This window comes from Phoenix dactylifera, chromosome 14 (genome assembly GCF_051530095.1).
Source record: "Phoenix dactylifera cultivar Ajwa chromosome 14, Ajwa_hap1_PhDact_Kaust_v1.1, whole genome shotgun sequence".
Taxonomy (NCBI): Eukaryota; Viridiplantae; Streptophyta; class Magnoliopsida; order Arecales; family Arecaceae; genus Phoenix; species Phoenix dactylifera.
The window spans coordinates 22,248,237-22,308,579 of NC_143203.1; the positions used below are offsets into that span (position 1 = coordinate 22,248,237).

The window sequence follows — 60,343 nt, forward strand, 5'->3', positions numbered from 1 at the left end:
CTTTTCCTTCTCTCTCCTTTGAAAACTCCAACCAAACAAGAGGCATCTCATTACTTTCCCGTTGACCACACTTTCCCCCCTTCTTTTCCCGCGAACCAAACGAGCCCGAAATGTGGGAATCATATTCCCATGGGAATACAACTTTCCCATCTCTCTCCTTTGAAAACTCCAACCAAACAAGAGGCATTTCATTACTTTCCCGTTGACCACACTTTCCCCCCTCGTTTTCCTGCGAACCAAACGAGCCCTTAGTTCTTGATTTCATTCAGTTTCTCTCTTGATCATTATGCCTGGAGTTTGCATTATATGTGGTGTAGCATATAAGTTTATATGGTATATAGTGCATAGGCGGCATGTAGTATATGGTATGAGATGAGACAAGAGGTTGGGTTTCACCCTTGGTCGGGTTTGGTGCTGATCATGCTTGTTTTGGAATCGATTTCAAGATTGAACTCTAAAGATCAAGCTCAATTTGTTTGTCGATGTTTCAAGCGTGATTTGTTTATCAATATTTCAAGCTCGACGCAAGCTTAATTTCAAATTGAGACTAAGCCACAGATGAGATTGATCGATGGACTTAATAATCTTAAATCAAGTTAAAACAAATTCAAGCTTGAATCGAACTTGATTCAAAGTTGATTTAGCATGTTTTGACAACAAATTGATTCAAAGATTTTATTTTTTTAAAAAAATATTGATTAAAACCTTTATTCAATATACCATTATCTATATAAAATAGTAGGTGTACTATAAATATATTTGAGCCTTATCGAACTTGGTTAATCTTTGGCTCGGCTTGAAATTAATCCCAAGCATTTTTGGCTGATTCAAGCGTGGTTTCCTTAGCTTCCAACCAAGCTTCATTCGAGCCTTTTCATTCAAACAAATAATTTCAAATCAGACTAACTAAAACTTTACAACCCATTCTTTCATGTGGAACACGTGGATACATGCAACTGCATAACCCTAGAATTGTCAATATCATTAAAACTTTTATGCATCATATCTTACATTTTTCCTATAAGGAATTTTAGAGGTTTATATTAGCATAAAAAGGTTTTATTATGCAATGATTAAACCAACCTGGTGTTATGCTTATAAATCTCTATCCTTATATTGTTTTCCGTTCAATAAGATAAAAGAGATGGCCAACTCCATGGTGAAATTTATTTTGTGATCCTCTGAATGGATTTGAATCAGCAGTCAAAAGATTTCTGTCTGCTAGTTTTCTAGGGGCCACCTTAGAAACGTACCGACTTCCAAGGAGCAAAGCAGAAACCTAAGATCACTTTTGTTGGCGAACAAGTGTTGGGAAATATTGTACCATCAGAACCTCCTGAAAGCATCAAGGATCATGTCCAATTTCCTTTCTTCAGCATTGCCTCATCAAAATGTCATATAGTTTCTTCACTTGATTGAATTCATTTTTGATGGAAAAGTTGGCCACATGGTCCTCCAGCCTCCCAGAGTCCACGCCAAATGAAATGTAGAATCCCATCTCTTTTTATCATATGCCACACTATCAGAGATGCAGATTGATGACGGGTACTCCCACAAGTGCAAATCAATTTCCAGAATTTATGATGATTGAGTTGATACACTGCACAACAGAAACTCAGGTTCTATTTTTGGAGAAAATATTCGGCAACAAAGACGACAAACCTTCTAACATAATTAACTCTAGAGCTGGCTCTTGCATATTATTTTCACAATACCGACAAAATAAAGTTGTTTTAGGATCAATAACTATTACATGGACCATTATACATGACCACAGGACAGAATGATCATCAGTTCCAAACTTCGGCTGTTAAACAGCCAAATGAATACATGCATACATATATATATATATATATATATATATATATATATATATATATATATATATATATATATATATATATATATATATATGTAGTAGAGAAGGGAGGAGGTCTTCGTGTCTTCATCAAATAGGAACGAAGAAAGCATCACTTGCATTGCAGTCTTCAAGTGACTTTTCACAATAAAAGACACCTCATTCAGTCCAAAATTTGATAACAGCATCTATAAATGCCTTTATAGTTGCCCAAACTGGGTTGACTTCTGCCGTCTCTAACTCCTTACTAGCCTTTCCAGATGATTTGCTGGGGCATTGGAAAAATTCCCATGTCAAAACAGAGAGAACTTAATGAGTAAGAAAAGATTTCAGGACTAAACCTTACCATAGTTCCTGGTACACTACAGATGATGCAAGATTACAACTCAAAGTTCCCTTTGTCTACTCAGAGGTATGACAATCAGGCCATGGTTCCTTTTTTCTTTGCTAGGGAAGCAAGTATTTCATGTGGAAAATTATAAAGCTATAAAAAACATATGAAACAATGCAATAAACTAATAGAGAAAAAATCTTGCATGATGTACATAAACCATGCTGATAGTTCAAGCACTGCGAAACAAACTGCATTCTACTGACAATATGTGTTTTATCTTGGACCTTTTAGAAAGTGTCCAATATCTTCTAAAATTTTCAAACAATACCGGCATGTCTATTATATTGCACTATTCCGATGAGAGAATAGTACCTCGGACACCCCGAGAACACAAGCATAAAGATAAGAAATGTAATAGACTGTTATTGACATCCTGTGAACACACTCATGATGTCACCGTTCATGACCTGTAGGCTCTCTGTTGTCTCATTGGTTCAACCACTCAGGCCTCCTCTATACCAAAATCATGATGCATCAGGTAAGGCCACCCACCCTTCCCTTTTGAACCATTTATTTGACTGAAAAATAAGAAATATAGGAAAACCATGCCCAAATTTTCTAGTTCAACATGAAATTTAGATACATTGTTGGGAGGGGATCAGCTTACAATACAATATTTTTTTTAATATATAGTTCTTTTGATAAAATTATATTATTTTCAGAATAAAACAATTATTAAAAAATATACAGTAAGAAAAATTAAAAATGCAAGAAGGGGCATCTTAGTACTGTACATATTTAAGAGACTCAAAAGGCCTATTTACGAGGCTTAAAAGATTTTTAAAACTATTATAACCAATGAAGTCTATAAACAATAAACCAAAAAAAGGGGTTTGGTGGCATCCCGGTAAAGTATCAGGACACCATCCCATCCAAAGTGTTGGGATGGATGCATCCCGATACAACACCAACTCGAGAAAAAAAAGGATGGGTGATAGTACCAACTCTTGAATCCTTGATAGTCACCTTTTCCTTGTTGATTTTCCGTTATTCTCCAGTGGAAATAAGTCCACAAGTCAGCTTCGTGAATTAGGTCACCAAAATTAACATGCATTACAAGAAAAATGGAAAGATGTAAATTTTACCTGCTACAATCGGTATCTGTGTCAGTATTGCTGCTGGCAATGTTTTCATGCTTGGTGCTGCATTCAGAGTCAGATATTTCCTTCATACCAGGGGCAAGTGATTCACTTGAAGCACTTTCTGTTTTCAGGGCCGTGTTCTCCATATCATTAGGCTGCAGCACAGGCAGTGCCTGCAAAGTAAAACATAATGGATGTGAATCAATGTGATGCACTCTAGATCCAACTCTAAGCAGATAAAAGAAAACTTGATGCAGAAGGAGCCCATTTCGAGGGCATATCAAAATAAATAGAGAAGGAAAATGTTAATTCAGAAAAGGCATAGGAACGTAATGGCTGAAGAAGCCACATACTTGGGTGTTTACAACATTCCCAAATCAGCGGACTCCGAAATGTCTAAAAACAGGGGTACGTATGCTTTGGACTTACTAGTTATGCATCATATGATTATTAAATGAAAGGTTTTCAAATAATTCTTTTGTCTAAAGCTTGCTATAATCCGCTGCTTGAACTTTGGTTCATATGTGGCATAAGATATATAGAACAATCAAGGACAGGCAAACCACCCTGAACCGCCCAGTTCAGGGTGTACCGAACTAAACCCGACAATTAACTGGATGGAATGGGCTTTCGATTCGGTTTGGGTTCGGGCTTTATGTAACCCTCTTGCTGGCCTCACTCATAAAAACATCCAAAACAATAACATAACCTAAAATAATATATAATATATTTCAATAAGTTTGCAAGGCTCATTTGAGCTTGGAGCTTTGATCCAATAAAATATTGAAAAGCAGGAAAACTAGGAAAAGGAACAAAGATTACGAAAAAGAAGCAAACATGTTAGATGTCACTCGTATACTGTACTGTTTGAAACCTTGGAATATAAAGGGCCACATAGAGAGCTTATAATCTTTATGAAGAAAACAATTTTTTCTCATAAAGCAAAAATAAATCTAAGTGGAGAAAAAGAGACTACGTCATTAAAATTACAAATTTGCTTGATTGAAAACCATTTATGTGGGTATAAATAGTAATATGTTGTTAGAGTTATGCAGGACAACTAATCCTTCAAAAGTCAAAACAACTTATTTCAGATAAAGCCATGTTTATTTTATTTCTTTTGAATAACCATGATGAAAACCATCAAGAGTCATCACAACTATTTGGATCGGCTTTACTAATCCTTGTGAGCCAACCAATTTTCATTAAAATTTACCTTCAGCATTACTATGAACATTTTTGAATAACCACTGAATTTGCCTAAATTCTACCCTCCCCTTTCTAGACCCTTAGTCCAGGATTTAGCACAATTAATATAATATTTAATAGATAATATAATCAGTCATTGACTGTGCTGATACAAAATTGTTTGAATTAAAATACCAATACATACCACAGAAAGAACGAGAGACCATGTATGTTGCAATAAAAATTCAAAGCTCTATTTGAAAATTAATTGTGTCAGCCTCCCAAACTTATTCAACATGATAAGTGGGGAAAAACAAACTTCCACTATTGCGCATTAACAATCAAACAGAAAATTAAAACACGGAAACAATATTTAATTTGAAACACAACTTGTTCAGTGGTCCCACTTTAACCTAGTAAAATATGTACAAGAAGGAGGGCTGCCACCAAACTAGTCTGAGCTAAAACTAAGACGGAACACAGGCTACCAAGGACAAGAAAGGGACTATAAAGGCAAGGAACCAGGCAGTGGGCCTCAGGTCAGATGCAATCCAAGCTGAGGGCCACTTTTGTTTTTATCGACTTATCAACACCTACCAATAAGTTCTTATAAAGAAGATTCAGACCACGGTTCTGACAACAAAACAGCATTAGAGTCTCAAATAAAACAAGATAAAATCAGCAAACAACAGAGGCTCTGATACCAATTTAACGAGGAATAGTAACAAATGCTGCAAAATGAACTCAATCAAAACTCGTCTAATCATATGCCCCATCGATTCAAATGATAAACAAATGCTTGAATGATAATGTAAAAACTAAAGTTAAGAAATGTTAAAATGCCTTTATATTGGTTCACAATAACTGACTCCTCCGGATTGCTAGCGGCCTTCTTTAATTCTTGAACTCAGATGGTGTTGCATTGAAAATCTCAAAGTCATACCAGACTCTCTCTCTCTCTCTCTGTGTGTGTGTGTGTGTGTGTGTGTGTGTGTGTGTGTGTGTGAGAGAGAGAGAGAGAGAGAGATAAAAAAGCTATCAGATTGACAAAGGAAGTATTTTTAAGCCTTTGCAGTAAATTTTCTTCACATAAATTTTTTGCTCTCATAGAGTTTGGATTTCTCTGAGCATTGCTTTTATGCTGTTAGAACTTATTACAGACAATAAATAAAGTTCAATCTTCTTTGTTCATTTAATTGTTGCACACTTGTTCTATTGGTCCAAAGACATGAGGCCACTACGGCTTGCTGCATCTTCATACAGTTATTGTGGGGCTAAATCTAAGAGTACCTATCACATTTTGTGCATGACTGACTATGTGATTGTGATTAAGCCATGAGTAATAGTTCATCCAATGAGGCATCCATCAATACTGTCCTCATAAGTGGTCAGATATTCTTGGGTGGAAATCCTAAATCTGGATGATCTATTGTCATTTACATGGTGTTTTGTAAAATTACATTATTATTACTATATAATATTTTGTGAACAGAACTGATGAGATCTTAATGGCAAGGTTATATGAAGGTTATATGCCACACCTGATCATGTTTGCTGATAAGACAACCAAGGAAGGCGGTATTTTTTCCATAGATCCAGAACAGAACTATGTTAAATGGATTGTTATTATCTTATATCAAAGTCAAACAGAAGTACCATGCAGACAACTTGTTCTCGACTCTCCATTACTCTTCAAAACCAAGAATCTAGAAAACTGCTCCTCAAATGCAACATGCAAAGATTCCTTCAACTTGATAACAATTCTAAATTCCTGTTGTCCTATGAGATGTAAAACTATAATTTTTTTAATAAAACTGTCTTAGCAAGTAGGTCGCATGAATGTAAAATACCAAAGATCATGAAATGTCTAAACAGATGTTTAATAGTAACATATGAACCAACATTTATGTGACTTGTGAGCAGGTATTAAACAAATAACAACAAAAAATGGAAGAAATAAACTTTTGAGACTCACCTCAGTACTTGAAGTTCCAGAACCAGGAGAAACTAAAGTTTGTGACATCATTGATGTCACGACTGTTGCTTCTTTATTAACTGAACCGGAAGTATGAGTTCCTGTAGATTTTGTACTGTTTATATTGGGAAATTTGTTGCCTGGCATGAAGGGCACCTCCACTTCTGAGTTTTGCATTCCTAATACTTCCTGGGAGATGATTAAGTCGTCGGTTTCCAGGGGGCTTAAATCTAAGTCCAAAGCATTGATAGAAGAAGATGCTATTGGAAAAATTTCTTGAGCACCAGAAACTAAATGATCCACCAGTTGATCAGATACATTGCTAGTCACTGAGTTAACAGAGATCATTGCTTCTGGTAAAACATTCATCCCAGTTAATTTAGGAATAACATCGCTTTCTGCAGAAATATCAGTTGCCTCAGCCACATCTCTGCTTTTCTTTTCAACATCTTTTTCATCCAGTATCAATCCATTTTTCAGAGAAGTAATGGACACAGACTGATGGAAAGGATGAGACTGCCCGATCTTATGAATTCCAGAGTTTTCTAGAGGTACAGGATCATTTTGTTCATGAATTCCTGTATTGTCATGCGTCGACCCAGATGGTTTCTGTATTTTTTCTTTCTTACTCTGTGCGTTCACTAAAATATCATATTGACTTGAATCATTGGAGTTCTCCGAATGATCAGAGGATTTATCGTGCATAATTTCTGCAACAGAAACATCATTTGCATGAGATGCAATTATTTCCTCGTCACCAGATTTTACTACTACATAGCTTTCTTCGCTTTGATGTTCGTTAACCATAGAAGACATTTTCATCCCCTCATGATCAGCCACATGCATCAAAGATGATATGGACAGATGAACGCCTGGATCTGTGAATCCTGATGCATGCTCCTCTAAGCCAGCTTCAAGATTCAATGCCTTCAAGCTTGCATCACCAGGACCCAGCACTTTATTTTCCTGAATTATATCTCTCACAATTTCTCGTACAATGTAGAAAGACCCACCAACTTCTTTATGTGTCAGATTTAGAGAAGGAAAACTCCCATTGTTTGAAGTACGGTACCTGAAAGCAGGTATATATATAAATAAACAACATGAATTATGCTTTTAATCACTTTGACGGAATTCGAAGTGTGAATTTATAAGTTTGATGCTCCTGCACAAACGTATGCAATAAACTTTATCCCAAATATGTGGGTTTAGCTACAGGAATCCTACTTCAACACAGACTTTTGATAAAGGCTGAAACCACAAAAATAACAGGATTCTTATGTTCACACCTTCAAGTAATACAAAGCTTGCATCAACAGGATGAAGCCCTTAAAACGGGTGCAGAAGGCAAACACCGACTCTAAGTGAATGGCATGTGACTTACTGGTCGAGATACATATATAATATCAAATTTTGCAGAACACGGATAGTCATCATTCATTGCTCAATATACCACATCCAGAAACATGCAGAAAAGTAGCACTTAACAGTAGATACCACATACACAAGTTTGGCCATAGGTTTATTACAAGTTCCACAAACTGATCATTTTCTCACTCTAAGTCGACTGATACAATGTTATATCCATGAATTAATTTCTCTAGGAACCTCCAAGCTTAGCAAGAATTCTCACAGCCTTTGAACCTGAAGTGGACAGCCCTTCTTTGCACGAGCCACTTGCGGATAGCCAGTGAACAGGTGAAAGTCCTAGGTTAACTAGGGAAATCATCTTAAATTGGAAAACGCTATGTTTCCCCCTCATATCATCATCCAACTAATGATACCATGAATCAGCTGTCTCAAAACCCCTAATGCACAATAAAAATCTTTCCAAGTTAGTTCCTCCATCTTGCCATATCAAAACATGCCCATCAGGAAATAGCTTCTATTCTCCAATCATAACCATACATGCTCCGCTAGGTCACTGAAGATGATCAAATGCACGAATATTATCCTCAATATGAACCATCAAACATTTTCCATGAATAATATATGATGATAGAATATCTTCCAAGATTTTGTGAAAATTGTGATATAGCACCTGGATAAACGAGTGATTAGGAAAAGTGCCTAATGTTTCTCTTAAAAAGAATAGAAAAGAAAAACTTGGATAAAAAACATGCTGCCTAATAGGATCTAACAGATAACGTGGACACATGAGCTAAGGGCAGGGCCGGCCCGAGCCTTAGGCGACTGAGGCGGTCGCCTAAGGCCCCGGGCCAATGGAAGGCCCCGGGAGGCTGACCAAAAGGAAGCAAAGGCCCCATATAAACGGGATCAGAAGCTGGCTCTTCTCCCCTCCATCGGTGGAGAGTTTCCTGGCCTGCAGAGGGGCAATTTGGAAGTTGGGGACAGTAGTTTTGTTTTGGGTGGGGGGGGGAGAGAGAGAGAGAGGAGGGATTTGGTTGGCTTGATAGACGCCTGAAGCCACTCTTACCTTTCATCCCTTCTCTTTTTTGGTTTTGGTCTTGGTTTTCCTTCCCTCACATTACTCCTGATCCAGCTGGGCCATCCGGAAGAAAGATGGGGGGATTGGAGATGGACGTCTTGGAGGGTGGAGATTCTTTTAGTTTTCTCCTCTCGGTTTCTTCTCCCCTCTTGGGTGGTAGAGAGAGAAAAGGAGGGAGGGGGTTGAATGGCTGCTGTGCCGTGATGTTGCAGTTGCTGCTTGGGTACTCACTTGAAGGGGAGATGGTGGAATGGGACTTTTATTAATTTGATGGAGTGAATTTCCCATAATGACCCTACTTTCTCTTATTGAGAGATTTCTTTATGGACAAATTCTTTTCTTACCTTGACCATGAAGTGCCATGGGATGACCTTTTCCTATCCGGCTCTTGCTTGACATGGTAAACAGTATTGCCAAGTATTATCTCAGTTATTTAATCAGTTTCATGGCCCGTCATTTAGAATAATTACTTTTATGTGCTTCCATTCAAGAATTATATTAAATTAAAAAGGCTTCTTGTCTATCTTTGTTAGATTCATGGTTGAAATAGTGTACTTGATAGCTATCTATTTTCATATATTTTTTTAAGTATTTTATATTTATTAAAAAAATTATTATTAAAAAAAAATTATTATTAAAAAAAAAGGCCTCATTCATTGGATTCGCCTTAGGCCCCAGAATGTATTGAGCCGCCCCTGGCTAAGGGTTTAAGCTGAGGTTTGGGCTGCTTAGGCACTACTTGGTACTTTAAACAGGAAGTTCAAGCTTATATCAAATTTAAGGCAAGCTTAATCGGACTGTCTTAAGCTTGGCCTAGGACTTACATGGATGAGCCAATCTTGAGACAAGCCCTAAGTCATATTTATTTTTGCAAACCAGCAACTACTTGGACTTGGTTCATTTATAAGAAGCCTCAGAATGTAGCTTAAGATTGAGTTTTTTTTCTCTAAATGAGCAAGCATAATAAGTCCATTGTCCATCTGAGCCTATGCTATTCATGAATAACTCAGCTACATTAGCTACTAGATACCTTAGTAGACAGCTTGCTTCCACTTATAACTCAATAAAAACTGCTTAGATTTTCCAACCTAGGCAACCTATGAGTTCACCTGTTGCACATACTGAAACTGTATGGATGCAAACATTAAACTGATGCATAGAGACATTTCAACAATTTTAATATGTGATTTTTGAGGCACAAATTGCATTAGAAGGAAAAAATTTAATACAAACATCCTGGAGATAAATTTCTAATAGGATAATAAGAAATAGTTCAAACGAATTATTCTTGATACCATCTGCTACATTGCTCCTCGAAACTAGAAGACTCATCAAATTGCATGTTATGCATTATATCGATTAAGCTGCATGATTCCATAATGATATGCACTCTTTTTTTTTCAAAATAGGATAGCCATATGTATATTGTTCTGTACTAACCACTCCAATTTAAGATGTAGATGGAGAATCGTATAAAGCAAGTCGTGCATACCTTACAATAATGGCACCACCTCTGCAAATGACACATGACAACTATAATGCACAAGTTACCTTGGAATATAGGTGAGAACTAATCAACGACACGATATAAATGCAGAAGCAAGAAAGGAACTATAAAATACTTTCTAAATTAATTTTCAAATAAGTGGACATATCTCATGTTTAAGCAAATGTGATTACTTCTTTATAAAGAACTCGACCATTTTTCTCCTCTCCTCTTTTGTTCGTCGACGGCGAGGCTTCTTTTCTCCATAATCATCCCGTCTAGCTAAAGCAAATGTTTGCCCGACCCAGCTAGCTTTTAGGGCCTGCATAATGTTGGAAGTTCACCAGATTTTTGGATTCAAGCCTGCATGAATGTGACAACAAGATTAGCAGCATGATTATGCGAGTCAAAACCTTCGACATAATGGATGTGTATTACAAATTATGTAGAAGGTCAGTATAGTTTCGACTGTAACAATTAGGAAGAGAACAGCATGACCAATTCATACATTTCAGAGCATAATAAGATATTCATAGATGTTTCAAATCAATAAAAGAAATATGCATTGATTTCTTGACCAGTAATATATCACATACACAGCACAAGAAAAGAGATCAGCATCATGCATCACCTCTGACTGGTGCCCCTACAAAATGCAGACTGCAGGAAGATCAAGGAAACTAAATTAGAATTCAGGGTCCTATTTGATTCCCACATAAGAATAAGTGTTTAACATGTATTTCCGAATAAACAAATTGCACTAGTGTAAAACAAACAAATACCTACTTGACCTCTTTCATGTTATATTGGACTTCCTATATTTTAAGTCAAATGACAAGTATTGGTCCATAATATACATGTTATTACATTTAGCTGGCAAACAAGTTAGCGAGAAGCTTTGTAATCAATGAATCTTTTTTCTAAGAGAAAAAAAATAAATAGCGATATTGCAACTACTAGTTATTTAGTACATGTTGTGTCTTTGTTTTCATATATTGTGTCTCTCATTCTCACATTTTTTCATCTCTATTATCCCTTTTCTTTTTTGATCAATATCAATGACTCTTATGCGGTTATTCAACATAGACACACGCCTAAAAATGTTCAAAATTGAAACAATAACTTCTAATTTGCTTATCCAATCTAAAATCACCAATGAGGTATCTTAGTATATTACTGTTTTCACATAATCTATGGTCTAAATAAATTTAACAACTTTAGGATATGATATCTCCTATTCTATCGATTCTCCCATATGCACTTGCATATGCCTTCTCCCTCTAGCCCCTCGAGCTATATTTGGAATATTCTTCTTAAAAGAGAGAACTACACAAAGCCGCAGAGAAGGCTTCCTTCAAATACCCATTGAAGAGTACCATTCCGTAAAAATGACTCAAATACACAACATGGAACAGCTTGTGAGGACAAAAATGCGAGTGATAGCCAAAAGCATTACCAAGAAAGAAAAAAAAAGGATTTTTGGACAACCTTTCAGCAACACAGTAGCAGCAAACAAGATCGATGGAGAGAAGGAGAGCGCCGAGGGTGCATACCTTCTAAGGCGGGGAGAAATCAGAGAGAGATATGGAGAGAAGCAGAGGGGTTTTCTCCGGGGCGCAGTGTGATTTGGGGTTTTTCGAGGGTTTTGTGGATGGGAGCGCGGCAGGGTATAGAAATCGGCCCGCCCATCCATCGCGGCCTCACCCCAACCGGCGTTTTAAATGCGGAAGAAAAGCGACGAGGATCTAGCGGCTTGGATGGATGGATCTGTTTCGATGATTAAGCGGACGGTGGATCACCATCTTCCGCATGAATCTTCTATGCGACCTGATTGGACATGAAAGTCAGTCCTGTCACCTGTGCCGTTAATTTTTTTTTATTTTTTAAAAAATATACCACTCACACCGAATGCAAATGAGTACAACTAAAAAATTTAGAAAAAAAAAAAACTGGCTAAATAGGGAGCATCCACTTGGCTTCTCTTTAAAAAAAAAAATTCAGAAGACTATCCAATTAGCAGATATGTTGGCTCTCCGGTATACATACGTAGTCCTAAAGAAGCTACAGTGCTATCTACCGAAAGTCATACGACAGAAACTGTTTATCCGATTTAGAGAGCCGTCCGCATATCTCCTCTGTCACCGTAGCTGAGTCACCGAATGATATCGCCAGAGGAAACTATTTTGATTAATATCCTGCACCTCCTATATGAATATTTTGCTTAAATGGATGGTTCTGATGTGCGCGCGCGTATACATATATTTGTGTGTGTCATGATAACTCTGCGACGTTTTATGCGGATCTTGCCTCGCTAGAGTAAGAGACAATATTGCTAAGGCTGTTTTCGGTAGTTACAAAAGTTAGTTTTAAAAAACAAGCTAGTATTTGAAGGAATCAGTTGTGTATTTGAGTCATTCATTCCGAAATGGTACAGTGGAAAGCGCTATACTAATAGGATAAACAAAAACGATGGTAATAGCTATGCTGATGTTAAGTAATTTATATTTTCTTACAAATAAAATCTTCTTTGTGAGAGAAAATTACGTTCTTTTCAAGTTCATAATTTATTCTTTAATAATTATTTTCAATTTTTCATTTTAAGCATTCTTCTTATGAAAAGAATTGTGCCTTAGGAATTACTAACATTCAAATTTTAACTTCATTGAATCAAAAAAAGATAGCATAATAGGTTAAATTTTTAATATTCTAAGTTAGCCTAAACATTTGAAGCAAGTATGCTCTATATACCTAAAATATAAATTAAAATATCAAAAACAAATATTTATTTATTTATAACCTTCTCATTATCGGAATAAGCAATCTTAATTGATTGTGAATGCAAATCATCTATTCGTGATATCAAACCAATGTTTATATTTGACGATTTGTTTGTTTTTTAATCGCTTGATATGTGTCGCAAGAAACTTATAACACATAGTTGAGAAGGAGCAATATATGTTGATGTAATAAATAAAATATTATCTAGCATCTATTTACTAATACTAATGCTAATGGCGAAAAATAAATATCAAAATTTATTTTTTCGAGTCATATACTTCAGCCTCACTTTTGTTGCTAAGAATCATAAGATGCCCATACACTAGAACAGTCAGCATATGGAAGAAGTGGGATATTGTTGACTAAAAAAAATAAGAAATCTGTCAAGTGTATAGAAATAAGAGAATCTAAACTTGAGCTAGATTTGTATTAAGTAGAATTTTCTAAATCCATAATTTATGTTTCTATTATCATTTTTTAATTCTAAATTATTATCTTTCCAAAACTAATGTCTTAAGGAATCACAAGTTTAAAATTTAAATTTCTTAAATCTAGAAAAAATAGCATAATAATATTGAAATTATAAAACTCTTTCTTAGCCTAACCATTTAAAGCATACATATACATGCATACACGAGTCCGCTCTCTCTCTCTCTCTCTCTCTCTCTCTCTTTCGCGCGCGCGCGCGCATATATATATATATATATATAAATATAAATAGCGAGAGAGATAGATAGGCAGATAGATAGATTATATGAATTCTTTGTATACTTGAAAACTTATTTAACATAAATATGTGTATTTGTCCTTTTATCCTTGCCGTAACTTGGAGAAGCAAATTTAGTTAATAATGGCACAAATCACCTATAAACAATGTTAAACTACTAGGGGATTTGTTATGGCACTTACTAATCTTTGCATGATAATATTTCAAAAATTTTAGCAGACCATTCATATAAAATGAATGGTCCCAATTTCTTCATAGAAATCGGTTATAGTCGGTGGAAATGCTCAAGTGGTAAGTAATATAATTTGCGCCAAATGCAGAGTCATAAAATCATAATTAATAACCTGTATGTGCTAAGTATTGTAAGTTTGGCAACATTCAAGGGTTATAATTGATCCATTGGATGATTTAATCCATCATGGTCGCTAACTCGTCTAGCCCATCATCTTACTCACCAATCCGCTCAAAAGGGCAATGGCCATAGTTGAAGTACCTCTGAGGTTGGAGGCTAAGAGCCATGAGATCAGGCCATTGGAGGTAGGTTGTTATATATGGGCTATGGATATGAAACCTGTCGAAGAAGATGCAAGAAATTGAGAAGGTTGGGAGAGGCTTCTCATCCCCTTTTTATGAGACAATGGAGTATATGAAGTTTGTGGTCCCTCTTCCTATATAGGGTTTCTTGGAGGCTTGGGAAGAAGGACCTCTCATGTGAATTAGTTAATGGATAAAATGACAATTCTAGCCCAACCACAATTAGCAACTTAGATTCAAAAGTAGTATAACGAAAAAAGAGAGTACCATAACAAAACCCAACTAGCAATTAATTTAATAGCATGCCATGCAATTATTTTACTATGTGTCATGCAAAAGTTAAAGTCTATACTTGAGAAAGAGCAAGATACATTTAGACATCAAATCGAAAACTTGCGTAGCATCCACTTATAAATAGACGCTAATACGGACAAACCAAAAAATTGTCGAAGAAACAAAGAAAAGCAAAAAATATTATTAGAATTGAAACTCTATTCTTACCCTTAAAACATCATAATCCATTCCTAAAACATCGACTTAAGTTCATGCATCATATACGACGCATATAAATATTGTTTGCAGAAAAATATTTGTAATTTTAGCTAAAATCTTATAAATTATAATCATATTATGCCTTCGTAACACTACATGATTAAGCTCTAAATACATACTTTATACTTACAACCTAGCGTATAGGAAATAAGAAAATATTCTTCCTTTCCTGAAATAATAATTCTAGACGAAATAAGAAAGCTCACGCTTCTTATAATAAAAACCGCTAGATGGCAAGAAAGTCGAAGTAAATTTTGGAAGGTGGGCAGGGGCTCAGGGAGCGATGCGACCATTTCAAAGCGCTCTTCTCGGCCCCTCTCTCTGGGGCTCTGGAGAGGGAGAGCGGATGATGATAGGGATGGCAGCGAGCCTCGTGGGCTTCGCCCTCCTCCTCATGTTCCTCCTCCTCCTCCTCCTTTTCGTCCTGACCTGCCGCCCCTGGCGCTTCTTCCTCTCCTCCTCCTCCTCCGCCTCCCGCCCTGCCATCGCCGCCGTCAAGGCAAGAATGCGCTCCTCCTCCCCTCGATCAGAATTCTTATTCCTTGCTCTCGGTTCGATTCTTGCTGGGTTTTGCGAATCTTGGGGCCAATGGCCCGTGTCGTGTTTTCTTGATTTATAATTTTTGATTTCGGCTTTCTGATGTAGATAATCCCTATTTCCATTAACAATGAGGGATGGATTCTGATGCATGCGGTGCTCCTTTAAATTATTCTTTTACTATCTTAAATTTGTATTTTTTAATCTCCTTAGGACAAATTTTTTTAAATCTATGCTGGTACTACTTTAGTAAGGAAAATGATGAAAGGGTTCTATTTAGTTGTTGAGGAAATAAAGATTAAGACCTGGGATACGTGCTCATGATGTGGCCATTTGGTTGCAGGTTGAGTTTCTTTACCTGAATTTTACTCGGTTACATTGCTCTTTTTTGTTTTCTTTTGTTTGATTAGCTTTACCAAAGTGCAAGTGGAATGTACTTAATTTAGCTGATTTTTTTTATCTAACTTAACAACTGATGAGTGCTCACTGGTCTATTGCTAGAAATCTTTTATTGGCATTGTCCCTCCTGTTTATACCAGCAAGTAAATAATTATTTTTATTATTAGAGAGGTAGAATTCTCGATTTGAGGATTTTAAACCCATGCTGGGATGAATTCCTCCAATTACGCGTACCTTCACCTCTTTATGACATCTTTAGTTACTTTGCCCTCAGTTTGACTCTGATCCTTCATGGTAATTTCTTTCATTTTTGGCTTCACTGTAAGAGCTGCACCTTCACTTGGTAGGTATATTCTGGGAACTTTCAACTGAGATCTGACAGAAGACAAAAATATAGTCTCCGTTGGTAATTCAAGAGAAACTATTGTATCAAGCAAGTATGATGGTTAACCATGAATGTTGCGGTACTCCTTAACTACTGTAATATATTAGCATGTGTTTTGATTGATCTTGTCAAAATCTAAAATCATCTCAGCAAGCCATAACCACTGATTTACTGGTTGTTGGAACCATATATGTGAAATTCGGATTTGATATGAATCATCGAGCTGGTGCAAATGTGACATGTATGTAAGAAGAGAAGGATGGTGATGAAGAACAAAATAAATAAGGGATTTGATAAGTATCGGTTAATAATGTAAAATGTACCACAGGAAAGTTAAGTTTTGTAATTTTCTAATAAGAAGCATGAACTAACCAAAGCACAATTTAATTTACACCAACATTCCAGGACATTTTTGTTATATATTATCCAATATAACTTGATACTTTTCTAAATACTTAATATGTTGATCAAGAAAAGTCAATACTTGATTTTCACTTAGTGATCAAATGTTTTGAGGTTGCATTAATGTACCACTTTGACTGTGAAGAGCCATAGTCCAATAAATGTATGCTAATGTATGATAACACGATGGTCATTATAGTGTTTAGTGTATCACATAACACAATCCCCTCTTAAACGCCTTGTGGAATCACATTAAGTGAGTTTGACAAGGAGGAATCAGAAGTTTGAATAGCAGGGGACTTCCTGAAAAAAGTTGACATGTTGCAGGGTAAGTGATAGACGAGGTGAAGAGAATGAACCAACAAGATAGTAATGCTGATGCAAACTGTTGAAGGGGATTGGATATATTGTGGAAAACTGTTGTTTTAAAATGAAAAGAATTAAAACAGGGGAGGAAACGAAGCTATATGCAGTCTACAATGAAAGTATTCTTGTTACTAGGATAACAGCTCAGAAGTACTTCAAAATTCATTTTCTTACATGAATTCCTGTGTAAAGCTATTTGAAGATTGAGATTATAACATTTCCTAGTCATAACTTCCAACTATAGTGACCCTAGGTCCCTTTTGTCCTAGCTGACTTAGGAATAAAAGAAAGAATTTTTAATCAACTGAAAGCTTTACATAATTGTAAAACTGTGAATTTAAATAGATATGACTTTTGGTCTCCGTATTTGGACCACTAGCAATGAATTAAAGTATTTTCATGTCTTTAGAGAGTTTAGCTTAAAAGTAAGTCCAAAAATATAATAGAATTGAAAATTATCTTTTGCTACATGATTTGCTTCTGTCGTAGTGCGATGCCATAGCTTGTTATATTAGTATATTATGGAAATGCTTTAGTAATTTATCTTAAATGTAATGCTAACTGCAGTTTCAGTTATGCTCCTATGGAAATATCCTTTTCGAATTTGCTGTACATTGACGAAGTATGGTTGATTTGCTTGCAAAGTTAGCAACTTCTACTTACTTTGATATGATTTCTATGCATTTGTAGGTGATACATGTGACATACTTGTACTTTTCTATCTTTTAAAAATAGTTATCTTAACTTGAATTTGTGGGAACAAGAAAATAATGATGTATCTAAACTAGATAATCTTGAAATACTAAAGTAATGGTTAATGTGGGAATATTGTCCAACCTGTGGTTTTATATTCAAACTAACCTGTATTTTGTTAGTGGTTCTATTATCCAAATTATTTGTTAATATCGACTTTTTTCTGGTAGGATACCATGATCAAGTCACAGTTGTGCATCATTTAGAAGTGCAGACTGCACTTTAATTCTTGGTAGCTTCTTTTGCAGCCTGATGATCTTGATAGGCCTCTTTTCGCTGAGAATTTGGATCAAGCATCAGAACAAAGCTATGATTTGGCTAGAAGCTATGTTGAGGAGTCGATAATTCAAATTGATGAAAATACCAGTTCTCCGAGAGCACGTGGACTTGTCAGTAAAAAAAGGGTTCAGTCAACTGATTCTCATGGCAGTCAAGGTATGCCACATTGCTATATATCATATTAAATAAATATCCTATTTCTGATGTTTAATCTATTTTTATCTTAGTGACTAAGGAAGGCCTTAATTGCTACAGGAGATACCCTGATTCTGGATGTGGTCACTGAAAGTTCTGAAGATTTGCAATTTGGCCAAACACTTAAGCGTACAGCAGTGCCAAATTGGCCTGCCGAGGGCATAAAAGATGTTAGGAGGGATTCCAGCTGTAATGTGGAATTCATTAGTGACAATGGGAGAAATCTGGCTTCTGCATTCAAGGATATTTCATTTATACGTATACTCGTTTCCTTCACTGTGCTCTGGTTAAATTATTTAATTAAAACCTATTTTGTTCTAGTGTTGGTTTTTATAAATCATGTCATCCAGTCTTTCTTTTAGAAGTGCAGAAAACAGTCTGACTCTGGAAGTGATTGCTGGTCCTTCTACTGGGCTTCACTGTTCTCGACAGTCAGAAGACACTTCTATGCTTCCACTGACCCTTGGAAGGGTTTCCCCAAGTGATTTATTACTGAAGGACTCTGAGGTTTCAGGGAAGCATGCACGTATAAATTGGAACATGAATGTAAGCCTTTTCCTATGACTATTTTATCTTCTTTTTTTGATGTCCTCTTCTTCCTCTTGCTCCTTTTCTTTCTTTCTTTCTTTCTTTTTGTTCTTTATTCTTTTTTCTAATGACATGTATAAATTGGAACATGAATTTAAGTCTTTTTCTAGGACCAGTTCCTTATGCTATTTTATCCTCCCACCCCTTTTTGTTTTTTCAAATGACCTCCTCTTCCTCCTACTCCTTTTCTTTCCCTTTTCTTTAGATGACCTCCTCCTACCGTCTTCTTTGGGTGCACGCATTGCTATTGATTCTTAGGTAGACATGATGGTGGCAGGCACAATTCTTACGCCGCTAAGCATTTCCAACTGATCTCACTTGTGGAACTTGGATTGGATTTTCTGAACTCAAAAATGCATGGGGAGCTTCCTGATGAAGTCTTGAGAAACTATCATTGGGAAATTATCAGGAAACCAGTAAGGAGTGTGGTTAGTATGTGGGAGAGATGAAAATCATGGATAACTGTTTTCTACGTGGCTCTCATGCATTTCAAACATTTTTAATAATCATAGTCTAATGTGAGTACATCTGTTTCGTGCATCTCATGTGCACTCATTTCCGTATGTGATATTTGCTGCATTACTGGTTGCAGAAATTAAAATGGGAGCTGGTGGATATGGGTAGCTTGAACGGAACGTACTTGAATTCTCAGTTAGTCCATCATCCGGATTTTAACTCTAGACATTGGAGTGAACCTGTTGAGCTGGAAGATGGGGATATTATCACTCTTGGCACTTCTTCGAGAATATCTGTAAGTTGAAATGATATTTTCCTTTTACAGCATTTTTTTTTAATAACAGTAAATCTTGCCTTATGCTTTGTGAAATAAAATAACTGAATTGCCCTTATAGCTATTGCATGGTAAACTTGCCATCCTTATCTAAATATATCATATATATTTTTGAATTATTTTTGATTTTTTTTGGAAGCCTTGTGTTACTTCTTTATGAGTATTTGTTCTGAATCCATGAGGAAGTGTCAACATTTCCTGAACTCATAGTTTCACATGTCTAGAGCTTGCTTGATTCGATCTGGGTATTCTGTTTTAATTTCTCTCTTTTTTCATGCATGTGTGCCTCTTGAGCAAAATAGATCTCTATTCAAACCTCTCTTCTTTTCTGATTCTTAAGGACTGTTTCTGATTCAAAAAAGGTCTTCAATGATTTCGGCCTGGTTGCATGATTTTAAACTGCATGAATTGTATGATAGGATTTTCAATTGGTCTTTTAGGTTTCATGAAGGTCATCTCTTGTTCCAGATTGCTTGGTTAGAAATTAAATACCAATTCTCAGAAGGCTAATATCATCCTAATAGCATGTGGTTTAAAGTTCTCATACTTTGATGGACAATGTTTTAATCCGTCAAAGCTGACATATTGATGGGATGAGTTTTTAGTCTGTGTTTCTGGCATTTGAGGTGTTCTTTTCACCACGTATGGATCATGAATATCTGTGACTTTGTTTATTGAAGATTATGTGTTAAAGCATTACTTCTGTTGTTGCTTGAAACAAGTCAGTTGGCCCATCATGCACTTTGTATGTGGGCCACCATTATTGAATGATGTGGAACTGCTGAGCATGCTTTAATATGTCTAGGCATTGAATATGCAGATGGCTTCAGACTATTGAAATGATTTTTTTATGTTTGGCTTGTTAGGATCTGTTTAATTGCTAATCTACATTGTTGTCATTTGTTGAGGGTATTTGGACTGAATTATGCGAGGTGAGAGTTTGCAAAGGTGGAGGTTGAATGTGGACTGTTTAATATTAACAATAAAAGGTGTTCCTTTGTTGGATGATTTGTCAAAATGAGAGGCCTGTATATGTATATTGACATGAAAATTTAGGTGGCAGATCATGTATGTGAGTTAGGATGTTAGCTTCTAATATCTTTGATCAACAATCACAAATGTTCTACTTAGGAAGGTACATTGCTATTATGGGTCTTCCAGTAGGATCCTAGTGGTAAACTTGATGTGGTGGTTCATGCAGGTTGAAATAGACGATCATAGATTCTGAACAGACAGTTTAGCCTTATGCGATGATAATTTAATTTTTTCCAATTCTGTGTTACGCTTGACATACAAAATAGTCTTTTTCCCTTGAAATTTTGTACTTTTCGGTTGGTGAAGTAAATAATGGTCTTTTACTCAAAATCTTTATGGAATTTGATGTGGTTTTGAGGATGTTTCATTGTTATCAAGCATTATTATTGTATTTGGTGCACATGAGGTGCGTTGGGCATGACTCAATATAGAGTGGATGAAAGTTTTGAGAAAGAATTTGAAAGCTCAGGGTAACATGGAATTAAGTCTGTAATAGGAAATAGAGACAATGAAGGATTCATTTATCTGACCCCACCAAGTCACTAAGACAACAATTGATGGTCATGGGTTTGTTCTACTCTTGTATAGACATTTCTTAGGTTCTCCAAAACAATTTATGTTTCTATAAATGGACACTCCTTTATTCCTGCTTCTGCTATTGACAGTGTTTCCCATTCCTATTTCTATTTCAGTAGGAAGAAGGAAAAATGACTTGTAGGATACTTGGTTACCCTTCCCATTTATCATCTTTGTGCTACTGCTGAAAGTGAGGTTAGGTCCTTATGCTAATGCTGAAAGTAAGGCTAGCTTTTTCTCTTCTCATTGCCATTTTTTTTACTACATCTTAAAACGTCAATTTGGGCAGCAGGATAGAGTTACTTGGTTGATCAAGTGGTTGTTAGTATCAAATTTGCATGTTCAAGGCTGTATAGCTGTTAGTTTTTCCATCCTAAATGTACTGTGCATTCAACATGTTATTTCACTTTTTGTAGGTTCAAATTTCTCAACATTTTGAATGCCGTATACCTGTTGGAATTGGTATAGCATCTGATCCAATGGCCAGGCGCCGAGGTGCAAAGAAGCTTCCAATGGAAGACATCTGCTTCTGCCAGTGGCCACTTCCCAGTGTTGAACAGGTTTTTGAATCACCAATCCTGTCGTAGTTTTTTAAAAAAATGATTTGGTCTGATCAAGTTCTTGCAATTCAGTTTGGACTCTTCGGTATTTTTGATGGGCATGGTGGAGTTGGAGCAGCCAAATCTGCAAGCATGTATGTGATCTCTTTTCTCTCTTAAATGAATAATTGATGAATACCCTATAAAGGTTCAAGGATCTCATTTTAACATGCTGCACATTACTTAGAGTGGACCTGTATAAGTAATCTCTTGTAAACAAAGACACAACTGCACATTTGTTCTTATGTCATCAATCTTTTGTGGGTTCTGATATATTTTGCTTTGTATTATTAAATATTTTTGAGGCTTTCTGTCATGTCTCAATAATGATATAATTGAAAGCAATTTCTATGTTGAGCATCTCTTGCTCTGTCAATTTATCTCCTCCATTTTATCTTACCTATGTATGGCTTTTCATATCATTGTTCTTCGGTTTTTCTTATATGTCCCTTGTTCATTTGTCTCTTGAATGTGGACATAACACAAGTTTCACTATCAAACTTCACATAATGTTGTGATTCTCAAGAGCAATGCTGTTGGCTTCTCTACATCCATATTTTGTTGCTTTGAGTGCATTTATTTGCTTTTATATATTTTTTGCTTATTGGTCCTTGCTAATGTTTCTTATTATAGATGAAAATAGATGACGCTATTTTCATAATTTCAAGATTTCACCTATATGCCTTCTCTCTCGCCCCCCCTCCCTCTCTTTTGCTTCTTTATATTCTCATGATTTTATTTTGAGTGTACATTCTCAATCTCCTATGCACTTGAAATGTGATAAGAGTAAGCAACCCAGTTACTTCTAGTGCAACTAAATTGTCTCTTCACTATGGGAAAGGAACAAAATAATATTCAATGGGATTTTGGAGGAAATTTTAAGACGATAACGGACTAACTATTAGCAGAATAAAAATCATATATGGAACACAATTTTTAATGGAAATAGAAATATAGATGGGGCTGGAATCAAGAGATCGACAAGAGATGCCAAAAAGTGATTGACTTCATTATCTAGAATCTAATATATGAGATAATGGAGATGTATAGAGAATTGCAATAGAATCAGAGATGGTTGGATGAAGTGGAGACGTGCTTCTGGGGTACTGCCAATTGAGCATATATTGGTGACTTAAAAGGAAAAGCTTTAAACTTTTAAAATGACAATGAGGCTTGCAATCTTGTATGGTCTAGAATGTTGGCTGATAAAGAGAGCCAAACAAAACAAGTTAAATGTAGTAGGCACAATAATGTTGAGATGGATGTGTTAGAACTTGAAAGGATAGAGCATGAATTTAGTATATTAGAGATGTTGCACCAATTAAGACTAAAGTGATGGAGATCCAATTAAGATGGTTGGACATGTACAATAACAAACTAAAGGACATCTAGTAAGAAAACATTCTTCAGCCTTTTGTTAAAGGTTGTAGGAAGAAAAAAAGGAAGATCTATGGTAGCATAGATGGAAATTGTAAAAGAGGATGTAGAAAAGCTTGGACTAATAAAAGAGGCAGCTCCAAATGGGAATGCTTGGGGAATGCAGATTCATAAAGCAGAATGCTTGCAAATGTGAACGTGACAGTGTCACGCACCATGAAAAATAACTACTTTAATAAGGATATTTTCTTGAATAACTTATGGTTGTTCGCATAAGACTTCACTTAGCATTGAGTATGATCTGTATTTTCATATGCTTTTTGTGAATGGATTTTCCACTCTAGAGTGCTTAACTTTCACAATTTTAATTGGTTGCAACCCTTGATTATGATATTTCAAATTATGAAAAATGTCTACATGTTTTTAAATCACTCATCGGAAATTTATTTCTTGATTTTATCTTCATGCTTAGAAGATGCTTTCTTATATTTTTCGGCAACTCCTTATCTAGGAGGCATGAATATGGATATGGGATATGAATACGATATGTCTAGTATATGGCAACAAATAAATTTATATTTTCCATGTTTTATAAAGGTTGCCGCAGTATGCAGGCTGTCTAGGGGACGGATAGTCATATGTGGTATGCAGGTTGCATGTGTGGGTGCATATGCAGTTGGTGTATGTTAACTGTATAAAAATAAATAAAATATATTAAGTATGATAAAATCAATAACAATGATGGTAATGTTTTTTGGATAAATAATATCAACATTATTTATAATAACAACTAATGAATGGTGCTCATCACTTAGGACTTTATATTAATACAATAGTCATAACATATTGAAATCCACATCAAACAAACCATCAGTAATGACATGCTCTATTTGTACAAGCCACATAAAAGTGGGTCGCATAATGCTTAAAGGCAACATATGTGGTAGCATAATGCTACTTGAGCCACACATACAGTCGCATAGTGCTAAGTGTTCTGTTTTTTTTGGCCCATATGAGGTATGACAGCATACAGTAAATGCACATAAGCAGTGTGGTGCAGCCATAGGACTACATATGCATATGTGGTTGCATATGCAGCCTTGTGCACCACATTTTAAATCACTAATTTTTTCACATATATTCTTAAAAACATCCAACAAGCATGATTAGTTTATCATAGAACATCATATAGCAACATCCAACATCACAGATTATAACATACTTCCTAATAGCATGGTTCGCGGTCCGTATAATAGCCTAATAGCATACTATCATGGTTCATACTGCATGAACAGGATATAAATATAAGTAGACAACAAACAATTGAATTGAATGTAGCAAACATTCTATATTTTGTTATAGTGGAATTATATATGCAAAAGTTAGCAGGCTAGCAACATTTTTTGGAAAAAAAAAGATGCGACAACCTAATAGGAGAATATTTAATGCATAAATTGATAATTTGCTAATTCATACAAGGCAATTTGCTAATTCATTTTATAGTCATTTTTTGTCTATTTAATTTTGATTAATAGTACTGCCTTTTTTTTTTTTTAGATACCTACAGCCCATAGGCAATCTAACACCATATCCTATAGTCTAGTCATTATTCTTCTCCTTCATGCAAATGTTAGAGTGTGAACATACTAGTGTTAATGACATTTTCTCATGATTTAGCTATCTATTTTCTATTTGCTGGAGACTGATAGCTGTTTTGGTAATTTTTGTTTTCTAGAATGCTGCCTGAGAATGTTGCTAAAATTTTATTCCATCCTGAAAGGAGAGAAAGGGTTCTTTCCTGTTGTGATGCTTCAGATGTTCTTAGAGATGCTTTTGCTCTAACAGAAGCTGCTATGAATCATCAGTATGAGGTTTTCTCCCTTCTTATCATATTTCTCTTTCAACTACTGTTTGAGATTAAACAAAATCAAGGCCAAGATTTAGCTTTCTAGTAAGTGAAAACATAAAGTTACCATTTGGTCTGATACTTACATGATGTAGAAAATGTTTTTTGAGGAACTTGAAATTAATATATTGACTATCTAAATAATGATACAGTCATACAGCATTTGACACTTTGCTGTGTTTATCTAGTGCCTTCCTCATTGATATTATTCTCAGTGATATCGAAGCATCGGGGAATCAATATTACATGGAGAATGGAGCAATCTATTATGCTGGACTTTGTAATTTTTACAATGTGTATCGAAATAAAGGGTTTTTGTTTAAACAATATATAATTTATAGATATATATGGTCTCCAAAAAAAATATAGATCACATATTTTCCTACTCAAATGCATTAGATTTTTTTTTAATCTTTTTATTTACTTTTAAAAGACTATTATAAAATACATTTTACAAAAGACTATTTAAGGTCACATAATACTTGCTAAGCAAGCACATGCATATTAAACAAATACTTGCTTTGGTGACACCCTTAGAAGAATTCCATTCCCCAATTATCACTATCTTACAGAAACATTTAACAATTCTTTAATGTAACTTTAAATTTGTATCTTTTGTTTGACATATAGAATACTAGGATGATATTGACGGTCTTAGGGAATTTAAGTCGAGGTCAGCTAATAAAAGGGTGATGCTTGTTAAGGAGGCCTGATAAATATGAAAGAAGATTACTAGATTTGTAGAAACCTTCTCTGGGGTGGGCTTATGCTCTAGGAGGACAGTATCCTTAAGTGTTGCAGCTATGTGGAGATGGGATACTCATAATATGGTCTTTGGAAGATACAATGATCGGAACCTAATATGCTTGGAAGAGCTAATATCTAGCAGAAGCATCATCAGCCATGTTTGGTGTATTTTTGACTATTTCAATGCTTTTCCACTTTTCTCTGGAAGGGATTCCTGAACTTTGATGGAGGCCTCAATAATCATATTGAGAGAATAGAGTTGCTTGAACTTACTGCCAATCAGCGAGACTTTTACAAAAAGACTAAACAAGGAGAACACCTTTTTACTTGGCCAAATAATCATTGGGAGCTAGCTTGTTCTCAAATCTTATGGGTTCCGTTCATTAATTATTTGTGCACTCTCCTACAAGTGTGTAAAAAATGATTAGATCTGTTTGATTTCAAAAATCAAGCTAAAATGTTACTTATAATTTTTATAGAAATCAGGTGTATTATTGTTATTGTTATTGTTGTTGTTGTTATTAGTAATTTATTATTTATTTATTTAAGTCTCTAGTGAGCTATACCACTTTTAAATTTTCATTCCTGGTCACCAAATATTAGTTGCACATGTAGACATTATCATGTCCAGAGTAAGTAAATCTTGTTGGGTTCAGCTTGCAATGTTTCCATTTCCTGAATTCCATTTTTAAAAAAGCAGAAATACAGTAGCAGTAGCCTTGAACAAATTTGGTAAACCTAGTTTTGTTTTTCTTTCAGAAAAATCAAAATTTAATGTTGGAATTTTTGGGGTCAACCTAGTTTTGTTTTTCTTTCAGAAAAATCAAAATTCAATGTTGGAAATTTTTGGGGTTTCCAATTAGCAGGTCTGCTCCATAAATGCAAAATAAATATCATATAATGAGAACAAAAATGAGTTATAAGTATCAGATATATTATTTTGGTCGGGTATGTCTAGTACTTTATAAATCTTGTAGATTTAACTGTAGATTGAACTTTTTAGCCAGTGAGCAAACTCCTTGAGCATCCTAGTTGAATGGATTTGATACCCACCTTCCTGTTGGTTGAATAAGTTGTAATCCCTGATTACAGTGCAAGCACAATTGCATTTTTCGTGAATGCTCACCATATCAAACCAGACCTTCAATTTGTTACTTGCAATGCTAGACCTATGTCTTGAAATAATATGGAAAACTTTTCCCCTTTGGAATGTATTCATGAAAAGTTGTCTTTGCTAGTCAAACAACTCTTGTGCTTTTTACATATATGGACTGTTTGGAGTATCAACTGTGGCCACCTTCTTCTCCAGCAGGCATGCAAGTGTACCTTCCAATCTAGCTATTGGCATCTCAAGCATTAGATCTCTAGGAATTATGTCATTGTTCTTCCACATAATTGATTTTTACATGTTGTAAATTGGAGAATAACAATTAGTAGGGAAACACTTGTATATAAATAGCAATGCCCAATGTTGCTTAGTCTATTTCTTGGCTGAGGATGTGTTTGATATGTTGGTAGTGCAAATATTTTTCAGCTGTTTACATAACCAGCCTGATAGAATAGTTTAGTGGATCAACTTAACACAAAGCTTGAAGGAACAATACTCCTACTTTGTCTAATTGATAACTAGCTATTTTGTGAGGGTAATATCTGTTCTATTTTAACAAAATTGTTAATCTTTTCAGGGTTGTACTGCAACAATTTTTTTGATTTGGCTTGATCATAACAAAGATTTTTTTGCACAATGCGCAAATGTCGGCGATTCAGCTTGTGTCATGAAGTATGTTTTCTTCACAGTTCTCTTTGTTCATTATAGATTAAGCTAGTTAATTGCAGTTGACTTATAATATAACATCCTGGTACCATTGTTTTCATCAGTTATTGATCATGTCAGTGATAGAGCCATTCTCTTTATCAGCTCTCAGAATAGCTCATTATAATTAGTATCTCATGACATCTGAAGAAATAACATGAGAACTATTCATAATTTTTTTCAACAAATTGGAACGAGAAGAGTGTTGTCAAAATCTTCCAAGTCAAATTTTTCATGATGTTGAATGAGTAAGTAGATAGGGTGTTGCACCTAGACAGTTTTTTAATTTGCTCTTCTAGGAAATTTCTTTTATGTATTTCAGTACCTTTGGAAGAACCATTCATATGCTGCTGAACACACCGTACAAGGCAACTTTCTGAATGTCCACAAACTTAACTCTGGAGATATTCTTCCATGTGCAATCCATGCTTTCTTAAGAAATTCGATGATATGGTGCGAAAATGTGAAGAATAATGATGAAATTAGGCAACGAAGTCCACAATTCTCATTCTCACTCTCTCTCTCTCTCTCTCTCTCTCTCTCTCTCTCTCTCTCTCTCTCGAGTTTGAGGGGATGAAAGGAATGGGATCATGAATAGGAAGTTAAAGAATGTACTATACCTTCCAGATGAGGAAGCTTGCTATTTGCAGATAACTGATTTCTCAAGAATGTGCCTGTCAAAAAAAAAAGAGAAAAAAAAAAGAATGTGGATCTTTTGCAAATTGAACAATGTGGAAGTATTAGAAATTTGGGAATCCTCATTAGGCTATATGACCGGTTGAATTTCCCTCTCTAATAGTATCTTGGATTAGTGAATTTGTTGTGCACTTGGTTCTATTAATTCAATACTTTGCATCGGTTAAGGGGCATTCGAGGTGGTTAAAGGGGCAATCAAGGTGTTATTCCTATGCTGTCCTTAGAATGATCATAGAAGTCCTTGCTGCTTAGCAGAATGTTTTGGTGAAAGACTTTTAGCTGATAGATCGGGAGCTCGGACTGTCATCTTGAGCAGGGAAGTGTAAAGACATCTACACACTTTTAATTAGCCTTCAGTTGCTTTGAAATAATATCCATAAAAAATAAATTGGTAATGAGAACCATGATTGGTGTAAATTGGAAACCAGCGAAACTGAGTTTGCCAGAGCAGTATAGCAGAAGAACAAGAAGTTTGTTATTGCACACTCATACTTGACAGGTAATAGAACTGACATAGGTTTCTGATTGGATCATCAGTTTCTTCCCAACCATGGGGGGTGGTCCCTTTTATAGATTACTTTATTCATCCTGTTGTCAATGCTACTTGTCAATCTTTCAAATACCTTGGTGTCATTATTGATGACTTTGAGTTGAGCAGTCCAGTACATGTTTTCTCAGAAAAAAGGAGGGAAACTGTTGGTATTGTGTTCATCATTGTCCTCATCGCCAATTTTTACTGACTAATATGCTTTATTCATGTCAGTGTTGATGGAAAGCAGATCGCTATGACAGAAGATCATAGAGTAACTAGTCAGTCTGAAAGAACTCGCTTGATTAAAGCAGGAAAACCATTGAAAGATGGTGAAGGACGCCTTTGTGGTATTGTCTTGATTTCCTACCATGATGCCTCTATGCAAACATTTTCTTATAACCTGGCCATTGAGTCAAAAACTGTTAATGGAAGGTCATGTTATAAGAAAGGTTTATCTAATATTTTTACATGTACTTCTACAGGATTAAACATTAGTCGAATGCTTGGAGACAAGTTCCTGAAGGAGCAAGACATGCGCTTTAGCTCAGAGCCTTACGTAAGCCAAGTTGTGCAGATCACCAAAACATGCATGGCTTTTGCTCTGATGGCAAGGTAGTTTCTGTTCCTCATTCTTTTCAGATGACAAGTGTGTGTCTCCTGAATTCTTAGTGACATTGATTCATTTTCTTCTTCTCCCAATCGATGTAGTGATGGACTATGGGATGTTATTAGCACAAGAAGGGCAGTGCAGCTTGTCCTTCAGGTATCGTGATGTTAGAGAGTTCGCTTAGGTTCAGCTGATCTTTTAGATATTCTGATCCTTATTGTTCAAATGTGAACTTTGCAGATGAAGGAGAGATACAATGCTGGTGATGAGAACTCAGCTGATAGGATAGCAAATCATGTATTAAATGAAGCTAGAACTTTGCGAACAAAGGATAACACATCTGTAATTTTCTTGGATTTTGATACCCTGAGAACAGATTCATGTAAAATTAAATTGTAAGTCTCAGTTTAGAGATTCATGCAGTTTGCTGCGTATATACCTACCAGCCAACTTTCTTCTCAACATTCTTTTGGTTACAAGTGGTTTCGGATCTCTACGCAAATGTTTGTGGAGTGCTGTACATGAGAAGGTGCCAACCGAGCCTGCTTCTAAAAGTATTTTGGTGGTTGCACCAGACCAAGGTTCAAGTCCCAAATTTTTCCGGCCAGCTAACCTCCGGTTTGCGCGTGCTGAGAACTAGTCCCAGATGCTGCTTCAAATGGGGATGAAATTGCAAATGGTTGGAAGATTTTTGTGAAATGATTTTTCTCCTGTCTGCAAATGATCATGAGCAATAGCATATTAGCATGCAATGTTATGCTCCGATTATTGTGAAACCGTGCAGAAAAGTCTCTCTCTCTCTCTCTCTCTCTCTCTCTGTCTCTCTCCCTCTGTTTTTTTTAAGAGAAACTGCCAAAAGGGCTTCTGTGCGCAACCAAACATCACTGGACTCGGGAGTCTTGACAAGAAATGTTTTTCATTTTCATTTTTTTTAATGAAAAGGGCTGACATGTTATTTAATTACCGAAGTTCAGGATTTTTTTTTGGTTGGAGATGCATCATCTGAGAAGTGAACCCATAATTTCTGGTACTGTTAGGTAAAGAGGTATGACCTCTTGAACAAGATGCATCACAAGAACAATGAAAATCAGAATCAAGCAATTGATGCTGCTCACAGGAAAGTGTAATTCGAGACTTGTTTTTTGAAGATAATATTTATCAATTAGGCTCAAGCACTTGCTTCTTCTTTTTTTTTTTTTTCCATTTATATCCCACCAAAGGAGAGACAAAGTCTTGAGATATCTGTGGGGTGAGCTGCAAAAATTTAATCCAACCTCATTTTTAAAAAGGTAATATTTATGAAGTATGTCCAAGCACTTCTTTTCTATTTTATATCCCACCGGTGGAAGGGCATGTGTGTACGTGTCTCTGCGTTTTTGGGAGGAGGGATGGAAGTCCTTCAAATCTTTTCCTTTATAGGTTTTAGGGTTAAAAGAAAATACCCTCTCCGTGCTGTGAATGTTTTCCACATTGCTCAAATAGATCCAAAATCCACATAATTCTATGCATGGCTTGCGGAAGATACCCGATGTGGTGGTGGTTGTGTTCAGGTGCCAAAAATATTGAGGAAGAGACTCAGTATGATCCTCCTATCTTGTTGGCATCAACACTATGTTTTTCATTTTGAGTAAATATTTTATCAGCATTTCAAGCCTCATGCACGAAAAATGTGAGCTAGAATTTACACTCCGGCTCTGCATTTCATATAACATAGCGCAGGGCGAGCCGGCACAGTGATAGCAATCTTAACCAAGGTTCTATCCAAAATTCGCCGTTTCGATATTGGACCCATATCAGTACCACACTAGCATAGTATTAATACGGTGCGGTATAAAAATTTTTTTGGCACATGCCACCAGTACTGTATATTGGTACCGAACCGGTATGATACCGTATGCCCTGTATCATCCGGTTCGAACCGGTACAGCATACTTTGGTCTTCAAAAGATGGCACTTTTTCTCTGGGAAAAACCAAAGCCAAATGTGCTTAAATAGGCCGAGATCACTAGTCAAAAAAATTGTCCTATGACAATTTAAGGCTATGATTAATATTGCAGGTTGAAGAATTACCATTAGGTTAACAACCAACTATAATAAATAATCTCCTTTTTCTTTGATTGCAGAAAAAATAATTACAAATAATTATATGGATCATAATTTGACTAATTGTATAGTCACAATTCGCATAAAAGGTTTATCAAGTACGTTTATCAAGTATACTCGTTATGAGACTCATAATGCTTTTAGAGAGAAATTAAAGAAGAATATCAACCAAAAGTTGGGGAGTATGAGTCAACCTAATCACACATTCATCACACATGGTAAATGCTAATAACTCCATCTGCTTTGCCGTGACAGATTTTTCTTTTTTCCATCCACAGCCAGCAATTACAACCATTAAATACTTAAGTTTACATCTGATAAAAATCAACACAATTCTTTTCTTCATGTTGCTGCAAATTAAAATTAATGGAGGCAATATTAATTAAAAATATTAAAGAAAAAGAAGTAGATCCAGCACCTTAACAAAAAAACTCAAATTTACAGAAGGTTTTTCTGGAAACCAGGCTTCCCAAACAATCCTGCTGCTATATTTATTATTCCTCATTTCTCAATCCTATACAGACAATGGTGCCATTTTCTTTTTCTGATTAAAAATCGCTGAGATCAGTTTCCTATTTACAAAGTTAATTTTTTTGATTATTGCTATACCAACAAGTCTCCTCAAAATCTGGCAATGGCCCTTGTATGTATATTTGCCAAATTCGTAGCTCCAGCCATGAAAGGCTTCACCTCAAAAACTCTGGAAAGACTACATTGTGCACTTTCTTGCAGAGCTGCAATGCAAATTAATCAGCAATAGCGAGCCTAGCACCGTTACTAGGCCAGCTTTACCCTGGTGTTGCCCAAAGCAGTAGCATTTTGATCGATCATGGATTCCCGTCTGATGAAGAGCGCATAGAGTAGCTCATTCCATGCATCAGGAACCCCAGGTAAGCACCAGTGGCTGCAGTCCTGCCTGTGGAGAGGGGCAGGACCTGACCGACCAAAGTAAAATATGGACAAATGGCCATCTCTCCTTCGAGCTGTCATCTGGGTGACATTCAGCACATCGAACTCTAGGACCCGAGTCTCAGCAGAATTCTCCAAAGATACATTTCTAAATGGTTTCAGCAGATGAGCCCACTCTTTTAGTGATATCTGCGAAGAACCCAACACTGGAAATTTCTCCAGATGACAGCTTCCTCCTGTCTTCCAGTCCCCGCCCCTGCGAAATAAAATGCGTAACCAAACAGTTTATCAGAACTCCAGAATCAGCGAATGCTAATGCTACAGTTTTATACAATGGATGTTTTGTTTTCCAGCAGTTTTGCAGAGATAGAAGTTCGATTACTGGAGAGAATATTATCTTTCTAAAATAATAGATGAAAAGCATTTTCATGGATTCATGCATATATCATGAAGATGTATGACTTGGATTTAGTTTTTGCTTTTATAGTTTTGAACTAGACAATCGCAGCCGAAACAACATCAATATGAGAATGTGTTGCTTTTAAAAATTATTCAATTTGATTGGAGAATCTTATACACACAATCTGCAGGTGTTCTCATTTTAACTCGATTAAAGTTTCTTTCATGTACTATTGCAATGTATTGATAATCATATGTTTACCTTTTCTTTGGACTTTTACATACAAATGGACGGAAATGGCATTGCAAAGATAGGATCCGTAAGGACTCGATACATATCCCGATATTTTTGAGTGTCTGAAGAAATTTTTAGTACATGTATGACAAGTAATTTGATGAGAAATCAAACTCCAACAGCAAAATTTTGTGCATCATCTAATTAAAACCTTGGAAGGTTCCTAATTTGGGAAGCAAACCATCTCTCGGTAACAAAAGCTTGTGCACTCCTGAACCCAAATACCCAATGGGTGTAACTTCTAAAAGTAAAATGAAAACAATGCTTTACGTGGGGAAAACCAACCACCTCTTCATTTAGCTACGCTTCATGCCCCAGAGTTTTTCCACCTGATTGCATAATATCCAATAACCAGGCAAGACTCCAAATGATGCCAACAGTAATCTTACTTGGTTTCTTTATCCCAAAGATCCGTATATTTTCTTCCTTGGTTATCCTTGCTCCATCTGAAACCTAGAGAGTTCATTGGATTTACTCTAATTCACACTAAAAAGTACATATTTAACGATCAAGTAAGCATAAATCCAGAAAGAATAATCCCCAACCTATGGGGGAAAGACACTCAGTTATTTTAAACAGACTAGCTATAATTTCATCATTCCTTGTCAACCCAGCATCAATGCGTATATAGAAATGGCATTTCCATACTTTTAAAACTCCAAAGCACCACACATTGGGCATCATCTACAAATTAAATAAGAAAAGGGTACATAGACAATCATAATGCAATTAATATGCATCCTTTGAACTAAATAGCCAAGTCTGAGAACATTACTTTCCTGTTCTGATTATTTGGCATACTATGAAGAAATAAATGGTAGATTTCAACTTTGACAACACAACATGCAAATAGAGGAGCAATTTCTCTTGGATCTTTTCAAGAATCTTGCTTATTAGAATCTTTTTATAGGAAGCCAACCAATTGAAACTCATAGTCAATAGGGGTATATGATGTGAAGTATTGGCTCTTTCACAAAGGAGCTGCATTTATTTTTATAACCAAATCCATAGTCTGTATATTGAATCCCAAGGTACACAGAGAATCCTCTTTAATTAAGCATGTCCCTACACATGGATTTCTCAAAATGATGTGTATACTCATCATTAACTTGCTTGCTGTTCTTCCACAGGACGTAAAAGTTTTGGTAACTATAACAGTAGAATTCAAACTGATATGCTAGAGTTTTGACACTGATTGTCTGTCTAATAGACTAGCAAGACATAATCCATAACATATATTTTTTCTTGATGATGCACCACCTTTTCATTCCTTTGGAGTTTGGACCATCTGCATCTACCTGGCAAACCTTTTTAATTTGGTTTTGCCACCCTGCATTTTTTCCATTTTTCCCCGGAGTGTGATTTCTTTACCTTCTACCTTTCCTAAACTGCATCTTCCAGCTTGACAGATAATGATAGGCATTAAGCTTCAGAACTCTTTATTTTCCTAAGCATATGAAAGTCTTTTTACTTTTCTTTGTTACTAGGAGTCATCATCCTCTCCCATTTGCTCGTGTCTTTAGCTTGAAAAGCCTTGAAAATATTTTTCTGAACAATTACGCTGGTTACAATGTTATATTCAGATTTTCATAGGTGGGCCAGAGGGGTAGCAAGGATATGAGATTCTGTGGTTGTGAATATGGAACGAATGCATACTTGGATTCAAGATATAATGGTCAAGAAGATTCTTACAGTCATAGTCCCAACATCGACGATCTAAGAACTGATGCAGAAATCATAGCCAACACACTAAGGTAATAGAAGTGCTTGCCATGAAACCTAGAAAGCCCATTGGCAGGTTGTGTAAGCAACTTTACTGGAAGTGGTATAAACTTATGCACAAAAATCCTGCAAAGTACAGTTGGAAAGAGTGTAGACAAAAAGCAAATTTGTTGATGTTTGGTGAAGGAAACTACACGCATCTATAATGCAAAGAATAAAAAGCCCAAGAGTAAATCTGACTCTCTCTCTCTCTTACACACACACACACACACTAACATTTCGAGAATAACTAACAAATCATTGCCCTGCGGTTTGGAGCATGATGGATGATGCAGGAAGATGATTCATGCTGTTCAAAACGTTTAAACTCCTAAGTGTAATTGATTAAAATGAAGCGATCTTTAAACTTTCTGACCATGGATTAGAACAAATTCTTTATTGTATTTTGAAACTCATTCATCATCAGATCTCTAGATGCACTTGTCTGAGGTTCCATGCCATTTAATTTTTTAACTTCCAGGCATTATGACAATATAAATCATTACGTGGCAGGCTATCCAAGTAAATCTCCAATTCATTATGCTCTATATTTCAAAACACACGGACCAAAGTATAGTGCTTTAGATTATTCTAAAGCATGGATAAAAACATATAATCTTTCCCAAGGAAACACTGTTATGAATTGATCCTAGGTATATGGTCTCCAAAACATTCCACTTTTAAGCATGCTGGAGAATCTAAATCATGACAAATGGTACGGTCATCAAATCATGCATTTTGACTCTAGGCTATGTTCTGGTAACACTAAAGCCATTCTGCACATATACATCTTTGCTAAATTTTTTGTAAGAACAAAATAACCTAATTTAACCGAGAGCTTGTTTTACAAGCTGTTGCAAATTTGATAAACTGAATATATTGCAGAGCAATACAACACCAATTAATTATTTGAATAGTTTGATCTATTATAATGGTCTCAAATGCCTAAACAAAGAAGTTTAATAAAATGTAGGGTTATACTGGCTATGATATCTGAATGGCTTTGAGACTTTCAAACATCAACAGCACTTGAAAAAAAAAATATTTTGAGATGAACAGTTCATTTTTCTCATATTTCACCTGCCAAGATGTATTATAAAAAATAGGAGAATTAGAAGCCTTGACAGACAGAATAAATGACACTAAAATGGTCATATGATGGAGAACTATCAGAACAAAGTCAACCAAAGAGCACAATTAACAGATCTGTGATAAATTTAATGGACGGGAGAATATGTGCGGAACAAACCTGAAATGGACGGGAGCATATGTGCGAAAGATGACCTGGGTCCTACTCCTATTGACCTCTCTGTCAATCCAGTGAAACAATGTCTTAATGGCTCTTTGATATGCTGTATATGCACTCATCTTCATCTTTACCTCATTTCCTTCTTGGAAATAACACCCTCTGAATTAAAGAAAAAAAAAATCAGAAGTCAAGCCCACAGATATTACTTTCCACTTAACTCCACAAAGAAAGAACACTCTTTCTATCCAGTGAAAATGAGGGAAAGGAAAATGAAAATAGTGGCTTCCATCTGTTGATCCAGGCATGATTTAGCCTCATTACTTTACCACATTCACTCCTTTCCCTCAGTTTCCTATTCATTGAAACATGGCCTTACCGTTCCCATCACAGGATATTGCTAAGAATCTACAAAAAGGGAATGCAGCTATAACTATATAACTACCCTCTGATAGTCTTCTCATAGTTCCACCAATGCCCAGTGTTAAAGATGAGCACATCAGCATCCTTCCATCGGGTGGACATCCAATCCAAGATGTCCAATTTAAGCGTGGTCTTTACCCTCGCCGGTGCTCGAGCTGGGGGGCGGCTCTGGAGCACCAAGAACGGAGCTCTGTAATACTCTACGGTGCAGTTGTAGTCCCTGAACTTGAAAACCAAGAAACCCTTGTGCTTCGTAATAGGGTTACCATTCACTTCATAGATCGAGCTCTTGTCGGGAACAGCCATAGAAAGCAAACAGAGGAGGGACTCCCACTGGTTCCTTCCAATTGAGTCGCCCACAAATACCAGCCGTCTGTTTCGCAGCTTCTCAAGCATCTTCTTTGCATCAAATCTTAACCATAAAAAATAGAAGGAAACAAGTTAGAAAAAGAACTTTGCCACATTGCATGTCATATCTTCAGCACTTCTCTAAATTAATTAAGAACCGGAAGCCAAGCTAGAACATGGTGTTTGTTGCAACAATCTCCTTGTTTTGCTTAAAATATTAGATATTACCCCTTCAAAGAAAAGGGAAATATTAAACCAACATATTTATAATAAGTAAAGAATGTTAAAGACAGAGAAAAATACGAACTCAATTGAAGTAGATATCAAGTACTCATTAATAATGTTAAAATTTCACGGATTTGTTAAAACAGAAGAAGATATTGTTTAAATAAAAGAGAGACAATTAAATTGCTTCTTTCCAAGATGGCAACATTTATCACTATATGATTGAACTAATTTTACTATACAATACCCAGAAACATCAAGGGAAAAGATGATCCCATTCTAATTAGAAATTAAGCCAAGAAAAATGGTTCAAATAAAAAGCTAAAATATCAGTAACGGATACTATTAGAAATTAATCCAAAACTAACAGAAAATAAATAACAAATACTCGCAAAATAGTAATGGAGAAAATCAAAAATTTCAAAAAAATATGGCCAAACAGCCCATAAACATCAGAACGGCCAATTACCAAACCTTAAGCCAGCTTCCAATAAAAGTAAGTATAGAAGTTTTTAATTCAGTAAATTATAAAATGATTTGGATGTCTCGAGATTCTACAAATATGTCCAAAGAACAACAGGAAACTCCAGATTTAAGGGAACCAGACAAAGGTTATCGAATTAAACATCCCAGCTCCCTCGGTCTCATAAAATTAATGTTGTACAGACGGAATTCCTCTCAGAGGACCAAAAAAGTAACAACTTGTGGTAAAAGAACCGAATTTGTAGTATGAAACAATTGAGAAAATTATCTTTTTTAAAAGAAGGTACAGAATAAAAGAAGAATCTTTAAACCGGGGCTTCCATTGGAAAGACAAGAAACAGTTCGACAAACCCAGCAAATTCAAATTGAATTCCAGAAGAACAAATTAACGGCTCCCTAAATTTCTTCAAACCCAGAAACCAGGCAAAAAAAGAGAGAAAGAAATATGAGAAGTTACGAGCTAAATCACCGAAAACGCATTCCCCTGCGCAAAAGCTCGGAATCTAATTCCAGAAAAAAAGAAAAGAAAAGAAGAGAAAAAGAGCTTGAGAAAAAAAAAGGACAAAGTAAAAGAGATTAAAAAGGCACAGAAAAAAAAAGAGAGGAAGTTAGAGAGAAGAATAAGAATAGAACCTGGGGAGATCGCACCGCGCCGGCTGCCACCGCCACTTGGAGTAGAAGAGATCGCTCCTCCCATTCTCCGAGCACCGAAACCCCTCATCCAAGAACCCGCAATCCCTCGACTCATAAAGCGGATAACTTTCGTCCCAAACCCACTCCCCGTCGAACCAATCGCACTCCTCTCCGCCAGCGCCTCCGCCGCCGCCGCCGCCGCCTTTGTTCCGGGAAAGCTCCACCCCTAGTCCCCAGACGTCCTTCGCTCCGCCGCGGCCTTTGCTCTGGCCAATCTCCGCCCCTAGTTCCCAGACGCCCTTCTCTCCGCCGCCGCCGCCATCGCCGGCGGCGGCGGCGGCCGCCGTTTGGTCAGGCCACGCGATGCCGCCGTGGTTCGAGGAGAAGAAAAAGAAGATAAAAAGGAAGAAGGCCGCGGTGAAAGCGAGGAAGCCGAGCACGCCCACCTGCTCGAATGGCTTCACCCGCCGCCCCAGCCGCCGGAGCGCCTCCATGCCTCCACCCTCCTCCCCGCCATCGCCCCTCCTCTTCGCCGGCGATCTCGGCACCGCCAGCGATGCATTCCTCGTCAGGCCCGAGACCGAGACCGCCATAAAAAGAGCCTCCTTTCTCCTCCTCCTCCTCCTCCTACAATTACTATTTGTAAAGAACAACTTTTTCCAGAGCCATGGAGTTATGGAAAGAAATCACGAATAGATTTGGAGAAGGAATTTGAGGTGATGATATCAATTATCATACGAGTTGAGGATACGGAAGGAATGGTCTATATAAGCAAGGAGGAAGAAATGGAAAAAGAAAGCTGTGGATTCTTGCTTACCAGAAAAAAAAAAATCTGTAGATTTTAAAATATTTTTAAATTTGAACTATAATTTTATTTTATTAATACTTGGGCTTTATTTAACAAAAATTTCCGAAGTAGAAACAGTGGTAGGAGGGAGGGAGGCAGATGGTTGGTCTGTCAGCAAGCAAAGAACAAAATGAAGACATGGAAGCAGGCTTTGCAAGATTTCTCTTTATTTTTATCTATTCAAATTTATTTTTTTCCTCTTTCCCATTTTCATTTATTTTATTATTTATATTATATTATTAGTTTTTTGATGAATAAAAATAAAAAGGTACGAGGGCTTTTTTCCGACTTACCCATTTTACTACTACTTTCGTTCAAGTGCGTGGAATTTTGATAAGATCCGGTGCATTAGTGCTGATACGACCGCACGCCTATTATATTATCGTTTTCATCATCTCAGCAGTGCCATTTTGGTCATGGAGTCCTGCAGGCTGTTGAGTTTTTTTCTTTTTTTTTAAGGTGTTTTAGAGAGAGAAAAAGGATGGAGGTGACTGGTGAGTTCCACTTTTCACTGTTAGAGAGAAGGTGGTGGAGTGGAAAATAAGAAATAAGAGGAGTGTAACAATGCAAGCATCTTGCTGCCATTTTTTATCTAGATTATGTTAATTGGTAACTGCATGGGGACGTGCCACCAAGATGGTAGCACAGATAGAATGAGCCGTTGGCTTCCATCGGAGTGGTCCAGATTTAAAACACGTAGGCATCAATTAAATTTGGAGATCAGATATCCCACATCTTGACGTTGCCGGTGGAAATGTTACTGGTCTACGGGTACTGAGGTGGCACTGGGTTGACGTACCCACACTTGGATGATGAGTTCAATAGGAAAAATCCATAGATCAGAGAGGGTACGCAGAAACTTGCAGCCTGCATTAAACATTTTCTGGTGGAAAGAGGGCCCAGTGAAGGCGGCTACGCGGGTGAGGTTTGGCTCTTTTCATCCCTTCCTATTCTTTACAAAAAGAAATAAAAAGAATAAATCAATAATAATAATAATAATAATATAAAAGAGTAATTTTGCACGACACCAAATCTAGGCCGAGGGGGATGTTGTCGGGTGTGGATGCCGAGGATGTAGAAGTATACCACTCCGGGCACCGCAAAAGCAACGCAAAAGTTGACCCAAGCCCCTCGATTATCTGATAACGTGATCCATGGGCCCCACAATAATATTTATGATATGCACTTCGTGGTGGAAAAATCAAGTGTGGATGCCGTTGGGGATAAGGTGAGATTTTTTTTTTGCTTGGGGGGGTTTCGTAGCTCGACGTGGGGACGTGGGAGGCGGTGAGAAGTGGGCGTCCACGCCGTGGTACGAAGACTTTGAAAGTTGTCTGATGACGTAACGGGCTGTGAGCGGTGGACGTTGAGGGAGTAATCCTGGGGGGCTCCCACTTTTTTATCACAAGCAGTTGGCATTAATCATGGAAATTAATACTGTCAAGGTAGTTGAATAATAACAGCCATTACAATATTTTTGGGTCGTCTCCATTAGTTATATATAACGGATATTATGAAATATTAGTTTATATTACAATGGTTTGTTATACTATAAATAATGGTCATTAATTTTTTGTAATGTTTTTTCTAAATATTTATGAGTTGAATAATGATTGAAAAATATTTTTTTAATATCGACATAGCATTGCTATGATATCTATCGTGGTGATTATTTTAATGATAAAATTTGAATTAAGTTTGAGACCTATTATTGCTTCTCTAGCTACTATAACAGTTAATACAATTCCGACGGATCTATTATAACATAACACCATCATTATTGGAACTTGATAGTTGATATAAATGTGCCAATCTAACATTAGTCCATGTAAGCAACTTTTTATGTAAACACATAGCATTTTTCTTGATAGGTATTGATTTGATATCTACATGCACATTTGCAAAAGAGCATTTTGTTTTTTTTTTTTTTTTTTGAATGAATATCTCACATATTGATCCATGGAAAACTTATAATTTGTCAAAAAAAAAAAAACATATGCTTTGTAAGCTCCATTTCTAAAACATTGGAAAATGAATAGTTGACAACTATTTAGGTAATCACTAAGTTTTAATCCTTCCTTCATTTATAAAGATTAACATTTATTTCTTTTATGTGAACTTTAATTCTTAACGGACTTATATAATAATTTTCAGTTTATATAGAATTTTACTAGATAAAAAACTAGGTCACATAAGTTTGAGCAAGGATGGACGATCTTCTTGCACTAATAGTAAGTTTAAACATTACTTGCAGGTAAATACAGTGTTATTAAATATAGAATAAAGAGTGTATTTCTTTTTGATGATAAATAGAGAGTGTATTTCGCTCGATCGATTTTTTGAAATTCAAAAAATAAATGAGAAAGGTTGTTTTCCACAAGTATATGATAATTTATGGTTTTATATGCAAAAAAAATTTGTTATAACAATTTTAGAGACATATAATTATTACTAGTATATAAGAATGTGCCAATATCTTTATTTTTTGGGATGAGTGTACAAAGGTATGGCACCATGCTCGCCTCCTTGAAGTTTGAAATATGGTTACATTATTTCAAAAGTTGTCACCTCCACCTATCATAAAAGCAACTGTTCTACTAATAAGGTTGCTAACCATCGGTTAATATATAAAACCAATTAAATTTCAAGGCAAAATGTTGGTTTTGGGGTTTAGTTGGGCCGCCCATGCTGGGCTAGCCTGACCAAAATCTTTTAACCAACATGATCCAAGTTTGAATTTAAAGAGGGAGTAGTTATAAGATAGAAGAAACTACCGGGTAGTTTTTTCCTCTCTCATTCCCTCTCTTATCTGCATACAATTGACATTTTAAAAAAAACAAAAAAAAAGAGGAACAACAGGGAAGGGTTCTAAGCAAGAAATTAACTTTCTTCCATCCTATCTTTGCAAAAGCATTTGAACGGTGATTGGTGTGTTCTTTCCATTGTGATTGAACATTTGGCCTGAGTATTTTCATTGGAAGAGATTATTTATGTGATTCAACCTCTAGATCCTGGAAAATCTTTTTCTTTTGGTATTCCTTCAGGTAATTCTTGAAATCTGAAATTTTTTTATATAGGTATACATCATTTTTTCAGATTATCACAAAAAATGACTCCTATTCTTGTTTTCATGATACAAATCCTGCCATGACTCCCCACTTACAACCATACATTTTGCAAACCCTATCAGATCGGTTTGATGAGGGGATCTTACAAAATAAATATAGTCCAACTAAGTACATTCTTATCTATCTATCTATCTATTTATCTATAAAAAAAAAAGTTATGGTCCACTTAATGGTCAGCCTCTAGCTTTATGGTCAACTAACTAGAAATAGTCAAGCGGCCAATCCTTAAATCCACCATTTTAATTGATCAATTGAAAGCGTGGCCGGCCTCACCCTTGAATCATTCAAGGGAGGAATGGAGGATTATTGTGAAGGAAAGCAAGGGATATATTTGGTGAATTGATTGGACCAAGAGAATCTAGTTAACCTCACCACATGTGATGCGTGCCCCTCCAAAAAAGTCCACCGTCAAGGTTTTCTAAGTCCCTTGGACACCACATTGTTTGCACTTCACTCCATACCTTTCCTTTCCGGCTTTTCTCCAATTTTCTCTTTGCTCAACCATTCTTTTGGCTCCAATCCCAGGTTCAAATGTAGTTTCTAATCATTCATTGCTTTTTCAATCAGTGTATGACTTCTATTCATTTATCTATAGTGTGACTGAGTATAAAGAAAACAAAGGAATCTGACTAGTTCTTTTGAGTCATCTCAGAAGTTACCAGCCAAGGAAGACTGAGCAAAAGAAAGAGATAGGTCAAGTCTTTGTCATCCCTCTATTTTCCTAAGAAATCCTAAGGCTTGTGCCATATATGTTTCTAGTAACCATTTCCATGTGACCTCCCAAGTACGTTGGGACTTATTTGGTTCCTAGGGAGGGAAGAGGAAAAAAAAAAATGGTCAACAAAAAAATAAAAAAAAATTTCGAGCTTGATTGGAGTTTTTAAAGAAGATCGATGAAAAAATAATTTTTTTATAGAAATGAAATTTCTACATTTCATAAAAAAAAAATCTATATGGGATATGGAAAAGTCATTTTTCTACCAACTAAAAATTAGGATTTTTTTTTTCAAAAATACCCTAAGTTTTTAGACGGAATAGGGTAAGATCTTTCTCTTTATTACGATGAGGTATTTTACACAACTTTATTAGAAAAATAGATACTCACCGAAATATAAGCCATTATGGAATGTGTCAATTTTTTTTATTATCAATTAAACATGCAAAAGCCACTTTTTCAAGCATCATATATCTAAGCATCGATTTTACAGAAAAAATATTAATTCTACCTCCGAGCCAAATGAGTTTTAGGATCTTTTATGTTATTTATATGACTTGAACGAACTTTTAATTTTGTTTGCTTGCTGTATTTTTTTATTTTTCGGGAACAAAGTTAGCATCCTTCTGCTTATATTAAAAAAATATTAATTAGCCTATATTTGTGCTTTCTCTCTCCCTTTTTCCAATCAAATCAAATTCTCATTCCTAGAACTTCCAAATAGATTGAGCTCTCTCTCTCTCTCTCTCTCTCTCTCTCTCTCTCTCTCGATGGATTGACTATCTCTTTATCTCTTTCCCATCCAACTTATAACATATATCTAGTCGTATTATCTTCCTTCTCTGGGTCTTAAGACATTGCAGAGTTTATACGAGATGGAAGGCATGGGAATAAGGTAGAGGTATTTTAGGGCTGACAGGCAAATTCGGTTCCTCCTTACTTACCTGGCTTTATCAAACAGAACTTTATTGAAAAAAGAAAACAGTAAAAGGTTATCATGTCCAACCAAACATGTCCTTGCTAACACTGGAGCAGGAGGAAGCTACATTGCACCTCCTGCACCTTATTGTTAATTGTGATGGCCAAGGTTTATGATGTGATCAAAATAGGATAAGAGAGTGTGGTTAGATCATGATGCAAAATAGTTGGGCATAATCCAAATGGGAGCTTGGAATTTTGAGGACCACATATAGTTTGTGAATGCCAAGTGCTTTGTTCAGGGAGGCCACCAGGCTTGGTTGCAGGCAAAGGAGGTTGATGGAGAAGTGCAATTCCCACCAGACTTCACACATGTTCAGGAAAGCCAACGGAGCGGCCGACTGGGTGGCCTCCTATGCGACTCACAAATCCGGTGGTTTTGTTTAGGTTGGGAGTGGATCTGTTTTCGGGCCATTACGTAGTGTTTTATTTTTTGATCTTGTTGGCCGCATTCACACCCGCAGTGTGTGAGCCGCCGTTGTACCAAAAAAAAAAAAAAAAAAAAAAGGAGGTGTGCAGTAGGGCTATCAAACTAGACTCGAGCTCGAAAAGCTTGAATAAAGCTAAATTTGAACCTCAGCTAGCCAAGCTAGAATTGGCAAGATAGGCTCGAATTTGATTTTAAGCATCAAAAGTTTGACCTAGCTTTATCAAGCTCGGCTCGGTAAAGCTCCAACAAGACCAAGGCTTTACTTTTTTTATTCCTTGAAATAATTAAATGTTAAAATAAGCTTCAACCAAGCATGAATTGATTCGAAATTAATTAAACTTATGTTCACCAAGTTCGAATTTAAGCTTGAATTAAACTGATAATGTAATTTTGAACCAAGCTCGATTTAGCCCAGCTTAGCTAGATTACACTGTTACACTCCTGGTCTGCAATCAAGCTACCAATCATCAATTATAATGGGAAAGACTTGACTTGGGCCACTTGCAGCCAACTGCGAAGCCAAGGACCTGCATGCATTTATTTTTTCCTTATTTCTGTCTTGATATTACCACTAAATGCTTTGCTTGCATAGTACCATCTATTGCCACTTAAATAAAGAGCAAGGTTTAATTCAAGTTGGAGTTGGCTCTCAAAGAATGGGTGGGTATACAATAGAAGTGAACACAAAATTGGATCCCAACTCCCTATTAATATCCCATAAAAAGTGCTGCCCCATAATATATTCTCAGGCATATGCATTTCATGTGTTCCAACTCTAGCAGTCATCCCATTCAGTATTTTCCTAACTATTCATTATAAGTTCTACAAGGTCGTAATCCACCAAGTATAATACATATTTAAACCTATTTCTAATGTTACTTCAAAACTCTCCATAACTTCTCATTAATATCTTGCATGTAGTCTACAAGCATGGAAAACATGTGTGACAATAACTAAGGCATATGTACTGGATCCAACTATTTAATGCAATCAAGGATCCGCAGACAGCCCAAATCTTTCATGTTACTCCATAGACAGTCAACAAACAAGAAGAGATCTCATGATGGTATGACCTATGTTATATATTAACAATGTACTACTAACCGATCAAAATTAAATTAACAAAACACAAACTATATGCTATCTTAGAAGTTCATATATATATATATATATATATATATATATAATCCTTTTGTAGCTATTCATTTATCAAAAAAAAAGAGAAAAACTCAATATAAGGAAGGAGAAAGAAATAGTAATAACTTGACCGTGGGCATCTACCGTTATATCCACAATGGCTGTAGCTATATAATCGCTGAAACATTTAATATTTTATATATAAGATCATATAGTAGGTCACAAATTAGGAGAATTGGTGCCTAATTTTTGCGAGATATGTAATATATATATATATATATATATATATATATATATATATATATTTATGAGAAAGTAAGAAATAAAAAAAATCTAATTATACTTTATTGTCTTAAACCTCCATTTGCAGCTATGGGCTAGGCTAGTAAGCTGTGCTAGGGCCCAACCCATCATCATTCCATGTCAAAATCCAAGAATTTAGCCCACCCATCCACTGTGCACCATTGCCTGGCAATTGGGAACTCTCTCTCTCTCTCTCTCTCTCTCTCTCAAATTTGGAAGATCCCACACTCTGTTCTCCTCGCCACCATTTCTCCTCCCTCTGCCATGCTTACACTGCTCAGCAGTCACTGAATGGCATGGCCTCCTCCTCCTCCTCCTCCTCTTCTTCTTCATCCTCTTTGAAGCTTATTATCATCTCAATTCTTCTCCTCTCCTTCATCCTCTTCCTTCTCCTCTTCCCCCCCAAACCCCTCTCCAACACCCCATCCAAATCCCGCCTCCTTCTCGAGTCGTCCTCGCCGCCGCCCCCATGCTCCGCCGTCCGCCGCATTCCCGCCGATCGCCGCTGCGCTGCAGCCCTCGCACTCTGCCGAGGCGACTCCCACGGCCTCCTCAACTACGCCGCCGTCCACTTCTGCCTCCTTGCCGGAGACTCCCGCCTCTCCCTCCCGGCCCTCTCCCTCCTCCTCCTTCTCCACTTCTACTTCCTCGTATCCGCCGCCCGCGACCACTTCTCCCCCGTCGTCACCCGCCTCGCCGCCCACCTCCGCCTTTCCCCCTCCATGGCCGCCGTCACCCTCCTCGCCCTCGGCAACGGATCCCCCGACGTCTTCGCCTCCGTCGCCGCCGTCCGCGGCGGCCACGCTCGCACCGGCCTCGGCGCCATCCTCTCCGCCGGCGCCTTCGTCTCCGCCTTCGTCGTCGGCGCCGTCGCCGTCCTCGCCGGCCCCTTTCCACTCAACCCCGGCCCCTTTGTCCGCGACGTCTTCTTCTACCTCATCGCCGCCTCTGCCCTCTTCTACGCCTACCTCAGCGCCGAGATCTTCTTGTGGCAGGCTGTGGGCTTCATCCTCTTCTACTTGTTCTTTGTCGGCTTCGTCTTCTGGATGGATTTGGTGGTGGAAGGGAGGAGAGGGAAGGAAGGGGGGAGAGCGAAGGAAGGGGAGGTGGAGATGGGCTTGGTGGTCGACGAGGAGGAGGAGGATCGGAACAAGCCTTCAAAACGTTTGGATTGGGAGTCCGGGAAAGTCATGGGAGATTTGGAGGATGCCAAAGCCAGATCTGCATGGAGCCTTCATGGGATGCTTGGAAAGGTACGCGTTGAAAGATTAAACTTGAGGTTTGATTATTTTAGAGCATCAAATTAAATGGATTTTGAATGATATAATTTCTTTATATGGCTGTAAATACAAGAGTTTATTGATTGTTAAGAGCTCACATGAGTTATGGATCTCAAACCAAATAATATGATCCTAAGCAAAGGGGCTATAATTAAGGTTTATTTGTTGTCTGGAACAGAGGATGTCGGAATACTAAGCTAATTGGTATCATTCACATCTTTTATCCAAGATCAACTTATATGTGGTTTGCCAATTATTTTCGAGAACTAGTAAAAAAAGCTTCAAATCTGTGCATTAATGGAACTTTGTACCTTTTTTTTTCCAGAGTGCTTTAAGTAAGTTGTTGAGATACGAGGGAGCCAAACTTGTAGAATTCAATTTTCTGTTTTAGTAAAATAACTAGTTTTGTTCTCTTATAATTGAATCATCATGTATGATTTCTGTCTAGCATCCACAAAGGTCGCAAATGACACTGACAAAGCATATTAGTGGATTATGAATTTTCTTTTCTTAAATTGGAGCTGTTTCAGGAGCTACATCAAGTGCTTGCTCTATTTTGCGCAGAATCAGTAGTATTGCATGCTACCTTTTTGCTTCAAATGTTTATTCGAGATAATAGATGGGCTTCTGGCAAAGCGACAGTTGTTAAACTTAATGTTAACACCTGGAGTAAATGCATGTTTTGATACTTGCAGATACAGAAGTAAATTTTCCCTTCGTATAATATCCGATCTTGTTAGGTCTGAAACGTAAACCGGTTACTCAATGACTTACTGTAAGTCTGAAGGAAAAACAGGTTACTCAATGACTTAATATAAGTTAAATTGGCTAACTAATCTTTAGTTGAACTTAAGACACTTGCAGCATCTTCTCATGATCAGCTAGGAATGAGCTTGTAATTCTAGATGATCAATGGGACACATAAAAACCAAAGAATGCTTGTATCCACTTGCAATATACTTACAAATTAGAGTGATAAGCCATGCATATCGCTTGATGTCATAAATCTTACAACATTCCCCCCGCTAATCAGAGGTTCTCTTTGTGTATGTGCATGTATGTGGAATATTTCATGAAACGTTTTAAAGGTAGTAGGACACATGAGGTACCAAATCTTGTTTCCAAGTACAGAGGCAAAACAAATACAATGTATCTGCCTATGCCTGCCTCTCCTTTGCCTAGCTACGTACTGAATCACGTATCCATGTTCACTATTATATTTTTTATCATCACAACATGCTTCTACGCACCTGCGTTCATTTTCTTCATCTGCTGTTGTGCTTAATAAACACGTTCACAAGTTTTCTTGTGGAAGTGAAGGGCAATTGTATTGAAAGATATGTTAAGACAAATCATTGGACACATGGTTAACCAGACAGCAGTTTGTAAAGTTTAAGGTGCAAATATAACATCTTTTGTTTTATGTGAATTTATATATTAATCCAATGCCACTGACTCAGTAAAAACTGTGTCAGTAGATCATAAACCTAAAGTAGTTAGTATTATGTGAATTTATATAAAATTGTAGACATTATTCATCTTTTGTTAAGAGAATCTACATTTAGAAGCAACTGATTGGTGCTATAGACCGTGAGCTTATGGTTAGCAACTGAGGCATGCTATAGGCCATGAGTTTATGGTTATGTCAAATTAATCTAATGCTTCGATAGAATTAATCAGGCCTCAGTGAAGTTAAAGTTATCACTCATAATTAGGATTTCTTACATTGTTAAGTGTTTCGTGACTTAACTATGCATCTACCGCCGTAGCACAGTGCACCAGATTATTTCTGTTATTTCAGAGCGACAAAATGCTCCCATATTCTCTAAACTCTTCTGGCCCTACCTCTAATGCAATGCACAATTTGCAATTCCAATATAGTTTATTAGGAAAATGAAAACAAAGAATGCTTTTATCTTTATCTTTTTCTTAAGGTTCTTTTCTGTATGTTAATTTGATTGTACACATAGTTATGTTACCTCCATGATGAAATCATTGAAATGATTTACTTTTTAAAACTGATTAGGGTGAGTAAGTCAGTTCTAAACTGCATGATGAAATGTCAACTTTTATGTTAACAGATTATGAGTGATACAGGTCAAATCCTGATTTGGCATTTTGAATGATTTGAATAAAATCCACTTTGCTGTATATAGGGAAAAAGTTTCCTGTTAAGTATTTTTGCAATATCAGCCTATCTTGATTTGGAACCTGATTTAGTTCCAATCAACAAATGGTGCAATTGGGCCAGTTCAGGGCACTGAAGGCTGGCCATTCCAGAACTATTAATGCAGTGGAACTGTCCTAGGTTTGGCCTAGCTGAAAGCTAGTCCAATAAGGTTAAACCGAACCTGACACCACCATAATTTTGACTGGACCTAAGCCTAAGATCATATTTAATTAAACATGTCATATAGATAAATTAGTTTTTTTCCCCCTTTGCATTAGGTTGAGGATGACCAAATCCTGACCTTATCACACTTCGTGTTTGCCAAACTGGAACCTGCCCAGACCTTCAACCCACGTATTTTGATTTGACACAGCTCATCCACTAGCTCAGCCTAGCAATCCAATGGTCCACCTACTTAGAGAGAAAAAATAATATTAAATAATAACTACATCTTACAAAATATAGCATTATTTTGTTTATATCATTCTTTAAAACATAACTATATACTAATAGAGAACAGCTAAAATTGGTATGTTATAAAATATTATTGAATGATATATCTTTGTATTCCCATGCAAATATTTTTATAAAGTTGTGCATCGTTCCATGCTAGTGCATACAAAGTTCCAGCGTGGAATATATCACATTTTAGGGTGGGATATTTGTAAATTGTAATATTGGTTTCTCATGCATGAATACTGGTGTTATCAGTAGACTTCAATATCATGCTATCATGTGAGCTTCCTTTCCTGATCCCCCTTTTATAATAAAAAGAGGTTAAATTATTCCCTTAGCCTGTCTTCCTTTGAACGAGGCTAGATTTTTTAATGATTTTTTTTAATGGAACACATCTGTAGTTATAATAATCATCCCATTCGTCATCATATTAAAGTATTCTGAAAGTAAGTAATTTTTGTTACAGCTTAGTTCATAGGCAATTCTGCTGTTCTGGCTTGAGCTTGTAAAAATAGAGTCACTCATGATTGAGGTCATCAAACAACCAAGTTTGTCCTTGATGGTGCCTCTCCTGTAAGCCTAGGCAGCCAAAAGACTCTTGAAGTTAAATTGCAATTGAACCAATAACAAATTTATCAAGCAAATAGAGGGATCAACCTTGGTAACTATGTGTGGAATGAAGTAAAGGAGATAATTATGAAGTTACTGCTACATTCTGTCACCTTGAGCATTTGTCCATAAGGAAATGTGTCTTGTCTTTGGATTCTTGATATAACAAGGAGAAAAGGGAGGACAGTATATGAGTGAGAGGTGGCAAAAGTTCTCATGTTAACGTATACAGGAAGAAAAGGAAAAATTGCTGGAGGTGTTCACTGTTGTCGCTTCTGAAGTTTGATGGTCATTGTCCCCGGTCACTCATCTAGTTCACTTCTTTGTCCTCTCTCATATTTGTCTTCATTTGTACTCCTTTTTCATCATCCCTATGTTTCCCTTTGCTCTCTAGCCTATCTCGTTTCTCTAAAATGGAAGCATAGGAAGGAAAGGGCTATAGATAGATGGGGGTGATTGATGGATGCATGTTATTGATTCGAATGAATATTCTATGGATGGTGTGATCCCATTGACTTTTACAAAGTTTGGACCCTCTTTGAACTTTGTGTACTTGTCTTGTTTCTTGTGCTGAAAATATCGTTTTTTGATGAGAATGAATTGGTTGTATTTACTAAAGACACGACTGCATTAATTGAAGGATCATATCGTTTTTTGGTTAGAATGAATTAGTTGTATTTACTAAAGAAATAAGTGCATTAATTGAAGGATCATAGGTAGCATCTGTTTTTTTTTTTGACAAAAAAAGTGGCCAGCACAGCTTCTTTTTTTCTGACAATCTCTGTCCTTACCAGTTCTGTCATTTGTGATCTTTTGAAATGAAACTTATTCTTTGGTGCTCATGTTAGTATGCTTTAGTTATTATGCTTTGACATGGCATGAGGTCAAGTAAAGATGCAAAATACTGTAGGTCAGGCTGCCTCTTGTTGGTTAGTGTTATGATTTAAGGTGTTGTGGGGCATTGTTTCTCATGAATATGTATCTTATTTGAAATGATCTTGGAAGTATGGTCGCTACTTATTCTGAAGCAATTGTCAGCCCTTTATCACCCATATAACTACTTATCTTGATTCTTGAGGTATAGAGTTTTTTTAAAAAAACTTAATTTGACCTCTTATGTTTCTGAATTGTTTACATTTGTTATTAGACAGATTTTTCAAGTTTGGGAAGTTCCTGTTGCAACTCTTCTGAAGCTCACAATCCCATCAACTTCTCCTTCAGAATGGAACAGATTCTACATAGCAGCTAATATTGGATTGTGTCCCCTTATTCTCCTGTATTCGTTAAGTTCCTTCGTCACATTAGACAGGCAAATAGTTTTCCTTCTCCCTCAGACCCATTTTCCTCTCTGGTCTGTTGTTCTGTTTGTAAGCCTCTGTCTTGCAGTAGTGCACTTCATTTTTGAGAAGGAACCCCCAGAAAACGAACAGATGGTAGCCACCTTAATGGCCTTCATGATGAGTGTGTTTTGGATCTCAACCATGGCTGGTGAACTATTGAACTGTCTTGCAGCAGTTGGAACTATAATGGAATTACCACCTGCCATCCTCGGGTTGACGGTCTTGGCATGGGGTAATTCAGTAGGAGATCTTGTTGCTGATGTGGCATTGGCCAAGGCCGGCCAGCCTGCAATGGCAATGGCAGGCTGCTTTGCAGGCCCCATGTTCAACATGCTGGTTGGGTTGGGCACTGCACTGGTTATAGAGACAGCAAGCACATATCCAGAGCCTTATAAGCTACGGTTTCATGTTAGCATTGTGGTGGCCTTTGTGTTCCTTCTCCTGAGCTTGATGGGTTCTCTTCTGGTAGTGACTTGGTACAGGTTTCGGGTGCCTAGGTTCTGGGGCTTCTGCCTTGTTGGGCTATACCTTCTTTTCACTGCTGTCAGCTTAGCAATTGCAAGGTTTTCTTGATGAGAAAAAAATGCTCATAAGGTGGGATCTGTAGGAGCCCTAAACTATGGAGCAGATCAAGTATTGTGAAGATGGATGCTGTTGATTGTGGTCACACAAGCTGTATTAATGTTTTTCTTTCAATCGCCGAAGATTAGATTTCATTATACTGGATTGTGATGTGTGATTCACCCCACAAGCTACAGATACTTGGTTTGGTGTGGTTGTGTGGCAAACACCACTTAGATTCTTTTGATATAAATGATTTGCTGGCAAGCTCCGCACCCAGGATAACATAACAAACATCAAGGAATTCATTTTACATCTCAAAGATGTAATTTGAGTATGTGACACAATTTAATATGTAATTCATTTCCTTATAGCTAATGGATGTTTTTATTTTGTTCTTTTTTTCTCTCTTTTATTGAGGATTTGTACGAAGGAATTGATGCAGAGATGGGGCAGATCGATTGGATGGGCGGAATAATAATCATATATGCTACATTTTTCTCATTCTATTTTCTGCAGATTTTATCAGCATGAAAAGACATGGAATCATCGTATACTGTCATCCAGTCTAATTCTTTGTGCAAAAAGTTGCTGCTTTGTTTGATAAACATTGCATGGAAGGCTTTTTCATGGCAAGGTCAGAGTCTGCTCAATGATTTGCTTCTCTCTAGGTCGGGTCATTGGATAATTAGTGAAGCTGCTTGTATAGCTTTTTATGTAATATCTCAAGTAGTCCAAGAATTTACAAAATCTTTTTGATGAGTCCATCTTGTTTTTGCGGCATCACAAGCCAATTATGGTGTTGTCTTCTGAAGCAGGAATGGTGGAAGTTGATGCAAGTGATAAGAAGATTTGAGTGTACACTGGTATTGGGTGCACAAGGACAGAAGGGTAACTACGGGGAAGAATCACTTCTACATGCAGTATGGCCATTCTCAAGGGAGCTAGCTGTTAAATGGTTTAATCAGCATGCGACTAGGGCCACCTCACCTTACTGTCAGGAAGCTTCAATTGCACCACCAGTTTGGTCATCAATCTGGCACGAGGTTCAGGTATCATACTTAATCTGAAAGTTAATGAAATCCAATGATGGTAATAATCTACTGATTCCATGTTGTGTTTTCGCTATTTATCATAAGATATTGGGGAGATCTAAGCCTCTAGAAATGCCAACAGGGTCTAATGACAATGCTCTTTAGCGTTTATTACATCAGATGCTACGGTGGTTCGTCAGACCATTGCCCTCTCTGCAACTTGGACATGATTGATTGAACTAGGTGTGTAAATTTTAGTCCTGTGTCACATGAGTAGAAATCTAGTATTTATCACGTAATTGGCATACACGTTTCTAGTATTTATCACTACCCAGACGTTGGTGACCTTTTTAACTCAAATTACAAGCTACAAAAGTACACAATAAGAAGACAGCTTAAAACAGTTTCATAGGCATCACAGGGTTTTTGAGGAGAGGCCATGGACATGGAGGCTTTACGTGGGGCTGAAGGGGAGGAGGGTGTGCCGTGGGTTCCGAAAGTTGTCTCGGTTGTGTCCTCGCCAGCGGAGATTCTCGTTGATGGCAGCACTTTGACTTGAAACAACATAGAGCAAAAAAGTCTTTTAGCCAGAACATATTCGGAGGGAGATCTTTCGATGCCTAAGTCAATGTGGTAATTAGAGAACAAAAAGAGGTTGTTTTTAGTCTATTAGGGCGTCTTTCTTCATTCTTACCTCCTCTGTCTCTCTTTTTTTGTATATATCTGGTGGAGGAACATACCTATCATTAGAGAATTCGGGCATATGGGTCAATCAAAATTGACTGGCTTGAGTACGACCTGAACATCGGACGTGAATGCTTGGCACATGGATGATGTCCTGTCTGTCACATCAATAGAATTTTGATGATCACTAGGTCTCTTGATTAGAATGCGGCTAACTATAGGGAGCTTTTGATATGCAAGCTCGGCGGTATGGCTGGAATTATCTAATGGCTGCTCTCGATCCACCACATGTTGTCGTCATTGCTTGTTTTAATTGGTTAAATCTTCTGATGAGCTGTAGTCCGGAAGCGAATTACATTGTAACGTTGACAATCCAACCTTGATCAGGCAACGGCGAGGACGCAAGTGCGGTCTCTTATCTGGGTCGGATCACCGGTTGCGAGGACGCAGACACATGTTTTGGCTGATTGGTGCAGACACACGTATAAAATTCTTATGCAGTAGTAAGTTTGCACAGAAAATAATATGCGGACCTCCGTTCCTGACGTCGCACGCATGTTTTCGTAGAAAAGTAGGGAATATTTCCCGATGCAAAGCACACGTGAGATTCTTGTAATATTTAAATGTTTTTCAGGGATATATTTGGACGTGATGATTTGTAATGCCATTTCAGGGATATAGTTTTTTTAAAAGAACTGCCATAAGTTCGCTCTTATTGAGAATATTTAAATTGATGTTGGGTGTTGCCGCTAGAATTGAAGATCCGAGCCTAGAAACATCGGACGAGCTCCGAGCCAAAAAGGCCAGTTGTGGTTGTGCTTCGACGAAGAAAATGGCCAGGCGCCAACCGTCCTACCGGAAGACAAAAAAATAAAAAGCCTACTTACTAGAGTTTATCCTCCTCATACTCAAGTTGGATAGAGATTTTGGAGAAACAATGGAGATCACACACAAAAAAAGAGAGAGTGACAACATGAAGAAAAAAGCATACCTAAAAATTCCTCGACCATCGTTTATACAGAGTGAGGATTAATATCCACCACTGAATAAGATGGATGTGGGTCTTAACTGCTTGGTAATAACCTGCACATCATATGCACTGCAGATCTTAACGGTGTAGATCATGCGGTAATCGCTCAATTGTGCGAGTCGAGTTATAACTGTCCTACAATGTACCTTATAATTGTGTTGTATGATAACTATCTTTTTAAATATGCTTTGAATTTGAGACATGGGGCTCATTATTGCTGGTCGGTCGGTCTGCTTTAGTCAGTATGACAGTTCAAGTCGACAATTTGGTTGACTGCTCAAGTTGGCAGGTTGGTTGATGCCAAGACTCCTTGGTCAGCTATTGAGGTCAATACTGATTACCGGCTGGCTGATGAATATACCATATCATCGGGCATATTGAAAGTACTCCAAACTTAAAATTCATCATGTAATATCCATAATGATGCTATTTTTAAAATTAATGTCTTGAATTGTAACTTGCCCAATTATTGACTTAGTTTACAAAACTTAGGTCATTGTATACTCGTGAGCCAAGTATCACACCATATCTTTATGATCATTGCTAAAAAGGTCATAAGTTGTTGGAGGCTCTTGTGAAGAAGGGCTAAGAATTTGGCTTTTGGTCTTATTTTAGCACAACTTTCAATGCACTATGGCTATTTCTTCTTTCTCATAGTGTGTTTGGCTATTTTTTTAGAATCGGGCTAAAAATCCTGCAGAATTTGTGGATTGAGCTTTTTATTTAAGTATAACTCTATATCAACCAAACTTCATCTAGCCTAAATCCTATGAGAATAAAGAAAAAGATCTTTATGGAACTACTTTTTTTCTTCTAGAACCCAAAGGTGAAGATCTAAGCTGGGTTGGGACGGGCTTTCAGAAAATTCAAGCTTGATGCGTCAACAAATTTAATTCCTACTGGATTTTCAGCTCAATCCTATCGAAATATCCAAACAACCCTTAGTTGTTTTTAATCCCTTATTTCAGTTTTCTGAGATGCTAGATCATAGAATTTGATGCCAAAAGCCAGGACTGAAAAATCACTAAGGTCAAGTTTCTCCTACTCGAACTTCTTCTCATTGATGGGGCGTGGATTCACCATCGGTTGCTTTGTAGTTGTTGTTGGCTGATTCTGGCCCATTCTCCCTTCATCCAGGCTTTGTGGGTCTTCCGGGAGAAAACTTTGGTTACATGCGTCGCAGTCTACCTTTTCCTTCATAAGTTCTCGGGCATCTGCAATAGAGTGAGTCTAAAAGGAAGAAGCTCCCTATTTGCTTCTCTGCCTTCCCTTCACTTTCAGTAGCTCATGGGGTGTAGCTTCGCTGTGGGCCATTTCTTGGTCCAAGGTCTGGGAAATTTGCTAGGCTTTGGGCCAGGGTCCTCTTCCGAAGGCCTGCTTGTTCCTGCTGTGACCTAGAGGTGGGCAACGGGCCGTGCCGGGCCGGCCCGGCCCAGGCCCCTCGGGCCCAAAAACTAAACGGGCCGTGCCTGGCACGGCCCGTCCAGCACGGAAGGCCAGCCCGGCCCGGCCCCAGCCCGGCCCGTAACGGGCGCAAACGGGCCGTGCCAGGCACGGCCCGCAACGTCTCCAAACGGGCCGTGCCTGGCACGGCCCGTAACGGCTCCAGACGGGCCGTGCCAGGCACGGCCCGTCTGGAGAGGGGGGAGGAAAATAGCCGTTTCCAACGGCTATTTTCGTGAAAATGACCCTTTTACCCCTCCCAACAGTCCAATAACGGCTGAATTGAGGGGTATTTTGGGAAAAAATTTTTTTGGGCTTCTATAAATAGCCCATTCCTCCCTCATTCTCACCACACCAAACCTCTCATTCTCTCCTTCTCTACTGCTATTATTTCTCTCTTCTAAAGTGCTCTTCTAGCAATTTAATTTTTAGTTTGTTCAAGTGCTACACAAGAGGAGGTTCCTGTTGAGAAGAGAAGGTCGCTTCTGTTGAGAGCACAAGAGGAAGCTCGGAATCTCGGCTCTGCCTCTGCCCTCCGACCCTCTACTCAATTCCTCCTTGCGGTTAGTTTTTATTTTTTGAATTAATCATAGATATGTCATCTTTTGAGGAAAGTCAGTTTGGCATTCCTGTTTCTGAGGGAGAAGAAACTAATCCCCAACCCCCTGTTCCTAGTTCCTCTAGAACTGGTGAACCGAGTGAAGGTCAAACCTCTTCTCGTAAGAGGACTAGTACTGTATGGAATGAATTTGATAGAGTTATGGTTGAGGGAGTCTGGAAAGCTAAATGTAAAAAATGTGCCAAACTTTATAGTTGTAGTAGTAGTGGGGGAACAGGGCATTTAAAAAGACATCAAGAGAGTCATAGGATGCATGATTCTCATGCTCAAACTCAAAGTACCCTTAATATACAAGGGGGATTACTTGTAGGTAATTTTGCATATAATCATGAAAATCAAAGAAAAGCACTTGTAAAATGGATAGTTAAGGATGAATTACCTTTTAGTTTATGTGAATCTTTTAATTTTGAAGAATATGTTCAATTAAACCTACAACCTGCTTACAAAAGAACTAGTAGGCGTACATTTAGAAGAGTAGCTATGACCAATTTTTTAGCAATGAAACAAAATTTAATTGAAACACTTTCTACTTTAAATGTAAAAATTTCATTAACTTCTGATATTTGGTCAGCATCTGTAGGTAGTAATTGTTTTATTGCCATTACTGCTCATTATATTGATAATGATTGGCAATTAAATAAACGTATTCTTGCTTTTCGTGCTTTTGATTTTCCACATTCTGGGCAACAAATTTCAAATATAATTTATCAAACTGCATGTTCATATAATATTAATGATAAAATTATGTCTATTACTTTTGATAATGCATCTAATAATAATTCTGCTGTTGTATTATTAAAAGACTCATTGCATCCCATATTAGATGGAAATTTACTGCATATTAGATGTGCATGTCATATCTTAAATCTTTCTGTTCAAGCTGGCATGGGCATGATTCAAGATGTGATTTCAAAAATTAGAAATGCAGTTTCTTTTATTCATGCTTCTAGATCAAGACTTCAAGAATTTAAGGAATTATGCATAAATCATGGTAAACGTTTTAAAAAATTTAAACTTGATGTAATTACTCGTTGGAACTCCACATATAGCATGATACATGATGCATACCCATATAAAAATTTATTAATTGCATATATTAATGATCGTGGATTAGGATTTACATTGACTGAAACTGATTGGAATAAAGGAAAAATTTTGGAAGATTTTTTGCTTAGTTTTTATAATGCTACCAATGTTCTTTCTGGTATTTATTACCCTACTTCATGTTCATTTTTACAACAAGCATATATAATTAGTCAAAAATTTGCAGAACATAGATATGATGATGTTTTAATGCCTATTATTGACCTAATGGAATCTAAATGGAATGAGTATTGGGACAGGATATGTCCTATGCATAACTTAGCTGCTGTATTTGATCCTAGAGTTAAATTAAATGGCGTGCTAATTTTACTTGATGCATACTCTGAAAATATGAATCAAGATGCTGAATCTGCTAAAGATGAGGTAAAAAAACTTCTTTATGATATTTATGCTATATATGATGAAAAAATTCGTGGATCTAGAACACAAATACAAACCTCTATTTCTCCTTCTAGTAGTTCTCGTTCGTCATCTATTTTTTCATTCATTGCACAGAGAAGACACACACATGCTTCAAGTTCCTCTTCATCTTCTTCATCTTTAAGTAGTGAACTAGAATTTTATTTACGAAATGATCTTCATTCTGCATATGATGAAAATCAAATAGAGAATCTAGATGTATTATCTTGGTGGAAGAGTGTTAGAAATCAATATCCTGTTATGTCTGCAATTGCACGCGATATTTTAGCTGTGCCGATGTCCACGGTAGCATCGGAATCCGCTTTTAGTGCAGGTCGGCGTGTTCTTGACGAAAAGAGAAGTAGGATGATGGGCGAAACGGTGGAGATGCTTCTCTGCTTCAAGGATTGGCTGGATGCTGAGGCAAGACTTCAAGATAAAGGTGGACATAATACAACATCCTCTGATGATGATGATACAAACACTACTGAAGACTGAAGACTGAAGACTGAAGAGTGAATACTGATTCACTGAATCACTGATGATTAGTAAGATTTCTTAATTTTTTATAATTGTACATTTTTATTGTATTCTGGAGGTCGGACCAAGGTCCAAACCTCGGCCCTTTCTTAGTTTCTTATTGTATTCTAGAGGTCAGACCAAGGTCCAAACCTCCCTTCATGTACCATTTTGATTTAAATTAATAAACTGGTAGGGGTCTATGCCAAACCCCCCACCATTAAGGTGGCTTTATATTCATAAATCATAAATTTTTAGTGTTCAATATTTATTAATTTATTAAAAAAATTTATGAAGCATTAATTTTTATCGGGCCGAGCCGGGCCCAGGCCCGGACCGTGCCAGGCCCGCGTGCCAGCCCGGCCCAGGCCCTTATGGGCCGTGCCGTGCTGGCCCGCGGGCTGTGCCGTGCTTGGCCCGCGGGCCTAGACCGGGCCGTGCCGGCCTAGGCCCGAAGCGGGCCGTGCCAGGCACGGCCCGCTGGCCAGGACCCTCTAGCCCAGCACGGCCCTCTCAAAGGGGCCGTGCCAGGCACGGCCCGGCACTGTAGCTGGCGGGCCGTGCCAGGCACGGCCCGCTTCGTGCCGTGCCGTGCCGAGCCGTGGGCGGCCCGGCCCAGTGCCCATCTCTACTGCTGTCTGCCTCTTCTCAGCTTCTCTTGTTTCCCTCTTCATTCTTTTCTTCTTCTACTTTCTCACCCTCTCACCACAGCACCAGGATCCTAGAGCTGGGTTGTAAGAGGATGTGTCCCCCACAGCTACCCATTGAGCTCTTGACATAGTTTGCCTGAGCATCTCATTTACTCTAACATGAAAAAATCGTGATTCGGTTCGATTATATGGTCCTAAACCCTGATAGATTTGAACATGAGTAAGCTCAATTGTTTTTGAGCTACTATGCTTCGACTTGAAAATATGTGAAAAATAAATCATGGTTCAATTTGAACCCTACTTGCTCTAAAAAAGTTCGCAAACTATGGTTATGTCCAAGTCTAGCATCCTCTGGCCAGCTTTCCTCTGGCGAAATCTGCTTCATGGTTTGAACTCTGAAACAACTAGAACTTGAGTGGGTAACTACAATTTCCCTTGAATTGATCTATGTTAGATGACTGTAGGTGGATTAGCAGG

General features: G+C 37.2%; 4 protein-coding genes across 12 annotated transcripts; 2 read left to right on the top strand and 2 right to left on the bottom strand.

Moving 5' to 3' along the window:
- Positions 1–1,674: 1,674 nt before the first annotated feature.
- LOC103709915 (DNA binding protein) lies at positions 1,675–12,123 on the bottom strand. Of its 5 annotated transcripts, none has more exons than XM_088711087.2 (6): positions 11,921–12,045; positions 11,029–11,092; positions 10,627–10,795; positions 6,498–7,569; positions 3,338–3,507; positions 1,675–2,126 (listed from the first exon to the last, which is right to left on the bottom strand). In XM_088711087.2, the coding sequence occupies exons 3-6, from the start codon at positions 10,758–10,760 to the stop codon at positions 2,018–2,020; spliced, it is 1,485 nt and encodes a 494-aa protein (XP_088567213.2). In that variant the 5' UTR covers positions 10,761–10,795; positions 11,029–11,092; positions 11,921–12,045; the 3' UTR covers positions 1,675–2,017. The 5 variants fall into 5 exon arrangements, with proteins under 5 accessions (XP_088567213.2, XP_008793669.3, XP_008793668.3 ...); XM_008795447.6 differs by having other exon boundaries at positions 1,887–2,126; positions 11,064–11,092; positions 11,986–12,123; XM_008795446.6 differs by having other exon boundaries at positions 1,889–2,126; positions 11,986–12,123.
- A 3,143-nt stretch (positions 12,124–15,266) lies between these two features.
- Positions 15,267–30,568, top strand: KAPP (kinase associated protein phosphatase). The gene is made up of 14 exons (XM_008795451.5): positions 15,267–15,522; positions 18,114–18,300; positions 18,400–18,597; positions 18,710–18,885; positions 19,520–19,678; positions 21,745–21,888; positions 21,961–22,022; positions 25,040–25,175; positions 27,643–27,737; positions 29,230–29,345; positions 29,481–29,610; positions 29,707–29,761; positions 29,846–30,000; positions 30,086–30,568. Exons 1-14 carry the CDS (start codon positions 15,307–15,309, stop codon positions 30,243–30,245), a joined length of 1,989 nt encoding a protein of 662 aa, XP_008793673.4. The 5' UTR covers positions 15,267–15,306; the 3' UTR covers positions 30,246–30,568.
- Positions 30,569–32,023: 1,455 nt separating this feature from the next.
- LOC103709918 (protein trichome birefringence-like 11) lies at positions 32,024–39,423 on the bottom strand. 2 transcript variants are annotated; one of them, XM_008795453.6, is made up of 4 exons: positions 38,431–39,423; positions 36,764–37,153; positions 36,322–36,480; positions 32,024–32,873 (listed from the first exon to the last, which is right to left on the bottom strand). In XM_008795453.6, the coding sequence occupies exons 1-4, from the start codon at positions 39,021–39,023 to the stop codon at positions 32,486–32,488; spliced, it is 1,530 nt and encodes a 509-aa protein (XP_008793675.6). In that variant the 5' UTR covers positions 39,024–39,423; the 3' UTR covers positions 32,024–32,485. The 2 variants fall into 2 exon arrangements, with proteins under 2 accessions (XP_008793675.6, XP_088566359.2); XM_088710233.2 differs by lacking the exon at positions 32,024–32,873 and adding an exon at positions 34,857–35,090.
- Positions 39,424–46,124: 6,701 nt separating this feature from the next.
- CAX11 (cation exchanger 11) lies at positions 46,125–53,494 on the top strand. 4 transcript variants are annotated; one of them, XR_015973087.2, is made up of 3 exons: positions 46,148–47,221; positions 52,904–53,021; positions 53,203–53,494. XR_015973087.2 is itself a non-coding variant. In XM_008795454.6 (2 exons), exons 1-2 carry the CDS (start codon positions 46,265–46,267, stop codon positions 52,394–52,396), a joined length of 1,719 nt encoding a protein of 572 aa, XP_008793676.4. In that variant the 5' UTR covers positions 46,125–46,264; the 3' UTR covers positions 52,397–52,888. The 4 variants fall into 4 exon arrangements, 3 of the variants coding, with proteins under 3 accessions (XP_008793676.4, XP_038988208.2, XP_088566760.2); XM_008795454.6 differs by lacking the exons at positions 52,904–53,021; positions 53,203–53,494 and adding an exon at positions 51,635–52,888 and having other exon boundaries at positions 46,125–47,221; XM_039132280.3 differs by lacking the exons at positions 52,904–53,021; positions 53,203–53,494 and adding an exon at positions 51,631–52,888 and having other exon boundaries at positions 46,128–47,221.
- The last annotated feature ends 6,849 nt before the right edge of the window (positions 53,495–60,343 follow it).

What these genes read in the sequence shown, in the direction of transcription:
- LOC103709915 (XM_088711087.2), bottom strand. Translation starts at nt 10,760, where the DNA reads ATGCAGGCCCTAAAAGCTAGCTGGGTCGGGCAAACATTTGCTTTAGCT. An exon ending in GTCGAGTTCTTTATAAAGAA is followed by an intron (nt 7,570 to 10,626) that starts GTAATCACATTT and finishes ACCTGCTTTCAG; the next exon opens with GTACCGTACTTCAAACAATG. An exon ending in CTGGAACTTCAAGTACTGAG is followed by an intron (nt 3,508 to 6,497) that starts GTGAGTCTCAAA and finishes TTTACTTTGCAG; the next exon opens with GCACTGCCTGTGCTGCAGCC.
- KAPP (XM_008795451.5), top strand. Translation starts at nt 15,307, where the DNA reads ATGCGACCATTTCAAAGCGCTCTTCTCGGCCCCTCTCTCTGGGGCTCT. An exon ending in TGATTCTCATGGCAGTCAAG is followed by an intron (nt 18,301 to 18,399) that starts GTATGCCACATT and finishes TAATTGCTACAG; the next exon opens with GAGATACCCTGATTCTGGAT. An exon ending in CAGTGCAGCTTGTCCTTCAG is followed by an intron (nt 29,762 to 29,845) that starts GTATCGTGATGT and finishes TGAACTTTGCAG; the next exon opens with ATGAAGGAGAGATACAATGC.
- LOC103709918 (XM_008795453.6), bottom strand. Translation starts at nt 39,023, where the DNA reads ATGGCGGTCTCGGTCTCGGGCCTGACGAGGAATGCATCGCTGGCGGTG. An exon ending in GCGCGGTGCGATCTCCCCAG is followed by an intron (nt 37,154 to 38,430) that starts GTTCTATTCTTA and finishes TTTATGGTTAAG; the next exon opens with ATTTGATGCAAAGAAGATGC. An exon ending in TATGAGAAGACTATCAGAGG is followed by an intron (nt 36,481 to 36,763) that starts GTAGTTATATAG and finishes TCTTTAATTCAG; the next exon opens with AGGGTGTTATTTCCAAGAAG.
- CAX11 (XM_008795454.6), top strand. Translation starts at nt 46,265, where the DNA reads ATGGCCTCCTCCTCCTCCTCCTCCTCTTCTTCTTCATCCTCTTTGAAG. An exon ending in TTCATGGGATGCTTGGAAAG is followed by an intron (nt 47,222 to 51,634) that starts GTACGCGTTGAA and finishes GTTATTAGACAG; the next exon opens with ATTTTTCAAGTTTGGGAAGT.